At 45.8% G+C, this 70,863-nt stretch overlaps 1 protein-coding gene and 1 long non-coding RNA gene across 5 annotated transcripts; one reads left to right on the forward strand and one right to left on the reverse strand.

Moving 5' to 3' along the window:
* The first annotated feature begins 14,597 nt into the window (after nt 1-14,597).
* On the forward strand, nt 14,598-38,572 carry Tfap2a (transcription factor AP-2 alpha). 4 transcript variants are annotated; one of them, XM_070024596.1, is made up of 7 exons: nt 14,598-14,771; nt 24,204-24,638; nt 27,664-27,715; nt 29,660-29,891; nt 32,146-32,264; nt 34,173-34,314; nt 36,470-38,572. In XM_070024596.1, exons 1-7 carry the CDS (start codon nt 14,739-14,741, stop codon nt 36,756-36,758), a joined length of 1,302 nt encoding a protein of 433 aa, XP_069880697.1. In that variant the 5' UTR covers nt 14,598-14,738; the 3' UTR covers nt 36,759-38,572. The 4 variants fall into 4 exon arrangements, with proteins under 4 accessions (XP_069880697.1, XP_069880695.1, XP_069880694.1 ...); XM_070024594.1 differs by lacking the exon at nt 14,598-14,771 and adding an exon at nt 19,253-19,336; XM_070024593.1 differs by lacking the exon at nt 14,598-14,771 and adding an exon at nt 21,334-21,725.
* Nucleotides 18,148-20,364, reverse strand: LOC138828451 (uncharacterized). Its single transcript, XR_011372248.1, has 3 exons — nt 19,977-20,364; nt 19,226-19,638; nt 18,148-18,987 (listed from the first exon to the last, which is right to left on the reverse strand). It is a non-coding gene; the product is annotated as an uncharacterized lncRNA (long non-coding RNA).
* Nucleotides 38,573-70,863: the final 32,291 nt, after the last annotated feature.

Raw genomic sequence — 70,863 nt, forward strand, 5'->3', positions numbered from 1 at the left:
CTAGACATCAACAGAATTGGTTAATTAAGCAACTTGACAAGATCACAAAAGGCCCCAACTTACTTTCTTTCTTTCTTTCTTTCTTTCTTTCTTTCTTTCTTTCTTTCTTTCTTTCTTTCTTTCTTTCTTTCTTTCTTTCTCTTTCTTCTTTCTCTCCTTCCTTCCTTCCTTCTTCTTCTTTCTTTCTTTCTTTCTTTCTTTCTTTCTTTCTTTCTTTCTTTCTTTCTTTCTTTCTTTCTCTTTCTTCTTTCTCTCCTTCCTTCCTTCTTCTTCTTTCTTTCTTTCTTTCTTCCTTCCTTTCTTTCTTCCTTCCTTCCTTCCTTCCTTCCTTCCTTTCTTTCTTTCTTCCTTTCTTTCTTTCTTTCTTTCTTTCTTTCTTTCTTTCTTTCTTTCTTTCTTTCTTTCTTTCTTTCTTTTTTTCTTGTAGCTGCCTTCATGTGGGAACTTTCTAAATGCCACAAGGTAGCTGCAGCAGCTCCAGATATCACATCTTTTATACCCTTCTATGGTAACAACTCAAACTTGAAGGAGAAATATAAGGAAGCAATCTTATCTTGTATTTTTTAACACTGAAAAAAATCTTGTCTTAATGTATAAAAATTGGCTAAAAATTGTGTCCTGTGTTCCTTCCTAAACCAATCAGAAAAAAAAGAATGAATAGGATGATTACAATTGTCTTTGAGGAATGATTTACCATCCAGGTCACACACTAACTTTACCTGGAGATGTCCTGAGTTTTCTTCTGTTGACCATGGAGCTTGAACTCAGGGCCTGGACACTGTCCCTGAGGAATTTTACTCAAAGCCAGCACTCTACCACTTTGAACCACAGTGTCACTTCCAGTTTTCTGGTAGTTAATTGGAGATAAGAGTCTCACAGACGTTCCTACTCAGGCTGGCTTTGAACCATGATCCCCAGATCTCAGCCTCCTGAGTATCTCGGATTATAGGCATGAGCCACCAGCACTCAGCACTCAGCAGTATAACTATTAAGACAATTCAAGATTCATCCCTTCAGGCAGAGAAAGGACCCAGTTTCTCTCTAGACACGTGGTTGCCTGAGACCTGAACAAAAGCAGGGCTCTGTAGTCCTGGGAGTGGTCAAAGAAGGTTCCTTACCTACCCACAGGGTAACCAACCATGGCAGGTGATTCCCACGCCGAAATCACAGCGGTATACAGAATCATCTTTGGACATTTAAAAAAGAAAAAAAAAAAGCACACAAATTCCTTCTTGTCTTCTCTATCCCAGAGCTATTCCAAAGCCAGTTTGCCAAGATGACAGAGAACTGAAATCATGAATTCCAGTGACGAAACAGGAAATGAATGCATGAGGTTCTGACACGCCCACGTCCATCCACAATGAAGCCTTCGCCAGAAAAGAGATGGCTGGAATTGTCTACATTGCCCTGATTACCATCCAGACCTTAGGACGAACCTTTGGGGAGCTTGGATTTCTCTCCACGTCCATCAGCCTGCTACCACTTTCATGTCTGTGGAGCTCAGGACAGAGGTAGTAGTTTTGCTGGATTACTCCAGAAGTCTGTGGCAAAAGTCAGTCCTTCCCTGCTTTCCCACACCCCCACGGGTGGTCTTTCTTCCATCCTTAGTGTGTTTCTCTGATAGCATGTACCTATATCTGAACGGTGGATAGCCTGGACACATTGGACAGTTTAGCTTCAACGCTCAGTTTTTTAAAGGAACACACGAGGGCAGCAAACATTTAGGAAAATGACCCTAGCTGAAACTTGTACATCTATGTACGCATTTGCAAATTGGGAAAGGGATGTGGTGGGTTTGATTTGCTTGGCTTTGGTTTGTTTACTGGTGGGCATTGACATTGTTTAGGATTCATACAGCCTGACCCTAGGATTGGGTTTTTTATTGAAAGAGTTAGTGGCTGAGCTTCACTATGCCTCCGTGAAGAGGCTGTGCAAAGAAATCCTCCTTTAAAATTTGCTTAAAATTACCTTTCAGTGGTTGTACAAAGGAATTGCCATTTACCGAAGCAGTTTATGAATACAATGCATTTGATCAATGTTACAAATTATTATTATATAAAATTGTACAAAGGGGTTACAGTTACAGCAAAGAAATCCTTTTCAATAGGAGACATGTGTCCTTTTGAATGTTTATTTTTAGTTATAGCTTTATAGAAATTAATATGATTTAGTGCCTCACGGTTGGGGATAAGTGTAGTCAAACTAATTTCCTTTTATTGTCTATTATTCTAACTTTTTTTCTGGGCTTGGGCCTGGAACTCAGGGCCTGGGCACTGTCCCTAAACTTCTTTTGCTCAAGGCTAGTGTTCTAATGCTTGAGCTACAGCCTCATTTCTGGCTTTTTCTTTTTCTTTTTCTTTTTTTTTGCTGGACGTGGGACCTGAACTCTTGACCAAGGCGATGTCCCTCAGCTCTTCAGCTCAAGGCTAGCACTCTACCACTTGAGCCACAGTGCCACTTCCAGCTTTTTCTGCTTATGTGGTGCTGAGGAATCGAACCCAGGACCTCATGCATGCAAAGGCAAGCACTCTGCCACTGAACCACCTTCCCAGCCCACTTCTGGCTTTTTCTGTGATTAATTGGAGATAAGAGTCTCACAGACTTTCCCCCCTGGGCTGGTTTTGAACTTTGATCCTCAGATTTTACCTTCCTGAGTAGCTAGGATTGCAGGTGTGAGCCACCAGTGCCCAACTTCTAACCCATTTTTTTTTATTGTGAAAATACTGTACAGAGGGGTTACAATTACATGGGCAAGATAATGAGTACATTTCTTATCAAGCATTATCTCCTCCTCCTTTGTTTCCCCTTCCCATCCCTTCCCATCCTCCCCCCGCCCCCCCCTACCCAATCCTTCCCGCTATCCCCCCACCCCCGCACCTAACCATTTTTTTTATTGTGGAAGATTATCGATGAATAAAACATTTCCCTTTTGGTAGACACATTTAATTTTTTTCTTTATTTATCCAATGTTTATTCTCTTCTCAAATTTCTTATCACTCCTTGATCATTCCTAAGCAAACTGATTTTTGAGCTATTGTTGCTGATTTCCTTCTACTGTCTGCTGATTTGAAAAGACAGAGCAATTTACAATAAAAAAACAATATACAAAAAGAAAAGAGAGCGAAGCCATCTATAGAGTGTCCCAGCCACTCACAAGGTTGAAGCAGGAGGATTGATTAAGCCCAGGAATCTGAAGCCAGTCTGGCAATGTAGTAAGAATGAGGGACATGGGGAAGGGAAGGGGAAAAACAGGGGGGGATGTGGTGGTATATACCTATAATTCCCAGCTACTTGGGAGATTAAGATAGGATAGTGGTAATCATTGGAGGCAGAGAGATTGGAGGAGGCTGGTCAGAGGCCAGCTCAGGCAAACATTGGAAACTCTTTCTGAGACACAAACAAGGGAAAAGATAGAGAGTATGGTTCCAGTGATAGAGCACTCGCTGAACACGTGGGAAGCCTTAAATTCAAATACTGAAAATGGAGTCCTTACATGAAACTTTATTGTCACACAATATGAATCCTACCTCCAAACACTTGAAGGTCCATTCGAGGTACAGGCAAAGGGGGAAAGTTTACATTTTCTGTGGTTTTTCTGGTGGTTTTCAGAGGAGGCTGAGCTCATTGATGGAAAAGAGTCACCAGGGAGTCATCACCCCTGAAGAGCCATTTCTCAGTTCTATCCAGAACTAAAGCTTTGGAGGTAGTTGAAATCTCAACAGCGCACATTTCCTGTCTGTAATTAGTGGTGAATACGTAATATCTTCCTCCCTCCCTCCCTTCTCTTTACCCCTCTGTCTTACATCTTTTTTTTTTTTTTTTTTTGTACTGGTCCTGGAGCTTGAACTGGGCCTATGCACTGTCCTTGAATTTTTGTGCTCAAGGCTAGTGCTTTGCCACTTGAGCCACAGCTCCATTTCCAGCTGTTTTCATGTTTCATTGGAAATAAGAGTTTCATAGACTTTCCTGTCCAGGTTGACTTTGAACTGTGATCCTCAGAGCTCAGCTTCCAGAGTAGCCAGGGTTACAGGTGTGAGCCTATAGCATTGTATTTTATTTCTACCCCTTTTATTTTTATTTAGTTTTATTTTTGGGTCTGGTCGTGGGGTCTGAACTCTGGGCCTGGGCACTGTCCCTCAGCTCTTCAGCTTAAGGTGAGTGCTCTACCACTTGAGCCACCTTCCCAGCCCTCTACCCCCTTTTAAACACACTGGATGTAGCCAGATGCCGGTGGCTCATGCCTGTAATCCTAGCCCAGGAGGCTGAGATCTGAGGATCATGGTTCAAAGCTAGCCTGGGCAGGAAAAGTCTATGAGACTCTGATCTCCAGTTAACTACCAGAAAACTGGAAGTGGCACTGTGGCTCAAGTGGTAGAGCTCTTGCCTTAAACTGAAGAGCTCAGGGACAGTGCCCAGGCCCAGAGTTCAAGTCCCACTACCAACAAAAAACAAATAAAAATAACACACACACACACACACACACACACACACACACACACACACACACACACTGGATGCTTAGGTTTATAAATATTTGTAAGTGGGGGGCGGGGGAAAGGCTGGGAAGGGATATGAAGGGTAAACAAAGGAGGAGGCTACAATGCTTGATAGGAAGTGTACTCATTATCTTGCCCATGTAATTGTAACCCCTCTGTACAGTATGTTCACAATAAAAAAAAAACAAAAAAACAAATATTTATAAGTTTAAAACATTATTTTAATCAGGTCTTTAATTCAAGATATAGCACCATGAAAGTTGTTTGGGGTTCAGTATATACACATATAATGGGTTCAGTATACATACACCTATATTGTGTTTTTTGTTTTGTTTTATTTTATTAGTCATGGAGTATGAACTCAGGACCTGGGTGCTGTCCCAGAGCTCTTTTTGCTCAAGGCTAGTACTCTTCTATTTTGAGCCATAGCACCATTTTTGATTTTCTGTTAGTTAATTGGAGATAAGAGTCTCACAGACTTTTCTGCCGGGGCTGGCTTTGAACTGAGATTCTCAGCTCTCAGCCTCTTCAGTAACTAGGATTACAAATATGAGCTACCAGTGCCTGGCCTAATATGTTGTTTTGTGAGAGGGTTTTTTGTTGTTGTTGTTGATTTGTGATTATTTTTTTAATGGTCATGGGCTTGAACACAGGGCCTGGAACTACTCTTGAGCTTTTTTGCTCAAAGCTAATTCTCTACCATTTTGAGCCGCAGCTCTACATCTGGTATTTAGGTGGTTAGTTGAAAATAAAAGTCTCATGGAGTTTCCTGGCTTCAAACTGTGGTCTTAAGGTCCCAGCCTCCTGAGTAGCTAGGATGAGTAGCTAGGCATGAGTACCAGCACCACCAGGATGTGATGAGAGTTCTTAGGTTTTGAAATTCTGTAACTCTAGAAGTTTCTACATCTGCATAAAGCTGTCAAAAAGTATGCTATCTCCTTGGGAGGATAGCCAAGTCACTGTTTAATTTCAAATTATCACCGGATAGATTTTTTATCCAGTATTAATATTAGAATACAGAACTTGCCAACTTGGAGCAAATCCCACTGTTTGCAGAGATTTTGTTCTGTTAGTACAAGTATGGGGGGGGGGGAGATAGAGACAGACAGAGGCAGAGAGAGTATGTAAAAGCCAGGTCTAGGTGACTCATGCCTAAAATCCTAACTACTCAGGTAGCTGGGATCTGAAGATCACAGTTCTAAAGCAAGGCTAAGCAGGAAAGTCTATGAGACTCTTATCTCCAATTAAACACCAAAATAGCTGGAAGTGGAGCTGTGGTTCAAGTAGTAAAGCACTATAGCCTTGAGAAAAAAGAGCAAGGATAGGGTCAAGGCCCTGAATTCAAGCTGCAGGCCTGGTGTACACACACATACACACACACACACACACACACACACACACACACACACGCCAGTGATTTTTATGGTTTTTATATAAACATATAAATGAAAGAGGATATTTAAGGATATATAAGGATATATAAATTGTACAATATTGCATATTGTGCTTCCTTTCATCTAATGGTTGTAGGTTCTGTAGTAGTAACAGAGAATATATGTATTTAAATTATTTTAAAGCATGCTTTCTTTATTCAACCTGTAGAGAGTTTTATTCAACAAGTAGTTCTATTTTTTTAACATTCAAGCGTTCACAAGTAAAAGAAGTCAAATGCTATTGTTAGAGTCTTTGTTGAACTAAGTATCTCAGACAGTTTTGCTTTAAAAATTTCCTGATGAAATGAAAACCAGTTTTCCACAATCAGAAATGAAATGTTTAGGCTGCAGCCCACAGTTAACTCAGTATCCTGTAATGCTGGCATTTTAAATTGTAATTCTCAGAGGGATCAGTTAAATCAAAAAGGAAACTGTGTATAAATTGTCAGGTCTGGGTGTTTGTTTTCAATGAGTTCCAGAGAGAAAACTTCCTTCTCATTGGTATGAATACCACACTTCAAAGGAAAATTGTAGAATTCTTCTATTCACAACCTCATGGCTGACATTATCTAATTAGAAAGGTTATACAGTTTACATGATAGGCTGCAGAAAGAGGACATTTTAAGTTTGGAAATAAAAATTGATGTGTACTGTCAATTAAAAAATAACCAGCCTGGTGTATTTGATCTGACTTTGTTAAATTGTCAGCTTAAATTGTGAATGCAACTGGTATGTCAAAATAAGGAGAGAAAAACTCAAAGCTATTTGAACACAATATCTCCCTAGGGTTCTAGAGCCTGTTAAAAATTGCTTTCCTTGGGGCCTGGGGGTGGGGTGGTAGAGTATCTTAAAAAGAAAAAAAAGAACTCTGAAGACTCAGAAAGCAAAATGACACACTTCTTCTCAGTTTTGAAGTTTGAGCCTGAAATCCAGAGGTCGTTCCATAAAGTAAACTATACAGTCTCAAAATAGGCAGCGACGCCATATCTTTTAACTATCGAACTGACTTTTCAGCGACGCAAGCAAATAGTCCGCCTTCACCATGAAGAAGTTCCCAGAGATTAAAATGTGGCAATCGGACAGGTTTTATTGGCCATCGAGGCTCGCTCGTTTTCCTTCTTCTTTTTGAATTATTTAAAGTTTGTAGTCTCTTGGTGCAGCTGTGGACTCTACATCTGGCTGAGAGCGCATCACCTGCACGTGCTTTCTTGGGGCAAGGCAAAACAAGCTAGGCTATTTCGCTCCCCGCATCACCCCCCACCCCCCAAGAAGGCCTCATCTCCCATGTTTAGAATCAAGAAACACGCTCCGGAGACAAATCTCAGATCAGCATTTCCGCCGCCGCCATTAGTCAACTAAGACAAACTGAAAGTAAACGCATCCTGACTTGGAGTCTTTTCTAAGACTCTGGTTCCCTCTGGGCAGCTAGGGCAAAGGGGGACGAACTATGCAAGTTTAGGGCTCCCAGTAAGAGAGCCAGGGCTGAATTTTTGCATGGCAAAAACTTTTGAGGCTTTCTCCCCAGACTTTCAGGAGACTTGCTTCCATTGAGGAGACTCTCTGTCTCCACCAGCCTCTAAATTCTAAAAGGGAAAAAGTCACATCGGCTCCCCGCCCCCTGTCCCGGCGGGATTTGGCGCCAGGGCGCGCAGCGGGGACCCTCCATCCAAGGGGGGCGCCCTAACTCGGTGTAGCAGCCCCCTACACCTGCCACAGCCTGGAAAGGGGGTGGGGGTGTGTGTGATCTTGAACCGTCTGCCCCCCAAGACACCTGGGAGCTGACGGTGGTGGTACCGATGGCGACAGGCGGGGCTGAGCTCCTGGGGTCTCCTCTGTACCGCCTGGAAACGAAGCCCACCTGTTGGCTCAGAGATCGCCATCTCCGGGCTCTGGTATCCCGAGTGACAGCCCGACCGGACCCGAGGCCTGACGCAGCCACCCAGGCACATATCCTGTTGTAGATTTTGTGACCTGAGGGGCAGCCGCCCGGTGACAAGTTGAGGAGCCCCGGGGAGTCGGTGCGCTTGCCTTGCGGGTTGGTGCGTAAAGTCGAGTCTGTCGCCGCGCCAAGTCTCCTGGCCAGGCAGAGGGAAAGGCTTGGGAGCAATTCTACTCGGCTCTGGCACCTTTCTGTACAAATATAGAAAAGTTGTCCCTGTAATGGGGAGGAGTTGGACAGGGAGCATTTCTGGCCAGTCCATTAACCAGAGTTTGGTGATAGGATGAGACATAGGTTTGACTGAAAGATCTGTTGCACTTTGGGGTTTCAGATTCAGTGAACGAGGGCTGAGCAATGGAGGCTAAGATTCCCAGAGGTGAGGGAAGAAAGCAGAAGAGGGTAGACTCTGGAAGTGAAAGGAGCCCCAGGGTAAAGTAAAAGTTACATCTAGTTCCAAAGAGACTTTATTATTACCCAGAGAGCGTCTCTATTTCGTAGATGTGGACACCCTGAGAGGAGGAGAGGTTTCTAAACCTTTATCCTGGGAAACACGCATGGGCTTCCTGGAGTTGCCAAGCCATATTGGGCATTGTGAGTTGTGCTTTAGTAGCAATGTTTAATGTGTTGTCAACTTGGTCGATTTGAATGCAGCAAGATCTGCTATTCCTGGGATTGAGAGAGAATATAAAGCTTGGGTGTTTGGAGTTTTTCACGAGGCCAAAGAGAAGGAGTCACTATTAGTAAAACAAAACAAAACAAAAATAACTCTGTGCCAGCCAGGAGCACACATTTCTCCCAAGGAGTGTGCACTAACCTTGAGTGTGCACCAATTTTGTTGAGAGGGCAGGTTAAAATGTTGATGGTTGGGCCCAAACCCAAGAATTTTCGGTAGTGCTAAGTCTTGGCTGCAACAGAATTTTCATATCTACCAAGTTTCCAAGTGATTCTGATATTGGTGTCCCTACCAGTCTTTCTGCTGCTCTTGGCTGCTGGGTATCAAATATGGCCATGCAATGGCATCAGTTATGGTTTTTGACCACCATGTGGGGGTGACATCCCTTGCCGAGTGATTGGAATCATACTCAGGTGCCCCCCCCATCTCCAGTAAGCACATAGATATATGTCCAGCTCCTGGAGTTCTTTACAATATTTATGCTTATGTCCTACTCCAGTGTGGGTATCAAGATATTTTTTTGAGCCAGTCCCAGGGCTTAACCTTAGGACCTGAGCTTTTATAGCTCAAGGCTAGCACTCTACCACTTGAGCCGCCACTCTACCTTTGACGTTTTGGTGGTTAAATGGAGATAAAAGTCTCACAGACTTTCTTGCCCAGGCTGTCTTTGAACTACGATGCTCAGCACCTTCCTGAGCAGCTAGGGTTATAGGTGTGTGCTAGTATCAAGATTTTTAAAAGTCTCCAGGTGATTTTCATGTATGACAAAATTTGAAAGACATTGCTTTAAGTCATCCCCCCAACCTAAGCAAACAAACAAATAAACAAACATTATAGCTGGAGATCTTGCCCGGTTCCAATGTAACTACCAAGTCTTTGGGACACACAACCATCTCCCATTTCTGACATTTTGTTCAGTGACAAGATCATAATTTGCCCATCTGCTTTCAGGAGTTATAGAGAATTATAAAAGTGTAAATGGTCATTTAACATTGAGAACTTTGCCTGCTCTGTTGAGACAAATTTGGTAACCCTTTCTTTCCCTCATTCTGGGCTCAAGATGTCCAATTAAGAGACACAGTGATCTCTCAAATAGCACATTTCTAAGAAACTAGGGGTCCCAAATCTCGTCTGGATTGCACAAATCTCAAATCCAGGCTGCATCGCAAGCATCCAAGATCGCCAAGCACTAACCTGCTACATGAACTCTGGCCAAGAGTGAAATTCAATGGTTGTCTTGAATGGCGGGAAATGTGGGTGGGGAGCTGGTGGGCAGTACTGAGCATCTAAGAACAGAACACTCAGGCACAAACTCAAACTCTGGTTCTAATAAGTTGTGTATTACTGATACCGAGACCAGCAAAGAAACTGCTTTACCACAGACATCTGAAGGGAAAGGCCCCTTATCTTAACTTTGGAAAAGTGACTCCAGAGGCCCAGCAGAGGCACCTGGATGGAACTTCCCAGCCTTCCCCCTCCCACGAATGGGTTTCTCTACCTAAAGTGTTTCTCACTCTAAAGCCGGCAGCCAGGATGAAGGAGACAGCTCCAGGCTACTGGATCCGACCCGGATTGCTTATCATTTCCTAAGACTGCTGCCTTTCCCCCATTTCCGCACAGTTTCCTTGCCACTTTGTGGGTGCCTCCTGATTCTACCTTAACTCTCACCAGTGCCAAGAGAGGTGAAGAGGAGGAGGGATTGCAGAGAGTCAAGCCCCTCACCGCTCCTCAGGAGTTGGCAGAGTTTTTCTGGTGCTAAAGACAAGAAAAAGGGACCCTAGAGTCTCCAGGATCTCAGTCCCAGGAACTATTTCGAAGCACCTAGGAAAGTCTGAAAATGATGGGGGAGGGGAAAAAGCATTCCAAAGGGTCTAAAGAGGTTTTCTGCCTGAGCCAGGATGAGAGGTTTACTCCCTTGTTCACACACACACACACACACACACACACACACACACACACACACACACACACACACACACACACACACACACACATCTAGAAGACTGGGCACCCTTCGCCTTCCCGTGGCCTGTCAGGACACGAAGGGGCGATGCAATTTATGCTGCAGGAGGGTCAGGAGAGAGCCTTCCCCCCTCTTTCCCCGATCTCCACTTCCCTCCTCCCCCACACTGCGCGATTCTCCGCTAGGGTTTCCCTTCGGGGCAGATTACTTTATGACAGGGTGTGATAAGTGGTGATTTTGTTCCTCTTTTGATGGCACGATTGCTTTGTAAACAGAAGCGCAAACTCGTTCCGATAGTGGTTCCGCGCCAGTGCGCGGCGGCCGCCCTGGCACAGCGGGGCGGCAGAGACAGCCGGTGCACCTGTCGCCTGGGGGGGGGGGGCCCAAGGGCCCGGAGGCCGCGTGTGGAAGGGGCGCGCCGGGGAGGCCATGCGCTCCTCTGCCTTCGGGACCTTGTCGTGTACCTGGGGCCTTCCGTAGGCACTGGGTCTCAGTTAAAAACGCACACCCGAGGGTGTCACTATCCAACTGGCCAGCAGCTAGAGTTTCTGGTCTTTCCTTTCCTTTGGCTAAGAAGTTTGGCTTCTTTCTCATGTGGTTACCAAGCAATCCTGTCTTTGCCTTCATCCTACTGGAGAGTCCAGAGGGGGTTTGGGGCCTGGAGGAATCCCTCACAGAAAAGGCCTCAGGTCCCTAGTGGCCAGATGCTCTTGGACTCCTCTCCCTTCCTGGCGCCAATCCTGAGGGTCACTTTACTCCTCAGAGGGGCCTAAGAAAGAACCTCAGTTGAGTGGAGGTCACTCTAGCCCTAGGACAGAGATAAAAGGACCAACAGGAAAGATGCACCTGAGACCATTATAGGGAGTGACATTTTGAGGTAAGCCATTGCTCTGACTTGGGTCTTGATTTTCAAGATTTTTGTTTTTGCTTCTGTTTTGTTTTTGGGAGCCTGGGGTGGGGGTGGGGGTGCAGCCCCTGAAGGTGAGTGAGAGGTGAGAAAGGGTGGTAGGCCCCAGGGAGGGATGAAAATGATTGGCAACAGTGATCAAGGAAGAACTTATTTCTTGTGCTTAAGTTTTGGGGGCTGATGGCACTGGAAGCAGGGTTAGGGTGGAAAAATGGATTCCACTCACACATCTGATACTCCAGGCCTCAGGGAGCCATAGTTCAGCATTACAAGAGTTCCATGTGTCACTAGATTGCCCCACACGTTGCTGCAGCCTGGACCTCAGGCACTGACAGGTACACAGAAAAAAAAAGTGCAATATGATGGAGAATACAGCCGGGGCTGCAGCGGGAGTTCAGGAGAACTTTCTCACTCCCCCATTCTAGAAAAGAAGAAATAAATAAAAGCCACTGGCCTTGCATTCCAAGGAGACTGGAGGCCAGAGACAGGTCCAGAGATAGCCCGCGTGTTGAGAAGGGTTAATGAACTCTGGTCTGTCCAGATACTGGGCAATGCTGGCTCTCTAGAAGATGGCTGATGCCTATAGGTGGAATGCAGCTGGAGAGTCTCACCTCTCACCTCTCTGCACGTCATGGTTCTCTTCTTCCTTCCCACAGCTGGCTGAGTTCTCTGGGTTCCAGGGTGGGGGGGAGGGAGGGAGGTGGGAAAAGGCTGTGAGGAGCTTAGCAGGTGTCTAGAAAATGAGGGCAGGGCCAAACACTGGCTGGACTAGAGTTTGAGGAAAGGCCCAGGAAGGTGCAATTCACCCGAGCCCAGGTTGTGAGTATCTCTCTGAGGAACAGGCAGTGTAGTTAATGTCCTCTTGCATTGAAACCATCTTGGATGCTATGAATTTAAAGTGTGTGTATGAGTGCGGGAAGTGTAGACTGTCCATTCCCTGGGGCTCAGCAACCTCTAGACTTTACATTGGTGATCAGGTGGCCTGGTGCTAAGTGATTTGCTCACATTCTCCTACCAGATTATCACCAACTAGCCATGTTCCAAGTGTAGAAACTGAGGTTCAGACAAGGTCAGTAACTTGCCTGACACCACAAGTGGTTAGTATAAGTGATGGACCTGAATATGAAGGTTGTGCTCCAAAGCTCAGCTCCTGTTCTGGGCTGTCCATTTTCTCCTCTTTCCATCTCTCTCTGCCCCCAGCCTTTGAGCACAGTCCTCTCTTCCTAGGCTATGTCATTTCCAGTCTCTCTGCCTTGGATCACTCAACCCTGTAAGGCGACTCAACTTACCACATCCCGGGCAGCTTTGCTTCCCGCTGGACCCTCGTGTTTACCAGCCCTCCAAAAAAAAGTTCATAGGTAGAGCTAGCAGGTGGGTCGCACCCAATTGCCAGGTGACAGTCCGGGTCTGGCCCACTCTGTAAGATCCCAAAGTTGTCCCCTTTGCACTGAAGAGGGGCCCGGCTGCTTGGACCTTCCACTGCGCTTTTAAGAGAGCACAGCGCCTCCCGTGGGAATCCTGGAGAACTGCAGGCCCGCCTTCCTTCGGGCCTCTTGGACTGATAATTGGGTTTCAACACTCTGATTTCTACAGTCTAGAAGAAGTCGGGGAAAGTGCAGTGTGGATGTTTGTGAGCGAAAAACGCCATTTCTTTGTTAATTATCTCCAAAAAAAAGCAAAACTAAGGGAAAAGCACCTCCCTCCACCACCGACAACCCCCAAACTTCTGAAATCCAAGAAAGTTTACAATCAAGTAGAGAAACACTCCAGCAGACCAAACGCTGAAGCGACATGGGGGGTTCCAACCAGAGAGGTGGCACCACCCAGGCTAGGGAGTGCAGGCAAAGGTGTACAGCCACCTGGGCAGCCCCCACCCCCCACCTCTGTGGAAAGCTCCAGGCGCAGGGTTGGAAAGGCGTTTGGTGTCAGAGACTTCTTTCTCCACTCTGCAGTGGTGAGCTAACCTTTTACACATATTTGTCTGACATGTCAGAGAAGACGATTTGAAACCGGTTCTTTGTTTCTTCTTGAAGTCCCTGCCACGGAAGCCCAGGCAGAGTTAACTGAGCCTGTCTCAGGCTCCCCAGGCCCAAGAATTGTACAACCCCGACCTTGGAGCTTTGAGGAAAGGGACTAGCTAGGCACGATCTGTGATCTGTAGGGGGGTAACCCAGCCAGGGGTGACGGTATCTTCTCACCCAGGCCTCCCTCCCAGCCAGGTGTGGCTCTGGACGCAGGTGAGCTTCCTGGGAGCCCCGAATCCTGTGACTGCTGTTTTAAAGCTTCCCCTCTAATTAGAAGCAGCGGTGAAATCACTTGAGTGATTTTTATCTGTCATGGGAAAGTAAACCCCAATCCCAAACCTCAGTTGCCCATCCCAGAGCCACCAACGCCCCACTTTCCTTTTAAAGAGTTTTAAGTAGAAAAGATAAAGCGCTCAGACGCCTAGGGGGCGTGGGGGAGGGGCGGGGAGAGTGGGCAAGAGGTGGGCCTTAAGTTCCAGCATCATTGTGTGTGTGTGGGGGGAAGAACACGTTTGTAGGATCCTTTTCTGCCCTCTGCGATGGGTGGAGACTAAATGTAGAAGACAGAAATGAAACAAAACTCACGAACTTTATATATATACCAATTGAGTCACACACGATGGAGGATCCAAGGCAGAAAAAGCCCTGGGGGTGTCAGACTCAAATCCGTTAACGCGGGTGCCCTGAACCTCGTGGGGCGGGCGAGGAGGCGGGGTGGGGGTGGTGGGGAGGTTGGTGGCACCACGTGCGTCCAGGCGCACCCAGCCTGGCGGGTCTGGCTTCTTCTCCTGGCCTTGCCCATCCCCCACCTCTCACCCAGAGTAGACACCCCTCTAACCTAAAAGTGGTGGTGGTATGTGGGAGGGTCACGGAGTGAGAGGTACAGATGCCCCCTGTTCACCAGTGCGAAAGCCCACGCTCACACTCGCGTGGCGCTCAGTAGAACCCCAATCCTCAGTCCACTTGGGTTCCCCAGTCAGGTAGCACTGACCAGGGAAGCGGGTTAGGGCTGTTGGGAGAAGCTGAAGCTGAGGGCGAGATTGCCGTGGCTATAAATCCATCACTTCCCAGGTCAACTCAGCGAGGTGCTGGGACTGTGGGGCTGGCGGAGTGAATTCCTGGGCCAGCGCGCATGCGTCGGCAGGTAGCAACCCAGCTCTTTATGACCAGGTGAGATGTTGGTGAGCAGGTAAAAAAAAAAAAATTAAATAAATAAATAAAGGAGGATTTCCAGGGAGCGGGCCCAGCCGCGTCCTCCAGCCCATGCCCGGCGGGGACCCGTCCGCAGGAGCGCCGAGCCGCGATGTCCTTACTTGCCAAAATGGGGGACTGGCAGGTACGGGGGTTTGCCTTGGCTGGGGCTGTGGTGGGCGGGGGTGGAGCGGGGGAGGGGGCCAGGAGGGAGGGGGGGTGAAAGGCGGAGAGGAAGCGCCGTGGCCCAGGGCAGGGGAGTCGGAGGTGAGGCACGCCCGGCAGCACCCCAGAGTACTCCCAGGAGAGAAGACAGGAAAAACGAGCACACGCGGCCCGCCGGTGCTGGGGACAGACGCGCGCCTCCCTCCCCGGTGCTGGGCTCCGGGAAAAGTCCGGTGCACGCTCCACAGGTGGCCCCCCGGGGTCACTTGCAGTCTAGGCTGGATCCGTTTTCCCCTCCACCCCCACCCCAACTAGAAACTCGGGTGGATGACTAATTCCGGAGGGGGAGTGGACGCAGGGCTGGAGTGGAAGGCAGCGGAGTCTTCCTGGCTTGTTGTGCTTTTCAGTCTCACCCTCGTCCCAGGGATTTGCGCTGGCGTGGGGTGCTGGTGCACCTGTCTCTCCGGGTGCCCTCGTCTCTCTTGGTGCCCTCTTCACAAGGCTTTAGGGACACCTAGGATGTGGACAGAAATGGAAAGGGGGTGCCTATGAGTAGGAGCGTGTTGTGTTGAGGGATCCTTAAAAAGAGTTTGCCCCAACTTTAGCTAGTCACGCGGTGGATTTCCTAAAGTCCCGAGTTTTCGCTGCTTGGGCTACGGATTGTGGGAGTGGAGGGTAGGAAGACGAGGGATCAAGAATTTGGGTAACCAGAGGCTGCCAAAACTTGACCTCCTAGGCCGCCGGCACCCTAGGGCTAGTAAGCTCCACGTCCTCCCCTTCCCCCGACCCTGGGCACAGGGGTATTCGTCCAGGGCTTCTCTCTCTCTCTCTCTCTCTCTCTCTCTCTCTCTCTCTCTCTCTCTCTCTCTCTCTCTCTCTCTCTCTCTCTTTCTCTCTCTCCCTCCCTCTCTCTCCCTCCTTCTCCCTTTCCCTCTCCCTCTCTTTGTCTCTCTCTCTCTCTCTCTCTGACTTTTCTCTTTGGGAAAACAAGAACGACTTTAGCCAGGTGACTTTAGCTGCCTTTCCTCAGCCTTCGATTTCATAATCAGAACCTCAGGGGCCCTGTTTTCAACCCAGCCAGGAGAGGCCTAGTTAGTGAGAGATTCAGAGTGCCACAGGTCTGCTGAGATCATTCAAATCAAATGCCTTGACCTTCCCGAACCAAAGAAGAAAAAGAAAAAAATTGAGGTCCTGCTTCTTCTGGGAAAGAAAGTTAGTTTTGTTTTGGTTTGTCTTTCTTCTTGTTTCAGTCATGCCAGTAAAGTTCACAAAGTCTTATCTTCACTACATTCCCAGGAACTGGAGAAAGGAAGACATTTCATATTTGTTTTTTCCCCTTGTATTTATTACTTTTAATTGTACAGTAGATATTCAGTTACTAAATGCGATTTCACCCCCTGCCCCCCCCCAAGTTAGACCAAATTGTGATCTAAGGATGCAAATCACACAACAAACACACGCAGGAATTCTTTCTCCCAACCCCTGTAGGCCCAAGGATCTTCCTAGTTCTCCTCTCTGGGGGTCTCTAGATTAGAAGGGGGGAGGGGAGTGATTGGAGGGAAGAGGGTTCTTTATCAATAAACATTGGAGATTTCTCAGATTCTCTCAAATTTTGCTGCAGAGCTCTAAGGTAGTGAGAACATGCCCACTGTCTAAGTTCTGCGTGGAGCTAGGCCTCTGGCAAAGCCAACTAAATTTGGAATTGGGAAGATTGCTACTGAAAGCTGGGAGCCCAGGGTCTGCTTCAGAAAGGTCAAAATTTGGCAAGTGGATGGAGGTTTGAATCTTTTGTGGAAGAAGCACTTTTGGGGCCCAAAGGGCCAGATTCACCAGGCTCGTCCAGTTGGGCACCTGGCTTTATTGGGCAGTGACAACCACAAGTTATAGGTCCATCTGGCGCTTATGTCTTCCCTCCGAGTTTCTGTCTGTCACGGATGCTAGAGATATTCTCCATATCCCCAGGTCAGGCCTGAGTCCTCAGCCCTAACCGCAGGTCTGAAGCTACAGTTCAGGGAACCGGGGACCCAGCGGGGTTTCAGCTTTGACAAGTGACTTGAGGTAATGAAGCTCGCTCAGCCGGTGCTGGGCTGGCTCCCTCTTTAGCCTTTCATCGGTGCGCACACTGCAGGCAGCCGCTGAGAGCTCCCAGGCCGCAATCTACACCTCAATGGCGCCCTTGGCAGGAATACACAACAATTTAGCAATCCCTGCGGGTGCGGAGCCAGAGATCAGCGGGGCTCGGGACTGGCGTGGAGGGGTGGAGAGGTGCGATTGAGAGTCCGAAAGGCCTTCTTCAGCCCTTGGGCAGAAGGAGAAGAAAACGAAACTTAAGAGTTCCCTGAAGCACTACCGCGAGCCTGCTGGGTGTAAAACATTGTGCTCTCAGGCCTAGAATTTGGCCTACAGGTCACAGACCAGGGGTATGTATGGGTGCCGCAGGGAGGATGGCGGAGTAAGCGGTACTCGGCTCCCGGTGGCCCAGTTTCTGACATCAAGTCATTGTGCGGGGCGGCAGGCCCTTGGGCAGACCCACAGGGTCCATCCCTGGAAGTAGGCAATTTCCTAGGCAGAGTGGGGTGCCCGTTCAGCCAAAGAACTGTTCAGGCAAGGAAAGCCGGTTGCAAGGGAGTGCCCAGGGCTCCGAAGCTCATCCCTCTGGCACTGGATTCCCTTGCCAGCTCTAGCCTTATCTCCAGCCTTTGGGACTCATCGGGCCTCCCAGAAGAAAAGTCCTCTGGAGGGAGAATTGGCCCACTTCAGGGTTGCATGGGGTTGGGGTGAGTTTCTTCCATTCTCTGGCCTTTAATCCCACCTGTTAGGAAGCACTGGGATTTGCAAACAGCTTCTGCCTCCATACAGGATATATTTTAGAAATCTGGGAGATTTTTTTTGAGAAACAGACCCAGATGAACCAGAGGTAAGAGGAGACTTACTGTTTAGGGGTTTGTGGCATTCCACAGGAAGAAAGACAAATGGAAACGTGTGTGTGTGGACAAGAGGAAAGGTCAGCCAAAGAAGTTACTCTGTATTTCTAAAATATCAAATTAGGTCTCCTCTACTTTTTTTTCTTATTTAAAAAAATTCCCTAAAACAAGGGGGAGAAGAAGCGGAAGAAAAAAAATCCCAATGGAGCAAACAGACTCTGTTGTGGAGCCTGAGAACCCGAAGTAGCCTATTTGGACAAGGGGGTGGCTTCCCGGCCTCTCGGTTTCTGGTTCGACGGGCACTGCGCCGCTTGTGCACCCGCGTAGTGACATCAAATCAGAAAGGAACTCTCCCTTCTTTAATTAAAAGGGGGAATCTTGGGAAAACCAGAGCAGATTAGTAGAGAGAAGTGTTGGTTCCCGATGATTTATTTTGATGCATGTATGACTGGGTATGGATCTGCAGGCGCACGCGGCTCTGCATTTTGGCTCACTGCGGAAGCGACTGGAGTCTCCATAGGAGTTCTGTAGTCTTTTCTAAGTCGCACCTGGGAAGCCTCTGCCCGAACATCATGTTGAATTGTCAGTTGGCCCCAGCTTCATACAAACCGAGGAAAATCATTTAACCCCTGGAGCTGTCGAGTAACCTCTTCAGGGTACAACTTTTATTATACACACAGCAATTAAGAGATTGCAAACCCCAGCCGAGCAAACCCGGAGCCCTTTGACAAAATCTCCATCCTGGGGGAATGCGCAAAAGCCAATAAAACTCCCAAGACGCTGCGGCCCCGAGGGGTTAGCTGTCATGAGTGGAGGAGATCTCTTGTTGGGCAAAAATCCTGGAGTGGCTTCTCTGGTCTTAGTTTGGTGGTTATATTTAATTGCGAAAGGGGTAATGATTTCTAATAAAATTGGACGGGGCCGAAAGGGCAGCCTGAATGGTGGCGGCGGTCCCTAGACGCAGCCACTCGGACTCTTCGTATAATCCAGCGTTAGTGGGGGCATCTCTAGCCTGTGGGAAGCCGAGAGAGAGCGAGAGAAAGCCGAATGGGATGAAATTGGGCTGGAGTGAGGGCCACTGGGACCAGGGAGCGAGTGGAGTTCTGGGAGAATTTTGTCGCCTAACAAGCAGGCGTGCGCTCTGGAAGCCAGGTCCAGGCTTGGAGAGGCCTTTATACCTGGGTCCGAGCAGCCGGCGGCAGAATGTGGTTCTGGCGAGCAATTGGACTATTGTTGATATGCTAATGAGGCGATTAGGCTGTTGGTGCCGAGCTGGAAAAGGGAAAAGTTTCTACCATTAGAGGGAGACCTCCGAGCGCACACGGGAGCTCTTACACTTCTCCTCCTCCAAGCCCTTCTCCTCCTGGCCCTCCTCCTCCTCCTGACCCTCCTCCTCCTCCTCCACCTCCTCCTCTTCGCCCTCCTCCTCTTTCCCTCCTCCTCCTCGCCCTCCTCCTCCTCCTCCTCCTCCTCCCGAGCTTACCGCCGGCAGCCTGCACTTTGCGCTTACCCCGAGAGTAGCTCCACTTGGGTGCGAGGCGGAGAGGGACAAATCCGTTCACGCCGACCCATGAAAATGCTTTGGAAACTGACGGATAATATCAAGTACGAAGACTGCGAGGTAAGCGTGGCGCCGGCTCAGTCTTCTTTGCGGCCACAGGCTCCGGAGATCGACCCTCCCTCTCCACCTCCTCTCCCAACAAGCCATCTGCGAATCGCGGGTGGAACAAACTTTCACCAGCTCAGCACCCGCCCCTCGGATTCGCGCGGAGTACTCCGGGGAGAAACTGGAGCGGGAGGACGCGGACGCTCCTTTTTTTTTTTTTTTTCCTTCTTTTTTCTTTTCCATTTCCTCACTTGGAAGATCGTGTCCTACTTTTCCTCCCCCCACTTTTTTTTTCTTCTGACCACTTTTGGCTATGCCTAAGAGGGAAACGAAGAATTGAGAATGGGTTTTGGAAACAACTGCTGGCACTTAGGCACGCGCCTATGCACTCCGCCTGTGTCTTAAACGAGAATCTGGGGGCCCAACTTACAAAGAAGAGAAAGGAAAAGAAAGCCCTTTCTCCCTGTGACTGCCTCTCTTCTATTTTATTTCATCTTCCTCTCCTCCTCCTCCTTTCCTTTCTTCCTTCCATTCTTTCTAAGGAGGGGGGGGTCTCCTCTTGGATCTGGAGACCGGACTCCCCCTCCCCCGCACACTTTGCTCGGACCCGGCTTGCACCTTTCTGTAAAAGGATTCGGCTTAGTAGAGCACTCACCCTGGCTGCGGTGCTCACGCCTGAGTCTCTGCGTTTCAAGAAGTTCTAAGGGGCTTCTCGAGCCGAGCTACACCCCTACGGAGGTGGCAGTGGCGGTGGCGAGGACGCGCGGTGTGGAGCCTCCTGGCCGGTCCGGGTCCCGGCGCACCCGCCCCTGCACTCGCTCAGCTGCGCGACCGTGGGAATCCTGGCAGTGACTGGCTGCCTTTGGTGCCGCCAGTTCGCCGGGCCCACAGAGCGCGTCCCTTTGGAACCTATTTTAAAACTCAATTGGTTCCCAAGAGCTGGACTTCTTGAGGGCTGCAGGCGAGGCCAGAGAACGAAATCATCCGCTCGCTGGAGGCACTGAGAACCGGCCTCAACTTCCCTTTTGAAACCCCATTGAAAGGAACTGATGCGTCCCGGGGAGAGGAGAGGGGTGGGCGAGACCAGAATACCTGAATGCGTTAGCGACCCTGACTTTTGTCATCGCCCCCTCCATTTTCTTTCTTTTTGGCATTTGGAACTGGGAATTCCGGCCCTCGACGTCTGCGCCAGGGCGCAGCGACAGGAGTCTTGTCTTTACTTGAAATCAGAAACTGGGTTTATGTGAACGATGTGTCACCCGCTCCCTCCTCCCTTCTCTCTCTCTGAATACTATTTTACTTCGTGCTCCTTCCAGGCGCTCCTTCCTGCCTCCCCACCCCCACCCTTCCCGGTGGAGGGGGCATCGGGTGACATCCCACCGGCACTGGCGTTTCTCGGGGGGCTCCTGTCGCGCCCAGGGAGGGGCGCCGGGACCCCACGTCAGGCCAGCCGCTTTGTTTGCCTGGCTGGCGCGGAGGTGGGGTGTGTGTGGGGGCTGCTAGCAGGTTTGCAAGACACCGAGCCCCCGGGGGGGTCTCCTTCTGGGACCAGGCGTTCTGTACCGGTTCTGAGCTCTGGTCCCCAGGCTAGGGCATTTCACTCTTCCGCGGAGGCCAAAACCCACTTATAGGCGCGGGCGGGTTCCGAACCTCTTCCGAAAGGCTCCGGAGGGGAAGGGCAGGGATGAACTTGCACCCCCAGAGGGGCTGGGGGGGGGGCTGCGCGTGAATGTGTGTGTTAGAGAGGGGGGAAGAAGAGGGTAAAGTCAGAACTTTGGTGACGGCAGCTCGCGCTGGAGCGGGGATTTCGGGTTTCCCGAGCCGGCTCGGGGCTGTTTGATTTTTGCCGGGGTTCTGCAGGGACACGCCGGGGGCGAGGTGCCGCTTGTTCTGACAACCCAGCGGGCGGACTGGCAGCGGCGGGCGCGGAGAGAGCTAGCCGTGTCATCTGGGGGGGCGTCGGGCGGGAGTGGCCCAGCCAGTCGGACGGGTTTGAGCCGGGAGCCCTTGCCAGCGGCGCCCTAGCTGGGCCGCTTCGCGTCTGTGCGCGCCCGGGGCCGCGTCTTGGCCCGGGCTTTCGGAACCCGGACTGCCAAAGAGCCCAGGGCGCAGAACAGCAGCAGCCACGGAGAGAGCACAGCCCCGGGCTCGGAGAGGAGATCGAGGAGGGGAGAAGGGCCCGTGAAGTGGGCGGGCTTGGTCCCCAGGCAGGCACCGGGTTATGGAGGAGCAGAGGCACGGCCGCGGGCAGCTGAGTCCCGACTCCCAGGCCCGGCTGAGGAGCCGGGAAGCCCGGGGTCGGAGAGGACCGGGGAGCATCTCCGGATCGGAGAGCCCGATGAACGCCCGGACGCGGTCTCCGGCAGCTCCCGCCCGCTACCCGCGACCCCCGCCGCATCCCGAGGTCTGCCCCAGCCTTTTAGGTCTGATTGTCCTCTCTTCGCTTCCTTTCCCCTCCCCCTCCCCGCGGCTTCCCACCTCCCCCCCCCTTCGTGAGCTCCGACTCAGCCCCCTCCCCCTCCTCCCTCCCTCCCTCCCTCCCTCTTTCCCTCCCTTCCTCCTCTCCGGGCTCTCCCTCCTTCCCTCCCTCCCCTCTCCCCACTCCGAGCTCCTCTCCCTCGCCCACACTTTCTTTCTCACACACGCTCGCAGACGCATTCTCCCTCTCCGCGCCCTCTGCCTCGGTCTCCCCGTCCCCCTCTTTCTCTTTCAGTTTTGCATGCCCCGCAACCTTTTAAAATGTTGCCCCTTCCCTGTGATTCGCCAGGCGCCGCGCCGCGGCCCCCCGCGCGCTCGCCCGCTCCCTCTCTCGCCCGCTTTTTGTCTCTCGCGCTCCCTCTCCCCACCTCCGATTTGCCACACTGAGACTCCCGTCAATGGACTGCATTGAGAGCCGGCTCCGGCGCGAGTTGCCTCTCCGCTTCACGCTCGATTTCCAGGCATTCTTCCCTTATTAAGTATTCGTGTAATATTAATAGTCATGAATATCTGCTATTAGGAGGCTCCAGGAACGCTGGCCAGCGCGGTTATTAGAAGCTCAAGTGAAGCCGCCGCTAAGAAAGAGGGGGAGACACGGATTACTAAGGAACACGCACGCACGCGCGCACACGCACACACACTTTTTTGGGGGCCTTTTTTTGGGGAGGGGGGTTCTTTTTTTTCTTTTTCTTCTTTTTGAAAAAGAACTTTTTGACTTAGAATCGATCACGGCAGGATAGAGCCCGTGAGTTGGAGCAGCGGAAGGCGCCGAGCGAATCGGTGGTTCAAGTTCGGATGGAGCCGAGCGGGTCCCCCGCGCTCGCCGGAGCGTCTGCGCGGTGACTGGAGCCCGAGGTGGCGCGGGGGCTCTCGGTGCCTTTTGTGTCGGGGCGCGCTCGGGCCGCGGGGCAGCCCCGTACTCCACCCAGGCTTGCTTGGTTGTTGTTGGTTTTTTATTTTTCCATCCTGACTGGTTACCCCAGACTCTTCGCAGATGTTAGTTCACAGTTTTTCAGCTATGGTGAGTCCCGTCCGCCCCCCCTCTCCCCAAGCCCCGCTCCCCAGCCCCCCTCCCCCGCCTCCACCTCTCCATCCCTCATTCCCTGATTCCTTAAGAACTGAAGGCTTGGAAACCTGGTACGGCGAAGCAGCCTGAAAGACTCGAGCTTCCCGGACTCCGTTTCCTTCAAGACATTCCCCCCTGTCCATTGCATTTCGCCCCCTCCCCCCTTTCCTCCCGTCTCTCGCTCTTCTTTTCCATTCCTCATTCGAATGCCATACCACCCCCCCCACCGCCCGCCTCTTGCTCTACCTCTTTGCAGACTTACCCCGCAGCTGCTCCCCCAAGGCGCTTCTTGCCACGTTCTTTATTTTCCTTGCGCCCTTCCTGGTTCCCGAAATCGTCTCCACATTTGATGCTTAATCTTGTCTACGTGTAGGAAAAACGCAGCTCGGTTTGCCCTTACCCTCGGGGGCCTGCCTCTGAGCCTCCGAGGGTTCGAATTCCCTGGAATCAACTCTTTGCTTGAATTGCAATAGAGAAATATAAAGTCAGGCGTTTCTTCTGCCCTTTGGGGCTGGGGTGGAAGGGGCGGGGAGGGGGTCGCCCCCCGCTCTGGGGTGCACCTCTCTTTTCCAAACCCAGTAAAGGCTGAATCTGTTTTAAACCTTGACTGAATGCCTCCCTTCTCCCCCATTCATATCATAAATCGCCCCTGTGGTGGAAAAGGCTCCTAAGCGAGGAAGCGGAAAACACAGACCCCCTGATCCTGCAGTTAAAACCTTCTTTAAGCTGGTAATTTAAACGTGTGCTTTCGTTACAGCCCCCCATGCGCAGAAATATGTTTCTATTTAAATAGTCATGAAACGGTAATAGTCTTTGAAGGTTTATGATTTTTTTCCCCCTCCAAAGAAATGGAAGAGAGTCAACAATAACGCGGTAGCAGACCGATTTCAAATCTGGGGAGAAAGGAAAAGGCCGCTTCTGCTCTTTAATATTTAGTAGGAGTTTTAATTTTGCTTCAGGGAGGTTTTTATGCTGCAATTTAACAGGTTCTATTGCAGGAGACCCTTTTGGATCTTTCCCCCCCTCCTTTGAATGAAACGCCTAAGGAGTGTCGCTCGTGTCCCTGTTATTTACACAATCTAATTCCTTCGCGTTGTTGGAAGGGCCTGTTTTACTTTGGGGCTATTTTCCTAAATGAATAGAGTTGATTCCCACCCCCACCCCCCCAACACACACACACACACACACACACACACGCACACCCGGTGGCCTACGGGGTGGGGCGGGGAACGGGCCATTTCCCACCCAGGCTGGCCGCGTGTATTGAGTGGGAACAGCTGAACTCCACGCCTGATTTCTCGTTGTTGTTCCCCCCCCCTTTCTCTCGCCCCCTTCCAGGACCGTCACGACGGCACCAGCAACGGGACGGCACGGTTGCCCCAGCTGGGCACTGTAGGTCAATCTCCCTACACCAGCGCCCCGCCGCTGTCCCACACCCCTAATGCCGACTTCCAGCCCCCCTACTTTCCCCCGCCCTACCAGCCTATCTACCCCCAGTCGCAAGATCCTTACTCCCACGTCAACGACCCCTACAGCCTGAACCCCCTGCACGCCCAGCCACAGCCGCAGCACCCGGGCTGGCCCGGCCAGAGGCAGAGCCAGGAGTCTGGGCTCCTGCACCCGCACCGGGGGCTGCCCCATCAGCTGTCGGGCCTGGATCCTCGAAGGGACTACCGGCGGCACGAGGACCTCCTGCACGGCCCCCACGGGCTCGGCTCGGGACTCGGAGACCTCCCTATCCACGCATTACCTCATGCCATCGAGGATGTCCCGGTAAGAGGCCGCTCGGAAGGGGGGCGCAACGCCCTGCGCGCACCTAGTTTTAAAGAAGATACTGGCAACAAGCATCCCGGGAGCCTTGGGTTTGCCTAAATGAGAGATATATATTTCTATATGCATCTATGATATATTTATTATATATTTTCCTTTATAAAACGTTTGTGGAGGGAGGGGAGGGAAATACTTGAAGGACCCAATAAACAACTGAATTTAAAAAAAGAATTAAAAAGTAATTGAGAGTTCTGCTCGCAGAACAATGGTTTCCCGGAGCTGCCTGAAACAATGCCTCCATGGCCACTACCACCGACACAGAAATAAATCAGACGAATGTCATCATTAACCATCCGTTCCCCTCTCCGACAGTAAACTGATTGCGAGAGGATCTAGTTCCATCGCTGAGTCTGGCGTGGGGATGTTTCTCTGTCCTGCGAAAGATGTTAAGATTTCACCGAGAGCCTCAACTAGCCACACAATGTAAAAGAAGCGAGAGAGACCTACTGAGATCCTTTAAGCTGGATCTTATAAGCATTAGGCAAACCTAAAAGTTACTTATATCCTATCCCGATTGAAGAAAAGTAAGTTGCAGACCTAAGCAGAGGGATATTAAAATTCAACTCTGTTCTCTTCCTAGGGGTGCTAAGTGCTGACCTCATAAATCATTAGCCAGATTCCCAAATGCCTATCAGAACTGGCTACACTCTCTATTAAGTTAAATGTTCAGAGACTATTGAGTAATATGTTATTTGAGTTCTAATTCAGTTATCAATAAATGCAGTTTGAGATGGTTTCTAAATAAGCATGGCATTAGCACATTTACTGTTTACAATGCAAACCAGGGGATTGATAATTTGAAAATTCTCTCTAAAATTATGTTTAAACCAGCATCTCTGTTTCAATTCTATATATTTATAGTTTCCTCACAACCTTCTTGAAATGGAATTAGAGCAAGCCAATAATTTTATTAAAGCTGTAAAGGCTTCTGTAAAAGCTGCTTTTTCTTTGGAAAGGGAATGTATCTGGATGTGATTTTTGCTAAAATGCTATTTCAAATTACTGCATCAAATATAGCAGCAGTATGTCCGTTGACAGTTTAATGATTACTGTATTAGACTGTAGAGGAAATGGTCACATGAACCTACCTGCTCACTTAGTGGATTTTAAACATTATTTCAGTTCCATAGGAAAAATAGAAAATTTATTGCGCCTCTCATTTAGCCCAGTTAATCACTACAATTTGTTGGTTTTGTTTAGCAGCCTTGCCTGGAGAACAGGAAGGCAGGTACTTGAACTAGTAGAGGGCCAGCCAGCAGTGTGTGCTCATGTTTACATGTCTTTAAAAACTGCTACTTAACAGTGCATATTTGGGGAAGTAAAATGAGCATGGTAGTAATTTATAAAGAAAGCATTTTTAAAAAATCATTAGAAGTGATTTTTTTTAAATAGTTTCATTTCCCAAAGTGTCTCTGAATCCTTTACCTTGTTTGGAATATTTGAATTGCAATATTGTAACTTTTTGCTCTACTTTGCAAAAATTTCAGGTAGTGGCTGGTGGGAATTCTTAGTACCTGTGTGGTGATTCTTTGTGGTAAAATTAGCCAGTAGGAGAAATTAGCAGGAAGAGCAAATCAAAGCCAAGGAAAGCCAGTTGCTGCTCTTCCTTCTCCCTCCCCCACCTTTTAAGGGAAAAAAAAATTCTTTCAAAGGAATTTGGGTCAGGAAAGGGGTTGTTTTCAATTTTCCCAAGCTGCAACAGTTAACCTTTAATAAGAAAGTCTGCTAAATATTTAAGAAAATCAAATCGATGGTGAAAATTATTTAATCATTAGTATCTCAGTGGGGTTTTAAATTTAGCAGTCTTCCCTATATGGACAAGGTCTAGAAATAACACAAATAAAAGTATTATGCCACACTACATTTACTTTATGGGTTTAGGGTGCATGCATAGAGGGATCATATTTCCCATATAGTTAAAACATAAGAACTGTAGCACTAGTCATTTCTGAACATTTCTCAATTTAATTATACTTAAATCCAGAAGCACTTTAGGCAAGTTACAAATGAGAGCATTGAGTATAATAAAACCTGTAATAAAGCAACTTAGTACCATCCACCCGGAATCATTGCGATCAGGCACAATTAACAGGAGCATAAATCCAAGACAGAATGGAAAATGTTCGAATCAGTATTATTGTTGGACAAAGACTAGAGAAGGAAGTAATAGTTTTTTAAATGGTAATGCCTGTGTTTGGTAACGATTGTGAAATCTTCTATCTCAGCAGCCCTGGTGCTAATTTGTAAACACAGCCAGACATTATATTGCCTGTCAGTTTCTGCATTAGAAAACATGATTTCATTTTACTTTCTAATCACGTTTTGACTCTAGCACACACATATATCCATCCATCTTAAAAAAAAAAAAAAACACCTCACCAATGGCAAATGTGTTACTGGACAACAGGAAAGCAACCGCCAAAGGTTTTTGTTTTGAACCATTTTCACAGTCCTGTCATATCTAGTTTAGGCAGTGGTCTTTAAATATTATTTTTTTAAAATATAAGTGAAGGCATGTGCTTGCTCTTTATTACACTACCCAAAGGGTTTCCAGCACACTCCTGTTACCTCCGCCCCTGTCATTTCTATTGTGTTTCTCTGGCTTTGGCTGCAGAAGCTGCCGAGATACCAGACTAAAGCTAGGTGTACTTCTACTGCCTGTGAGAATGATTAGTTACTCCCCTAAACTTGATTTAATTTCCAAAGAAAGTTTTATCCTCCACCCACCCGCTTCAAATGTGGATTATTTGCTGGGGGAGGAGATACTGGCTTTGGGTGTGCAGTGAAACCTCTTGAATTGCAAAGCTCCAAATTCCAATAAGCCAAGATAAGATGTTTGTATATAAATGTCATTATGAGGGAGGGAGAATTTTGATTCTCTGCCTCCCTCTCCCCCACCTCACAGGGAATATTCATTTCCTTTTGTTTTGATTACACACTTACATCCATGTGTATCCTTTTGTTGCAGCATGTAGAAGACCCGGGTATTAACATCCCAGATCAAACTGTAATTAAGAAAGGTAAGCCATTTCCTTCTGCATTCCAAGCATGTCCTTACAAGCAGAGTACTATTTAAAAGAACTTGCAGAGCTGTATTTATTTTTTTCAAATAGGATTTCCTAAAGGCTCAGAATTAGCAAACAGATAGGCATAGAGGAGCTTTGCTTAAATAATCAGCTTTCAGTATCTGGGTAGTGGCAACAGGCTAGCTTTGTTCTGATTCATGATTTGACCATTTAATTTAGTTTAATGATATTTGGACAGACACATGAGTTGTGCTAGAGTTGACTGAGCTGATTTGGAAGTGGCATTTTTAACTCTGAAAATGGTTTAATAGTTTAATTCGTTGTTGTGTGGAGTTAAGAACATTAGGGTTAAGAAGTGGACCATACTAAAGTAGTACACATGATTTTATATTACTGTAAAAACCAATGATGAAAAACACTCCTTGTCAAAGAACATAAAGTGTCATGTCCTTCAATTTAGTTTCTGGTTAGCTGTCTAAAGATTAAAAAAAAAACTTTGTGAATTAGGTTAACAAAATTTAGCTTTGGTTAAAATTAGCATCTTGAACATGTCAAGATTATTAGCATATTTGTTTAGAGCAGAAATTGTTAGAGAAGTGTTCAGTGTTTGAATGGATTTGTAACTTATACTGGATTTTATAGTGAGTAGAAATAAACTTTCTTGGATGAAATGCTATTCACTCTTGGTAGCAGCTTTTTTTTTCCTTTGGCTATGGTGGTAATGTTATATCTCAGGATTTTAGGCATTACCAGAGATGATGCTATATAAAACTGTTCTCATTTCTAACCTGAAATCAGTATATTTTTCGTTAGTTTAAAATTTAGTTTTTTGCATCTGTGAAGTCTTTGTCACGTCAAATTAGATGTGCAAGGGATAAATCTTAAGAGATGCTCTTTCCAAGTCGACATGATAATTGGCTCTTTTATTAGTAATCTCTCAAGAGTTCGTTTAACTCCTATTGTCTCTATTAGCCTCCCCAGAGCTATTAATGTCACAAGTGATCTATCCAAAACCTAGAGCCCCCCACCTCCCCATACGGCTAGCATACCCCATTAAAGAACGCATGAAGAGCACTGTGATGAAAATGTGGGCACATTATTAGGTCTCCATGTGGAATTAACACACACACACATACAAATGTACACTCTACTTAAATGGCTGAGATTGCAAGTGGATTGCATCGGTGTTAAGAAAAGCAACCTACGAAGTACACTTCCTTGCTCAAGGTCTTAAAATCTTATTTTTTTTTTCTAACGATGGTAGGAGCAACAATGAAAAGCTTGTTGTGTTAACTCGGAAGAATACTCTGTCTCCTAACCCTGTGCGGGGGGGCACTTAAGCAGGAAAGGGGAGAGAGACTGTCAAGTATTTGCCCAACAAAAGAACAGAATGCGAAATGTTCTTCAGGCTTGTTCTTGACTGGCCTTGGACGGGATCTCCAACATCTTGGGTCTTTTTTTTTTTTTTTTTTAGTCTTTTTCAACATGGAAAACAAGACAGGATCTACTGGACGGGGGGTGGGGTGGGGGTAGGCATGCGCGGCTGGGTGCCTTGATTGAAACGCTCCTGTGGTCATCTACACGGTCAGCTGCTTTTCATAATAGGGATATGAAGCCATTTCTCCGCAAAAAATCAGGAATCACCTAACGTGTGCTCACGGTGCAAATGAAGGCGGGTCCAGGGCCTTCCACACCCACGGGGGGCCCGCGGGGCCGGGGTGTCCGGGGGTGGCCCCCGGGGGTGGCGATGCCGCCGTGCGGCCCCGCGGCCGGTCGGGCCCGGGGCAGCGCGGGAGGCCGGCGCCCCGCGGGCGGGCGCGCGCGGAGAGCCGCGGGACCCCGTGCGGCGTGGGCAGGCAGGCTCGGCCCGGGGTGTGGGGTTGAGGCGGGAAGGGGGCTCTCGGCGCCCACACGCGGCCTCCGCCTCTGTCTCCGCAGGCCCCGTGTCCCTGTCCAAGTCCAACAGCAACGCCGTCTCCGCCATCCCCATTAACAAGGACAACCTCTTCGGCGGTGTGGTAAACCCCAACGAAGTCTTCTGTTCAGTTCCGGGTCGCCTCTCGCTCCTCAGCTCCACCTCGAAGTACAAGGTCACGGTGGCGGAAGTGCAACGGCGCCTCTCGCCGCCCGAGTGTCTCAACGCGTCGCTGCTGGGCGGAGTACTGCGGAGGTGAGGCCAGGCGAGGCCCAGGCCAGGCCCGGCCCCACCCGCCCCGCCCCGCGGCCGGGGACACACTGCGCCTGCGCTTGGGTGTTGGCGGCCAGGCAAACGGGCTTCGCGCCACAGCCCTCCCTTCGCGGGAAATGAAAGGGGGCGGGAAGAAGAGTGCGGAGCCCAATGGGTGAGATGTGGAGGCGGCGCCAGCCAGCGCGCGCCTGCGCCGTCCGCCGCTTCAGCCGCGCGCAGGAGCTCGTGCTAGTGTGTGCGAGGGGTCGGGCGCGCGCCTGGTTTGGCCGCGGCGCGCTTTTTGGACACTTGGCACTCCGCTCTCCCCCCCCCCCAACGCTCTGCGCGCATGCGTAGCTCACTCCAGCCGTGGGCTCAGTCCCGGCTACTGCAGCGGCGGGGCGCCGCGCAGCCGCCTTTTCTCTTTGAGTGCACACCTTGCAAGCCCAGGAAAACTCCGGCTCCTTGCTTTTCCTGACCGTCTGTCGGGACTCCAACAGCCACCGGCCATTCCTTGAATGGGATTGTTTTTTTTTGGGGGGGGGGAGAGGAAAAGGCTTTGGCTAAAGGAGAGGAATCCGGTTTACTGAGCTGTGCCAGCGTGCACAGCACGTGTTCGTGCATTCAGTGCATTCGGGTTGGCATGATTTGCAGCGTCAATAAGACCTTGCTGGGCTAGCTAGGTAAACAGATATCCCTGGAGCGAGGGGCTCTCCCCCCACGGTGTGGGTTGTGAGTTTACCTTTCCCCTAAATAAGGGCAAGGACTTCGGGGTTTGGCTTTATTCATATATGTATTTATGGACCCACAGTTCCACCCCAATGAGCATAAGGCCATGAGCGTGTTTGGGAGGTTTTTAACGTCCATGATCATCTCATCTCCTCTTCCTCCTTCCCAGTCACCTTGCCTTCCCTTCCTGATCTTTACTGACACAGATCTTTGCTCTGCCCCCTGCTTTCCCTTCCCCTTCCCCCATCCCCAATATTGGAGGCTGTTTACCTAGGGGAGTATAATCTAATCCACACAATTAAAGAGCCCTTGAGTAGGGAATAAAATGTGAAATTAATTAATTTGCTGTTTTATTTAAACAATTTATCTTAACCACTTTCTGATTACGGGAGTCTATTTAGACATCTATTTAGAACGGCCTCCGTTGTCTCTGAAACCAGCGAAAAATTTAAAGGCTGATATCAGCCCTTGACATTTCCAGTTATGCTGGTGACATGGCATGTAAACACTTGGTGAAATGAATTTCCCTTTGGGGCCAAAGCCAGCACATGAAATGTGAGAGTGATGATAACTTTGGTTACTCTGAACAACCTAACAGCAGATCTTGAAAAGACAATTTAAAGACTCCATTGGGAATTTGTGTGATTGTAACAACAGGGAAAATATACAGCAATCATCTAAACTCAAGAATACCTCAAACTCTAGAGATCAGAGCTGTGTATGTTTGTTTGTGGCTCTTTTTTAGAGAGTTGGGAAATGAGATACCTTCCATCCAGCCACAATAGTGGCAGTGACAATGGAGGGATGGAAGGAGGGTTGTGCTTTATGGTTTAACAAGTATTTATCTCCATGATCTTTCTTTGGAGGTCTTGGGCCACAGTTTTCCCTCCTTCCCTCCCTCCCTCCCTCCCTCCCTCCCTCCTTCCTTCCTTCCTTCCTTCCTTCCTTCCTTCCCTCCTTCCTCCCTTCCTTACCTCCTTCCTTCCTTCCTTCCCTCCTTCCTCCCTTACCTCCTTCTTTCCTTCCTTCCTTCCTTTCTTCCTTCCTTTTTTTTCTTTGCCAGTCCTGGGGCTTGAACTCAGGGCCTTGGCTCTGTCCTTGAGTCTCTTTTCAAGACTAGCATTCTACCACTTGAGCCACAGCTCCACTACTGGCTTTTTCCCCCCGGGTAGTTCATTGGAGATAGGAGTCTCACAGCCTTCCGCCTGGCCTGGTTATCTTCAGATCTCAGCGTCCTGAGTAGCTGGGATTGAAGATGTGAGCCACTGGCTAGTTTTCAAATTTTATTTTATTTTATTTTATTGTCAAGGTGATGTACAGAGGTTACAGTTATATACATAAGGTGATGAGTACATTTCTTGTCGAACATTGTTACCCCCCCTTGTTTTTTTCCCTCTTTCCCTCTCCCCCCCCCCCCGCCCCAGTTTTCAATTTTTAAAAGCACAATTTAGGAAGTTTTCAGAATGACTTTAACACATAATGACCCAGTGTTTTCTAAATCCTTATCTTGCTTGTATTTATGAAACAGGGCGAAGTCCAAAAATGGAGGAAGATCTTTAAGAGAAAAACTGGACAAAATAGGATTAAATCTGCCAGCAGGAAGACGTAAAGCTGCCAATGTTACCCTGCTCACTTCACTAGTGGAGGGTAAGTAAATCCCCTTGCTAACTAGAAGGGGACTTCTAACTATAGTGTACAGATGTCTGGGTATATTTTGTATCAATTGGGCAGTTTCGTCTTTCCACAGACCATAACCGGAAGTGAACAGAATTCTTGTCAGCCAAAAAAAAAATCCAACAACCCTATTTGCATATATGCCTATCATTCTTCCTCACTCCCACAAAATTACACCTCCTAAGCCTAGTCCTGACCTGAACAATGCACAAATTGAAGAACTGCACATTCTCTAAGTTCCTGTCTCCTTTAAAGAACTCAGCAGTAAATCACTTAAGTTATTCTGACATCTGCATTTGAGAAATGCGTGACCATTACTTCCTGAATTAATTTGGGAATCTTTGACCTGCATCCTGATTTAAGAGGGTCCTGAAAGCTCAGGGTGAGGTGCCCTTGTAGTTTTTTTTCTCTCTTGTTTAATTGTGCTTTCTCTCCAGGGGAGGGGGGTGGTGGTTGAGCAGTTTTAAAAGATTTATCTTGTTTGGATATAGAAAGAAAAAAAAAGAAATGTATGAACTACAAAAAGTTTCTTGTGAAACTTTTAAACTAACACACACACACACACACACACACACACACACACAGACACACACACATCCATACCCCTAAACCAAAAGGCCTACCTTGTCCTCTCTTCCTGCTCAAGATAAAATGGTTACCAGAATCTACTATTGCTTCTGCTTCCTCTAGACTCCCAAGTTTTCTGATACTAAATAAGCTGAAGTGAAGTTTGATTTGCGGAAAACACATAGTTCCCTCATATATTTTTTTCTTTGTGTTTTCTGTCTCATTTTGATAGAACAAATTATTGCTAGTAATTTATATCCAGGCAGCCTTCACACTAATGCTTACACTTAAAGAAGGTATTTGATCTTATTTCTATCTTGGATTTTATCAGAGTGGACTTCAAGTCCTCACTTTGTACATCACCCCCACCACCACCATACACACACACACACACATGCACACATGGTGTAAGAACCCTCTGATTACCATTTATTAATGGTGTCAAATATAATACTGTAATGGGTTGAAAACCCAGCACTTGGTTGGTGCCAGAATTTCAACTCCAGTAGCATTATATTTAAAATAATGACAGTATGTAGGCGACTCACTCTTCATAACCCCCAAAAGAATTACATGCCCTGCAAATGGTGGTGGTGGCTGAGGGTATAGCCTCAGAGTTGGACTGGGCCTGGGGCTTGAGTGCTGTAGCAGGGAGGCAGTTTGGAGAACTGTTATTGTTTGTGATCCGCTCCATTTTATGGAAACAAGCTCTGCGGAAAGAGCTTTGATGCCCTAATTGGCGCATGCGTTCTTCCGGAGCTGGAGCTAATGGCAGGAAGCCCTGCAGTAAAAACCAACTGGTTCAGGAAATTAAAACCAAAGATTCGAAAATCAACAACACAGACAGACTCAGTGGAATGACCCTCAAATCCTCTCGGTTAATCGGTTTGGATGAACAGATAATTATATGTGATCAAGTTAAAATGTAAACCCTCCGTTGTCCCTTACACCCGAGCTCAAGGAGTAATTATGAATATCATTTATGAATGTGTTGATAGGTGTGAGGTTGGGAGACAAGAATCATTTTAAAAGAGAAAGTTGGGGAAAGGTTAGTCAGGGGATGTAGGGGTGGGATAGGAGGCACATTTCCAAATCATCTCAGCCTTACTGTAGGACAAGCTGTCATTTATACTGATGAGTGCACCCACTGGGTCTTTCAGAGAAGGAAATAAAAATACTTATAGTGACACAGCAGTGAGTTTGTGGATTAAGTCAACTTCTGAGTTGAGAAAATAAGGGAGTTGAGAGCAGAGAGGAAGCTTTGATCCCAGTTTTCTTCATTCTCTTGCTCTCCCCCCTCTTCCCTCTTGCCAGGAGAAGCCGTCCACCTAGCCAGAGATTTTGGGTATGTGTGCGAAACTGAATTTCCTGCCAAAGCAGTAGCTGAATTTCTCAACCGACAGCATTCCGATCCCAATGAGCAAGTGACAAGAAAAAACATGCTCCTGGCTACAAAGTAAGGCATTCACCTCTGTGGGGTCTCTTTGCTTCATTGTCAAAAGAAACAAAAATGGTGTTTTGGTTTTTTTCTCTTCTTCTCTTTTTTGTTCTTGTGTTCTAATCAGTTTTGTTGTAAATGCTGAAGTTACAAATGTATAAACCATCGTCTATGTGAAAGGGGAAATACAGGACAGGTGAGATTGTCAGTATGGTTTCATATTTTCCCTCTTTCCTACCCCATCTTCTCATTTGTGAAAGTTTAAGTTAACTGGTATGGAATGAAGTGTGTGTAAGGGGGGGGGGGGGAGGCGGCGGGGTTTGATAGAAGATGAATGTGGATTGCTGTGGTTCAGGAAGAAGACCAGAATCAAATTTTCTAAGGGGCCAGGCTTGCCTATGACCATTTCTATCAACATGTTCCCCAAGGGCAAAGGTCAAGCAAAGGCCTGCAAAATCTAGGAGCCAGAAGGTGTCCTAGTTCCAATTCTAAGCTCTTGTTCCATTTCTTCTCTTTCCTCCTCAAAACTGCCCCCCCTCCCCAACACACAAGTTTTAGCCTACAGGCAAGATGTCAAATAGGTTTCAAAATGGTCTAAGTTACATTCTTATTGGTAGCTGGATGAAACCGTCTTCTCCAGGTGGTACGTGAAAAGAAAATGAATGTTTTGATATGTTTTGTGGAAATGAGAAGGCTTGTTTAGAAACCCTTAATTATCAAAAGTCAGTGTCACAGGAGGGCGTGATACCAGAGGGGAGAAGCTGAGGCCTTGGGTCTGTTTCTGAGGATATCAGCTGGCTTCCGTGAAGGGAGCCTGTCAGTGCTTCTCCTCTAATCCCCCCACCCCTTCCCAGCTGACCAATAGCTGTTTGGGGAAGCGTCTGTTAGACTTGGGGGCAGAAGTTCCTAGGTATTGGCCTTATCTGCCTGTTTTTCTGACTTTTAAAGTTGAAATTTCAGCTTTTCTTTATCCCCTGGCTTCTTAAGTGTATGCCCAATTTTCTCTGGAGAATTTTTATTTGGGGTTGGGATGGAAAACTGTCTTTTCTTCCAAAAAACCATCTTAAAATTATTTTCAAGGAACAGATTTTGGGCACCTATTTTTTTTTTTTTTACAGAGCAAAAACATTACATCTATTTTTATTAGGTCTATATTTGTTTGATTGTTTTTGTGCAGGCACTGGGGCTTGAACCCTGGACTTTGTACTCTTGGTTGGCTTTTATGTTCAAGGTTTATTTTTAAAATAATTATTACTTTTTATTATTTTTTTTCCAGTCCTGGGACTTGAACTCAGGGCCTAGGCGCTGTCCCTGAGCATCATTTGCTGAAGGCTAGCACTCTGCCATTTAAGCCACAGTGCCACTTCCAGCTTTTTCTTTGTATATGGTACTGAGGAATTGAACCCAGGGCCTCATGTGTGCTAGGCAAGCACTCTAGCAGTAAGCCACATTCTCAGCCCCTAATTCTTACTTTTTAAGACAAAACCCATCCTAAACCAAGTTTTAGCTTTCTGTCCAAATTCTACCTGGTTTGATTTGGAGGTGAATGAGGGTGAATAGTTTTGTTTCTTCCTTGGAGGGCTCTCCAAGGAAGTAGGGAAGAATGCGGGATGATGTTTTGGAAAGAAAGTTGTATCAATATGGTGACAAACTTCTGTTCCAACTTTTCTTTTTCCTTCCTTCCTTCCTTCCTTCCTTCCTTCCTTCCTTTCTTTTTTCTTTCCTTCCTTCCTTCCTTCCTTCCTTCCTTCCTTCCTTCCTTCCTTCCTTCTTTACTTCTTTCTTTCATTCTTTCCTTCTTTCTTTCTCTTTCTTCTCCCTTCTTTCTTTCATTCTTTCTCTTTCCCTCCTTCCCTTCCTCCTCTCCTTCCTTTTCTTCTCTCCCTTATCCAATGTCTGGAATGTTGTCTTGTGTCTGTGGGGAGCCATGGAAGCTGGGTGTGTGGGAGGCGTTTGCAAGGTAGGAAGGCATGCAGCTAAGGAAGGTGGGGCGTTGGTTTTGTGGAAGCTGAAAGGTCACAGGACCTCACTGGATCTGTGTCTGTGGCCTTGGTCCTGTCAGGCGCAGGGACCCTACCTTGAATCATGTCTTCCTGGGGTCACCTTGATTGCCTGCTAAAGGGAGTCTCACTTCCCTGTCTCCCACTCTGCTTTGCCTTCTCGTGCGCTGCAGACAGATATGCAAAGAGTTCACAGACCTGCTGGCTCAGGACCGATCTCCCCTGGGGAACTCACGGCCCAACCCCATCCTGGAGCCTGGGATCCAGAGCTGCTTGACTCATTTCAACCTCATCTCCCACGGCTTCGGCAGCCCGGCAGTGTGCGCAGCCGTCACGGCCCTGCAGAACTATCTCACCGAGGCACTCAAGGCCATGGACAAAATGTACCTCAGCAACAACCCCAACAGCCACACGGACAACAGCGCCAAAAGCAGTGACAAAGAAGAGAAGCACAGAAAGTGAGGCTCTGCTCCCGCCCTGCCCCCCCTCCCGCCTCACCAGCCCTCTGGCGACCTCCCCTCTTCCCCCCCTGCACCTGGCAGGTGACAGCCCCTGGATCAGTCACCCCCAACTTCTGCTGCTACCGCTGCTGCGCTGCGCGCTGCTGCTGCTGCCGCCCTGCGAAACCCCGAACCCTCGGGACAGCTCTCCACTGCCAGTGGGGCAGCCGCTGCCCACGCAGCTCCCCCCCCACCCCTGCCTCGACTTCCCCATCAGCACCAACGCCCCCTTGCCCTCCTGTGGAGCCTAAGAGAACAGAACAGGCCGTGAAGCCAGCAAAGAAAAGTTCTGTCCAGTGTGTCAACCTTTTTCCCCCCCCTCTCCTTTTTTTGTTCTTTTTAAAGAAAACCCACCAGATCATCAACAACAGACGTTTAAAACTTTTTTTTCTAAAAAAAAAAAACAAAACAAAAAGACATAGTAACTTAAAAAAATTATATGAGCTTCATGGGACTGAATCACCAACTTCCCTTATATACTTCAGTTCAGATTTGTAGCCATACTTTAACACACACACACACATACACACACACACACACAAGGCAAAGAGCATAATGACATTTTTATCAGTATTGTGAATAAACTTGAACACAAACACACCAAGTTCTATGTCCTGTTTTCAGTTGTAGAAGTTTTCCCTCTGCAAGGTAAAGCGACCAACTTGAACTCTCTTTCTGGCAACGCGATTCACAGCTCTAGGGGATCAGTGTTCACGTCTCTGTATATATTTATTTATGTGTAATTTAATGGGATTTGTAAATATGGTGAGTCTGTTTTAAGCCTTTTTTTATTTATCTGGTGATCTTGTTTACCTCTTGTTTAGTGGGTTTTGAATCTTATTAGTTCTTCATGTGGCTCATGGTACTTAGAAATCCAAGGTTGAGGGGGATATTTTCCTCCCTCTGGGATTCATTTAGCTTTCTTGTAGCATGTTAAAGAGACAATGAAACAACTGAACAGATTTTAAAAAGGTAAAATAAAATTTTATATATAATTAGTATTATACATTTAGCTTTCCATTAAACTGAAAGACAAAATGTGATATTGGAATCTGGAAAGATTTTTAAACTTAAGTGGTTTGCTAACCCTTCTATGTATTGTGGGGAGAAAAAAAAAGTTTATTTTATTCCACTATCCTCCCTTAAAAGCATCATTTGAGCAATAAATGAATATTGTCTTTAAACCAAGGGTTAGGGATTTTTTTCCCTCTCTCCCTCTCCCTCTCTTTCCTCTCTCTCTCTCTCTCTCTCTCTCTCTCTCTCTCTCTCTCTCTCTCTCTCTCTCTCTCTCTTTTTGTTCCAAGAACTTCAAACATTTGGGACCACCTGGTATTCTGTATTTTTCACTGGCCATATTGGAAGCAGTTCTAGTTGTATTGTATTGAGTTGTGCTGGCAGTAGTTTTCATGCCTGTCAATGTATCATAGTTCTTTGTTGCCCAGATAAATAAATATTTGATACGCTTTATGTCGATTTTTTTTATTCAGTGGCTGTCTTTACCCAAGCGTATTTTTGTTCTTGGCAGTATTTTTTATTCAGTATGGTTACAGTAATTGAGTTTAACTCTCCCTTGGCAATTGCTCCTTGCAATAAGCAGCTGAACCCATTGTTTCCCTCAAGTATAATAAAAACTTACTTTCAACTTGGAGTTCAGAGCAGGGTATCATTTAGATATTCCACTGAGTCTGTATTCAGACAAACGACACAATAAAACCCAATGTATTCTTTTGGATAAAAGATTGTTTGTACTGCTAAAGGAATGACATACTATCTTTCCCTTACTAGAAACATTAATTTTATTATTAAAAATAAAGTTTTATTTTATTTATGTTGATCCTTTAGGTTTTTTATTTGCCTTTTTTGGAAACGCAAATATAAAACTTTCAGAACCAAAGAATGGATGAAGACCTCCTTTCCCATGGTCCTTTCCTCCCCTCCAAAACCCTCCTCCCCCCATTGATTTGGAATCTATCTCTAAAGTTAACTGAAATTCAAATCCTTAATTCATTAGCACAAAAGAAATGTGCACATCAACCTTTACTTGTCTTACCCAGGCTTTTCTGTGGCTAAGTCATGCCAAGCACTCAAACTAGCTCTACTTTTTTTTTTTTTTTTTTTTTTTTGGTGGTGGTGGTGGGAAGAAAAGGGAACAGTGCCAGAAATATACATGGAACAGAAGAAAGAAGGGCAATTTGCCTCCGATTTACTTTAGTATCTTATCTAGACATGAATTTACTCCTGTGCTATTCTAAGTAGCTCTGGAATTAGCACAGGGGAGTGGAACCTTCTGTTGATCCTGGGAATCTTCTCTGCCTGCCCCTACATGCCTATCTACCTTCTGGGATCTTTTTAAAAATACAAAATGGTCTCTGAAGTAGGGTTGGGGGAGGGCTGTGATGTTTGGCCATGCAGACCTCGCTGATCTATCTGTCTTCCACAATAACAGGGTGGTGTCCTGCCTCTGAGACAAGGGAGGACTTCCTGTACAGAAAGATGATGCATTTTGAGCTTTTGTAAACTGATGTAGAAATTCTTTGCAAGTGAGGAGGGGATTTTTAACCAAGAAAATGGGGGTTGTGTTAACTGGAAGGTTTATAAGGAAGGATCTAGGTAGACACACCAGAGGGATTTAATGTTTGTTCTTGTGGTTCTGAAGCCCTGGGGGAGCCGACCCTCACAGTCCATTCTGCATCCTTCTGCTTTCTAATCTCCTTATGGAAAGCAGTGTAAAATCAATCTCGATGAATGAGAGTTGGTGGAGTCTAAATTCTGTTTTCCAGAGCCAGAGAAATCATAACAATAGTGGTGTTTTTTTTTCTTTCAAATTCATATGGAAACTGTACTCTAGGAACGCAAGGCAGCAATTGTTTTTTAAAGTGGTTATTTATTATTTCCTAGAGAGACTGGTTAACTGTAACGTAGATGTAACAAAATAATGAGGCGAATGAACCCTAACTGTACATACTCTTGACAGAAATGAAATGCACACAGGATCGTAGCAGGTGAAGTGAAGCATTGTCTATCAGGGCTGTTTTTCTTGGCTTCATCTCAGATTGTGTGGGGGAGAGCCTAACCTCAGGCACAATAGCATTCGTAAACAGCCATACATTGCTGCTCTTTCTCCAATGACACATAAATACTCATTCTAAAACGAAAACAATCTTATTAAATACCATTCATTCATATCTGGATTTACAGATGCTGTTATGTTGGAAAACCTGAACCCAATATAATCCTTGCATCCTGAGAAGGATAGAAAGGAAATAGTGGTTTAGAACATGACAAGGTCATAATAAACAATGGTTGCCAAATTCAGGGAATTAGTAGTTTTTATTCTTGTAGCTGGACATTTTTTTTTGAGGATCCTCACACTGCCATGCTCTTTTTCTTAAAAAAAAAAAATTCAAAGGACTGATGTATCTTTAAGGGATGAGGGATTAGGGAGGCTATAATCAAAAACACATATATATGTTTTTTTCTGGACCAAGCAAAGGCTCTGTGGGTTTTGGCTTTCTCTCTTGTGATTATTGTATACTTCCTAAAGCACGTGGTGATTACTTGACAGGTCAGGTGTTTATACACTAACAACAGTGCTTCTCTTTGGGTTAAACTAAATTAGGATACATAGTTCAGTTATAAAGATGCTGGCTGCTAGGCTATGCTAATTACCACTCCCAAGTTTTATGGAACCACAGTGCCTTCTCGGTTGGTAGTCATCATTAACCCTCTCTTTTCTCCAACACCCTTTAAAAATCACAATCCAACTCATTCCTGCCCCAAATCGAATATTAATATAATTTGCGTTCTTGATGGAACTACCATCAAGACTGCAATGCCCCGCAGCTGAAATAATATTTAAAATAGAAGGGATTTGACATTTGAGAAGTCAGTGGCTTGAAATACCCAGTTGTACTTAGCTAATTCAGTCCTTAACCTCTGGTTTCAAATAAATCAATTACAGTCGATTCCACTTCAGTTCAGAAGTGCACAGGGTTTTAGTTAATTGAATACATTTTATTCACTTGCTAGGAATATTCATTTATCAAAATTCCAAATTTAATGTACATTTCTTTACAACTCAGGTTATGGTAGCCTATATAATCAGATCCAATTTGCCCTGGTTTCCCCTAAATTGTGCTTAAAGTCCAAATTTTACCGTGGATCAAAACAATGTCTCCTCGTTCCTTTTTCAGGCCAAAGTAAATTCACAATAATTCTATGTTAGGAGAGATGAGTTTTCCCAGAAAGAACAAATCCTATGTGCTCATCAGCCTTGTGTTAAGTTTAAATAGGTTAAGAGCAAAGCTGGATTAATTAAGTTTCTAAAAAGTATAGACCTGAAATTAAAAAAAAAAAAAAACCCTGCATGGTTTCCATTAAAGCTTAACTTTGCTGTAACTGACAGGTATGACAACATTTTGTGATCTTAAAGCCATGAGCCTTTTTCTTAACTCTCTCTGTTCCTCAGCTCCCTACCCTCCTTCCCTCTGGCTTTTTGGAGAAGTGCTTGAATAAATACTGAATTGTTCAGTGAATGCAGGACAGTTTGATGTACCCAAATGAAGTTGTGCTTTAAACAGATATTGATGTATGCAGTGCTTTATATTTATTGTTTGCAGCATCCTGCTGGCAGTCGTTTACTGTTTGGAAAGGAAAGGGGTTAATTAGCGTCATTATCAATCACTAATGCTTGCCTAACGTGTCCAAAGAATAATCAAGTTAGAAGAGGGCATGAAGCCAACAGCTGCTTCAGCCCAGTTACAGATCTCCTAAGCCACTCAGTTATGGAGTGGAGGAGAGGCAGAGGGGAAAGAATCTCCCTTCCTTGGGTTAAAGGGCTATAAAATCAGGTCAACTCACCAGAGATCTCAGAGTCAGAAAGCACAACATTACCACGAGCATTGCTTTCATTTTCTGAGGTGCAGATACTGAATAAGAGGGATTTGAAATGGGCTCTTTTGATTTACTTGTTTATCCAAAGTGGAGAATGAAAGAAACACATCCATGTTTCCCTGTTGTTTATTGTTATGTGGAAAACTAAAACAGAGGTGGGGGAGGGAGCCGGAGGGGAGGGAAGGGGGGGGGAGAGAAACACATACATACACAAATACAAACCCAAGTCAACTTCTAACATCACATAAACTCTCATCTGAGAATTGAATCACAAAATACAACAGGTAATATCAGTTCTCGTACCTCTGTATCTGTCTTAAGATGCTTTGGGCTGGGAACCAGTGGCTCACACCTGTAATCCTAGCTGCTCAGGAGGCTGAGATCTGAGGATATATGATTCAAAGCCAGACTGGGCAGGAAAGTCCGTGAGACTCTTATCTCTAATAAACCACCAGAAAACTGGAAGTGGTACTGTGGCTCAAGTGGTAGAGTGCTTGCCTTGAGCTAAAGAGCTGAGGAATAGTCCCCAGGCCCAGAGTTCAAGCCCCGTGACAGAAAAAAAAAAAAAAAGATGCTTTGGGATAATGAACAATTCTTTGCTATATTGAAATTGATTTAATGCCTGACACACACAGGTATTCCAACCTAGTTTTTCTTGTTCTTAATGATACCGTTAAGTGACCCATGTCAGGTGAGAAAGTAAAAAAGTGTGGATCTCTTATGGGTTCCCTCACAAGGTAGCCATGAGTCCCTACCAAAGACCTAGTAATGATCAGTTAGTCAACTATTTCTTCCCAAGATATAGAGACACATTGGTCTGAAGTGGATGATTTATAAACAGTGATCATCCATAGGAGTGAATGCTACAGTGATTTCTTTCTTATGCCACAATAGCCCAAAATGTGTCTTTGTTTGCAAGGGCCTAGATTAGATATAGTCTTAATCAAATCATGTGCTCAGGTCTCACCTCCAAAGAAGTAACTGGCATTTCCCTTGACAAACAGCAGGATTGCCATCAGAGTTGGGAGAGAGGAAGAACATTGGGATGGAAAACTATAGAATTATTGTGTATGGAAAGTTCCCACGTTTAAGACATGCTAATTGATCTGTTCTGTGTGGTTATGATAGAGAAGAAAAAAGAATAGAGGAAGGCTGGACTTGGTGGTCCTAAAACTAAAAAGTGATGTTCCTGTATAAGACTATATTTTTATTTTGATGACTGAAAATGAGCAAAACCAACTGAACTTCCATAGAGGTTTATGTCCAAACAAAACTAGTAATGTTTAGTATATGGTTGGAGAATTCTAGAAGGAGGTTCAGGGCATTGAGATGGCTTGCATGTAGGAAAGGTTCTCTCTCTCTCTCTCTCTCTCTCTCTCTCTCTCTCTCTCTCTCTCTCTCTCTCTCTCTCTCTCTCTCTCTCTCTCTCTCTCTTTCTCTCCCCTTCTCTTCCTCTTCCTCCTTCCCTTCCCCTTCTCTCCCCACTTCCTCTCCCTCTCAAATTAAAAGTGACTTTCACTTTCTTGGGGAAATCTTTGTTGGTTGTATTTGACTTTACATGCTGACATGTCCTTAGAGGTGGGAGTATTTTCTGCTGCATAGTAGGATATATTTTAAGTGGCCCAACCCACGCTATGCTTTGGCTGTGCTTGATCATTTTTCTACAGAAAAAGCCAATGCCCTGGAGCTGTAGCTGAGGGTGTAGCTCAGTGGTAGATCCCTGCCTAGCACGTGGAGCCACAGCTTTCCATTCCTTGCATTTCAAAAAGAAGAAACAAACAAACAAACAAAAAGGAGACTTTGGAATTTCAGTTACAATCCTCAGTACGAACCCTCTAAATGGAAGTGGTTCAACCTCTTTGCCATCCATCTAGATTTGAAGTTGAGTTCATCATGACTCCCAGATTTTTACAAGAGAGATCCATAGGCCCTGCTTGCTTTTGTCTGGGAACAAATATCTGAGATATCTGAGCACCTCACGAATCACCCTTCAGAAAATCTAACTTATCATGGACATATGTGTGTTCGTGTATGTGTGTCCTCTAGATACATAATATCATATATATATATTCAAACTAACCAATATCATATATATTTAAACTAAATTTAACTAATATAACATATATGTGTATATATGTGTGTATATATGTATATATATATATATATATATATATATATATATATATATATATATATATATATATATATATATATATATCCCCAGGCACTGAGTTAATGCTAGGATCAAATTTCCCTTTGCTTTGTCAGCTACCAAATCCTATTTCGGGATGCCCCCTGTCTTTTTTTGGAGCCCCCAAGTCTGGGCTGAGCTTTTGTCCACAGCATGGAATCGGTCCCCAACGACCTGGTTCAGCTCGGGGCTCCAGGACCCCTGCCTGAGAGGAGGCGGTGTCCTCTGCGCCCCTGACAGCGTCCTACCCAGCTCATCCCCGGGCCGGCCGCCTGCCAGTCACAGTGCTGCCCGGGCTAAATTCCCCTGAAAATAACCCTGCCGTGAGCCCCTTTGTATTAGGCGCAGATCACCCCTTGATTTCGATGGTCTGGGGGTGGTGGTAAGGGGGGTGAGGTGAAGGGCTGTGGGGGTGAAATAGAGTTTGAACTCTGCCTGGGGTTGAGCAGAGCGGAGGCCGGCGTGCACGGGGCCTGTAAGGGAGGTATGGTGGCCCTGTGTGGCGGCCACCAGCTCTTGTGCCCAAGTTAGACCCAATTAAAGTGCAGTAAAACCCTGAGAAAGAGGTTGGGGATTTGCCTGCGCCTCCCACCTCGCTGGCATGCTTGGGGGTGCAGTGAGAGAGAGCCTGGAGGTTTCAGGTCAGGGTTTTAAGGGCCCCTTTTTTCTTTTTTTCTTCTTTTTTTCTACGGGAATGCGCTTTAATTAATGACTAGAGGCAGATCTGGGAAACTTTCTGGCTCCTTGACTCCCTGGAAGGCGTGAAGTTTCAGATCCCCAGCCCGGGGTGGGGGTGGGGGGCGCAAAGCAGACAGAGCTGCTTGGGGAGTCGGGGTCCTGGCCTTGAGCATCTTTCTCTCCCACTTCGCCTCCCCGGGCTTTGCATCCTCATCCCAAGTCACCAAATATCCATGTGACACATCTCCTTAGGCCCAAGGGGAGCCGGTCACCTGCCAACGCTTTCCAGTCCAACGAAGTGACCATTGGCCACTTGATTTGGGGGGGGGGTGAGATACAAAGTCATTAAGATCTCACTGTATTGCAACCATTTGCTTGGCCTTCCAATATTGGTGAGAGCCATTGTCCCAGGACAAGCAACTTCTGCAAGAGGGGCATTCTACAGGGGGAGAATTGATCTGACCCCTGCTGGGTCTCCACAGTCAAGCCTGGAAACCTATGCATCCCAGGACCCAAGGAGGAATTGGGTGGTATTTTAAGACCACCCCAGGCCCAGTATAACCTTGGGGTTGCTCGTCTCTGCGCTGTCTCTCTCTCTCTCTCTCTCTCTCTCTCTCTCTCTCTCTCTCTCCCACTCATCTATAGCCCTCTGCTCCCCCACCCTTTGTATAAAATGCACACCGAATTTTTGGGGCGGGGGGGGGGCGGGGAGACTGGCTGGGCCGGGCTGGGGAGGGGGGCTTGGTAGATAGTTGATATTCCGTGTCCAGCCGCTCTCTGCGCTCCCATTCTCTAAGCTCAGCCGGGGGGAAGTGTCGCCCCGGGCCAAACATATGCTTCTTTCCAGCGCGCTAATCCACCTTCAGCGTGGAGACATAATTGCTCGAGTGTCCATGGATTCTCTGCGCTTTGTCCCTCGCTGGCTCCCATCAGCCCTGGCACACGCCATTTCAATCAAATCTTTTCAGAAAACTGTCTCCTTTTATCAAGTCCCAGCCCCTGCGAACCACGGGGGCATTTAACAAAACACCCCACGTCTTCCGCCCGCATCCCTCAGCCCTGAGCTGAGAAAGCTGTGATTATTACAACAACTTTTCATAGAGTTCCGTCTCTGAGAAGGAGAGGGGGAGGGAGAATGGGGAGAGAGAGAGAGAGAGAGAGAGAGAGAGAGAGAGAGAGAGAGAGAGAGAGAGAGAGAGAGATGTGGAACCTCAGCGCTGTAGCTGTAAAGCCAAAAGTCTTTTCTAAGCCCCTTAGTGTCAGGTGTATTGGCAGGAAAGGTCAAAGGTCATCCTCAAAGCGCAAACACGATTCATCTCAGTTATTATTATTTTTTTTCCGTTGAAACCTCAGAAATGGACTGCTTCTGCGGAGAGTTAGAGCCGCCCAATGGGATAAAAAGACAGGCAGAAATCAGCTCTGCAAAATGGGCAGAGCCAGGGCTTGTATTGATAGGCTCTGACTCCGAAAGCCGAGGCTAAACAGAAATCCCTTGCGCACATTGAATCTCTTTTGTTGCCTATCAGGCAACAATAAAAGTTTAATATGGAGATCTCTGACTTATGACGATACTCTGGTAAATATGGATCTCTCTCTCTCTCTCTCTCTCTCTCTCTCTCTCTCTCTCTCTCTCTCTCTCTCTCTCTCTCTCTCTCTCTCTCTCTCTTCCTTACTCCTGATTTAATATTTTGAATTCTTAGCTTCAGGAGAGAAAATCCTGGAGAAAAGAAGAAGGATAAAAGAGTGAAAAGAACTCTAGAAATACCTGAGTAGCAGACATAAAAATATTTTTGATGTTGAGGAAAAGAAAATAATGAAGGCAAATGCAAAGGAGGTGGTTTGATTTTGTGCAGCAATTTTGATGCAAATATACCCAAACAGAAAAGACTGTAGTTCTATTATAGGGAACACAGTTTTGCTGCTTGTTTATAAAATGAGGATATCAGGGTAATGAACACTTTTCTTCAAGTCCCAAATCAGCCTGTATTTAGACTGATTTCAATGTTCTAGGTAGTTTTTCTCTCTGAAACAATTTGTTTCATTATGGCAAGGAAAGGGAGTCAGGGTTAATGGACCTGTCTCCTCATCTTGCAGTTCTAAAAGGTCTTTGTGGCCTGAAACTGCATGTAGCTTTTTGATTCTTGCTTATAAGGCCTAGCAAAGAAATGGAAGCATTTACAAGTGACAAGGTCTTCCCTTTGGCATAAGCCTTCAGTGCCAACCACATTGGCACTTCTGGAATCAAAGGAAATCACTGGGGTGTCTTGGATGGACTAAATTGATGAGTCAAAATTTTATTCTTGTCAGATGCCCATGGCTCACATCTTTAATCCTAGATACTCAGGAGGCTGAGATCTGAGGATCATGGTTTTACTACCAACCAACCAAATAACCAAACAACAATCCCCCCCCCCCCAAGTGGAGCTGTGGCTCCAGTGCTAGAGTGTTAGTCTTAAGAGAGTTAAAAAAAAAAAAAATAGCTCAGGGACAACAGGCCCCAAATTCAAGCCCTCTAGGACCGGCACAGATTTTTTTTTTTATTCACTTGCTTAAATTATGATCATTTTAAACTAAAAAGAAGACTGGGTATCAGTAAGACCTCTATCATTCTTTTCCTGTCTCTGCAGTTTAGGGAGGGGATGGATTCAAAAAAAGCAATACTATTGGGAAGAGAGAGAGAAGTTCTGTACTAACTACTTAAGAGCTATTATGGCAAGGGCTATGGGAATTCCCCATTGAGGAGACCATGCTCAATAAATACAGTTCTTGTTTATTCTCTCCATTCCCTACCACTATCTTTCAGGGCCAGTTGGATCTAAAATGATAGCTCCAAAAGAAGGAGAGTGATTTCTTGAAATATCAGGGAGCCTGGGAGTGATGGGTCTTAAAGATAAGTGTTTCTTCCAAGCTAAAAATGGTCTTGAAGATTCCTGTGAAGTCAGAGGCTGAAAAACTTCAGTGAGTTTTTCATTTGGTGCAAAATGAGACATAATCAGATAGTTCCAGCTTATTGGATCCACTAGAACAAGGTGGGCTTAGGGGAGACCCGTTATTAGGAAATGATGACCCAAAGGGGATTTTTGAGCCAGCCCTGTGACTACATCTTGTGAGAGCTATCGAAACAAAAGCATAGAACATGTACACAGGGCTGGGAAGGTGGCTCAGTGGTAGAACGCTTGCCTTGCATGCCTGAGGCCCTGGGTTGGATTCCTCAGCACCACATAAGCAAAAAGAAAAAAGCTGAAAGTGGTGCTGTGGCTCAAGTGGTAGAGCTCCCACGGCCGGACACACACACACACACACACACACACACACACACACACACACGAACATGTACACAATACCAAAGTAAAGAAATGCATGAAAGCAGTAGTATATAGCAGCCACTGGATCTGTTGGAGAGGAGCAAAGTTGCCAGAGCCTCAGCCACAGATGGAGATGATGGGCAAGGTGGAGGACCTAGAAAGAGCTCATTTCTCTGTATTTTGACTATTAGACCTGTGTGTGTGTGTGTGTGTGTGTGTGTGTGTGTGTGTGTGTGTGTGTGTGTAAAAAGTGATCACTCTTTGTATATAAATATTAAAAAAAAGATTCAACAAAAAGAATAGAGAAAAGTTCTGATTAGGAAGGCTCTAAAATGAAGAGCTCAAATCAAGACCTGACCAGACCCTACCTGGATGGTTGCTTTCCAGCTCTTTCTTCTGGGTTGCCACTGGAAAACCAGGAGAGGACTAACAGGGATATGATCAAGCCAGAAATCTCAGTGTTCTTCAGAGACATAGTTTACAAGAAGGAAAAGCACCTGCTTGTGTCCCAGGGGACTTTTTGCTACTGACCAAGAGGATGTTAGGACCAGACTGAGCAGGGTGGTTTCTCAGAGAATTCCAAGTTTGGCAAAGTTCCTCTGTATTCCCAGACCTTAGAAATTTATACATCTTCTAGAGAATTGATGAGTAACTGAGATGTTAGAGTTCCTTGGGTTGGGGGGCAGGGAGGAACAAACCAAAACATGTCAATAGATGTTAGCAAGTTTGAGAAAACTCTCCTAAGGAGACAACCCCATCATCTTCCTTTCTTTGTGCACTGAGCATTTTGGCGGAACTTAGTGTTTCTTTGTATTTCCCTCCTCTGTTGAGAAAAACCTTAAAGACCTTCTACTAGACTTAGATTTAACCACAACCTTTACTGAATCTGGTTTATGAAAACCAGACTTCTCTAAGAGACGGGTCTTCTGGCAGCAATTAGTCTGACTTTTCTTTAACAAAATTCTTTGTAATGCCATTCAGAAAACCAGTCAGTAGGGAGTTTGTGGCAGGGTGTGTGTGTGTGTGGGTGGGTGGGGATGGGAGGAGGTGGTTGGGATGTGTGTGGGGGTGGTGTTACAGAAAGCCAATTTGTATGATTTGGTGGAAAAAATTCTTAATGTTAGCACATTAACTCAGGGGGAGCTGTGAAATATTTAATTAGTGCTCTGGGTGGGATCCTATTAAAACTGGCTCTATTTTTTGAAAATTTTGCTTGTACTTTTCCTAGATGCATTGCTCTCTTGCCCTGCCATTAAATGATTTTGAGTGGTTCACCGAGGTAGTTTATCTTTAAGAGCAGAGTTTCCAAGAATGAATGAAAGAAAGAGCCTATTAGTGAATATTGGAATGTAGATCATAGGAAGAGAGAGTACCTGGAGAGGGAACCATAGTTTATCTTCATTCCATAATGGGTTCTCTGAACCAGTGGGGCAGCAATATACCCTTCCCTCCCTCCACAACACACACACACAGACACAGACACACGTACACACAACAAACAAGAGACCTATTCATTCAGTCTGCAAAGCCACCTTCTTTTCGTGGTTATGCAAATACTAAATTGAATCAACGGGCTAGAACGTTCAGCCCATTGCTGAAATATGATAGAAAAAAAAAGTTGAGTATTGCAAGGAAATTGATTCCAACAGTTCGTTTTCAGACGGTGGTGGAGGTCTGGCTATCTGAAGGTGGAGACATAAATACACGCTGTTAAAGTGGAGGCTGCCATTCTGAAAAGCCGCCTCCCTCTGGGAGATAAGAATTTGAGCCATTTCACATGCAAGCCCGAGAACTCTGAGCAGCCCACCCCTCGGGCAGAGAGGACTCTTCTCTGAACTCGCTCTGCGCTAGCCTTCGCTGTTGACAGGAGGCGAGGTCCGAAGGGCCAATTTAATTGAGAGTCTACCCGGGGCGGGAAGGCAGCCAGCTCCGGCGTGCGATCCTGCCGAGAGGAAAGAAGGATTCAGACGGGCCCGCGAGCCCGCTGGGAGCAAACACACACTCTCTTCTCTCCTTCCCCTTCAGACCTGGGCACAAGGACTTTCTTTAGGACCTTGAAAGAGTTGAGACTTGTTTTCCCCCAAGCCAGGGCGTTCTTTCTCCTTCTAGGCCTCTGGGGTTTCTGATTTCTCGAACTTCTGGATGGATGGACGAGTATGCAGAACCTCAGTTTCCCTGATTCGGAGACCAAAGTGGAAAGTTTCTCAGGGGGTCTGGGACATGCTGGTTTCTCAGGAAATCAAAATGCGGGCCTGGGGGCGGGGGTAGGGGTGGAGGTGAGGGTGGGGAAGGGAGAACCGAATCCACCTCTCCTTTCTAATCCACGGCGGTGTTCCTATGCGCGGGACCTAGAACCACCAACACCAGACCCAGCACCTCCCGCGGCCCCTCGCCCTCCCCCCAGCCACCAACTCCGTTTTAGGCCTAATCAAAAAAAAATCTAATCTTTCAGCAACTCAATACATCATTTCAATAAGAATGACTTCACTTTAATAAAGATTTAATACATTAAATCTGTCTTTGTCGCTGATGGATGCTCCTTTGTCTAGCCAACGATTTGGGTTTTCGGGATCCAGAATTCCCGGGGAAATGCTGTAATTCCGAGTCGGGGATTGCTACGATCGTTTGAGAACACTTTCTGGGAGAAACAGTCCTGCGTGCGTCCCGACACGCACCCCGGGCTCCCACGCCCCACCAGAGGCCTTCCTGGGCCCGCTGTCGGGGCTCTGAGATCTGCCTGGGATGTGGAGTTGGGGGTGGGGGTGGGGGGTGCGCCAGGAAGGGAGGGGCGCGCCCGCGGAGAGGAGGGGGGAGCGGGCCAGGGAGGGAGGGGGTGAGGTGCCGAGCGCAGCGTCTGCTGGAGCATCATTTGCCCTGAATCACAAATTTTCACGGCTTAGAAAGAAAAGGTAAAAGCTAATGTCTGGCTCAATTAATAAACATGGTAATTTCACACCCGGAGAAGGACATAATTTCATCCGAGCGCTATCGGCGCCATCACAAAGGGTCAGGGCGCAGCTGCGGAGATCCCGGGTCATTACGGAGTCGCCGAGCGGCTCCCCGCGCCCCGGCCCAGCGCGCGCCTCCAGGCGAGGGATGGCTGCGGGCGAGGCCGCGGCTTTCCCCGATAAAGGACTTACCCACCGTGCGGGAAATAGAGCAGCTTTCTGAGGACCAGTAATCAGCACGCAGACGTAGCGCCCTCCACGGCCCCCCCTCCTTCCCCCGTCTCCATTTACTTAAAAAAAAAATCAAAGATAAAACATGCAAACACCCTCTCCCCCATCGCCCTGTCCCTCTCAAGTCCTTTATGACCATACCAGGACCAACACAATGTACATACACATTCTTTTCTTTCATTTTGTATTTTTTTTTTTTTAAAGAAGCTGCCTTTTTGGATCGCTGTCCATAGACAGCTATTGTATCTGTGAATTTCAGGACAGTTGCAGTTGATAAATTTCTGATGTCAAGATTTGGGGCCAGGAGCTGGGAGACAAGATATTAGCTTCAATCTCATAATCTCTTAATCACATTACACTTTAAGTGAGCATGTGTAATTTCACCCATCAATGATTTATTTAAGCATTTGGAGCACAATTACTTGTCTCCTACACAGATACTGACTGCAGCATTGTTCGCTAGAAAAGAAACCTGGAGCTTTAGGAAACACAACCTATCTTTTCCTGCTCCATGACTTGCTCTACCTCAGAATCAAAATTCATCTGTAATCGAGACCCTCAGGGTCCGTCTTCTCAAAGCCCTCAAAGGGGCGCCCCAAAGGCAAATCCAGCCGAACCAAAAGGCGGGGCGGTGTGTGTGTGTGTGTGTGTGTGTGTGTGTGTGTGTGTGTGTGTGTGTGTGTGTGTGTGTGTGTGTGTGTACCTCTCTTTCCTTCTCTGGATTTAGATTTTCAGACCCTCAAAGCTAAAATAAATGTCTATTAAATAGCCGCATGCAAATAGGAAGACGCCAGGGCAGCTAAACACACAATGCCCATCTCATATAAAACAAAAGCATGATTGATGGCAACTCGGATGCTTGTGTGTTTGGAATATATATATATACATATATATATATATATATATATGTATATATATATATATATATTTGTCCAGTCTCCCAGGTGTCCAGATTATTGAAGAGCGAAATGCATATTTTAACGAGAGAAGCTGGCCAAGGTTTGGGACTGGCGGTCCACCCTCGGACGCCCCGGCGTGGTATAATTGAGGCGAGGGAGGCTCCCGAGGGCGAAGAATTTTAACACATTCTCCTCCTGGGCGTCGGAGGAGGCGATGCTAACTTGACAGCTCTGGGGCAAATGGTTAGAGAAAATGGATCGTTTTCCCCCGGCTCGGGGCCTCTCTTTCCTGACTAAGGGGCGGGGGACCGCGTGCCCAACAGCCGGGAAGACGGCGGGATCCCAGGTTCCGCCCTGATGGGGCTGGGCTGGGGCGGCGCAGTAGCCGGGCGGGGTCTGCGTGGCCCTTGGTGCCAAGCCGTCTTTGATCCCAAAGGGTCTAAGGCCTTTGGGTAACGAGCAGGCTGCGCTTAAATCTCAGAGACATCAGTCTATCACAGGGGCCTGAGGTGCTGGGTTCCCTCGAGAAGCATTCATTGTTCAGGCATTTTCAGGGCCTCAGAATGGGGGAGAGGGGTAAGCTGTGGGAAGACGGGAGGGGTCGTCCCCACCATTGGGGAGGAGAGCCCACGCAGGTGGGACTCTGAGCCTGATGTATGGTTTTGGAGATCAGTGCCTGGAGCGTTACTGTCCTGACGGACTACTACAGCAGAAAGTTGGGGTACCAGCAAGTGGAAATAGATGGAACCTTCCGGTATCTAAGAATTTGTTTCTTCTAGTCAATTCTCCAGTCCTCTCTCTAGTCAATTCTTCAGTCTCCTCTCCTCTCCTCTCCTCTACTCCCCTCTCCTATCCCCTCCCCTCCCCTCCTCTTCCCTCTCCTCTCCTCTTCCCTCCCCTCTCTTCCCCTCCCTCCCTTCCCCTCTCCCCTTCTCTCTTCTCTCTTTCTCTTCTCTCCATTTCTCCCTCTTCTTCCTCCCCTTCCCTTGCCTCCTCTTCTATTAACCTAAATATGCCAGAATCAGGCAGAAACAGAAGAAAAACCACAGAGGAATCGAACCACAGCGATTTCTCCCCATAGTCAAGTGGATCTGAGATATTGAGGAACAGGCTTGACAGATGGCCTTTTGCCACAGAGGGGACCCCCCCAGATCCCCCATTTTGTTTGCTGGGGGTGTCTGTGGGCCCTGCATTGTCCTTGCCTTGAGGAGGAGAAGCCCGCGTTTTCCGGGCATCGAATCCCACCCCCCCAACTTGAATCCATCTTGCTGCTCCAGTCAAGCTCGGTGGATTCATAATAGCGACAAGGAGTAATTACATATTAGAAAACAAAACAATAATTACACCACCAAGTCGACACACTAGACAGCGAAGCGCAGTCGCCTGGGCTGGAAGCGGCAAAGCCCCTCGGCGCCCGCGGCGTCTCAGCAAATCGTGAACGCCTCCCCCCAACCCCGCCCCCCAAGCCTGGGTCTACACTGACCCAAGCCCAGGACTTCTCCAGAAGCTGCATCGCAGTTGCGCTCCTGCCCTTGCTTGGGCCACTCGCTAACAGGCCGTAGTCCTCCTTATTCATAATTTTGGGGTTGTGACTGACATGCCTGTGCTAAGTATCAAAAGCCAGAAGTACTGATTTCGTGTGCATGCGTGCGTGCGTGCGTGCTGACAATGGATGGAGCTTGGAATCAGGGCCTTGATTGTTTTTGTTTTTCTTCACTCAGACTGTCGCTTGACCACTTGAGCCACAGCTCCACTTCCTGGCTCTCTCTCTCTGTGTGTGTGTGTGTGTGTGTGTGTGTGTGTGTGTGTGTGTGTGTGTGTGTGTGTGATTAATTAGAGGTAAGAATCTTAGGCTTTTCTGTCCTGCCCTGGCTGGCTTAGAACCTCAAATCTCAGCTTCCTGCTTGGTTAGGACTCACCTACTACCGACTTGAACCAATTTCTTAGAGAGCCGGGCTTCCCTGTCTCCTTTTCCCTTTTCTTTTTTCTCAAGGCTATCTCTCTATCACCTGAGCCACAGCTCCACTTCCAGCTTTTGGGTGATAAATTGATGATCAGTCTCACCGACTTTACTGCCTGTTCTGGCTTCGAACCTAGGTCCTTAGATCTCAAGCCTCCCGTGTAACTAGGATTGCAGGCGTGAGCCACCAGCTCCCGGCTTTGATTTTTCAATCGAGGTGGACTCACTGATTTGTGAGTTTGAACGTGGAATAGAGAACACCAGTCTTGTTCATTTCCCCCAGCACCTGTCCTCTGGTTACTTGGATACTTGACCTTAAGACCCTAAGGCTGTGACACCTTCCAGTTTCTGCTTTATTTCTCCAATTGTCCAGGCTGTTGAGGTGTTTAACTTCCCTCTGGGGAACCCTAAGGCCAGTGACTGTGTCCCGTACAGAGAGAAGCATGTCCATAACCAAGGCCCTCATCCCTATTTTCCTTGGAATAACTGCGGAAGAACTTTCTCTCTCAAGGGATCTGCTCTGCACATTCGCCCGGTTATTTAGGGACCCAGGTCTGGCAGCAAGGTGGTTTTTTGGGGGGGCTGGGTGGGGGGGAGGTGGGTTGGGGTGGAGGACAGCCTGGATCGGAAGCCGTATCTTCCCCCACTGCTTGGAGCCCGCCGCGGTGGGCAGCGTACTCCCTTGGCAGCGACTGTGAAAAGAAACGCCATAGGTTTGGACCTTGCAAATTGCGCCGCTGACACCCCCGACCTCGGTCTGGAAAAGATGCAAAGATCGAGCCAGGGGTCTCCACTTCAGGCTTCTCCTCCGGTGTCCCCAGCCAGTCTTCTCCTAGGCTGGACCCTGCCTGGAAGTCTAGGAGGCTCAGATGGGGCGCTCCAGTGCGCCCCGAGCCTGGAGGGTGTCAAAGAGTTGGAGCGTCGCTGGTGATGATCTTACACCCGGCCCCTATCAGGGTTGCGGAGCGGTGAGAAAGCCCGGGTAACCTTTAGGCCCTAGGTGGGAGCAGGAATGAAGCCTTGGACCGGTTTCAAGCTGGTTGTGCTTAGCCAGATGTTACCAAAAGGAATCAGATTTGACCAAGGCAAGAAAAGGCCAGAGAGGTGCAGGGCAAGGTGCGTACTCCGGGGTTGGGGAGCTGGAGGCAGGCAAAGCCCCGGGCCCTGGGTTTCACGCCCTCTGCAGGGCCTGGGCGTCCCAGCTGAACGTCAGTGGCTCCTTCCATCCCCCAGGACCCGGGGAAGGACAAAGGACCTATAAAAAAAAATCCAACAACAACAACAAAAAATATCAGCTTGACCCCCAAAAGAACACTGTTTAATGAGGTGGAAAATTCTTCCACACAAATTGCTTTTTCTACTACTTTATGAGAGTTCATAAATGTTAATGAAATCCAGTTACCAAAAAGTAACATACATCATTGCCGCTGAAGGGAAGCAGAGGAAGAAAGGTGGTTGGTTAACGTACAATCATAATTAAAATAACAGCAGCGCGGCAACAATGCTGCCCCTTGGCTAAGGTGGTTGGAGGCCCAGCCGGTCGGACCATTCATTCTGTTGGATCTGGGCTGACCATGCGCATTTTCACTGGACAGGACAATTGCAGTTTAACGAATAGTGGAAGCAACATCACCACCAAAACAAAAACAAAAAACAAAGAACCCAATCAAAAATATAAAACGAACAAATAAACTGGAGCAGTGCAGAAGCAGTGGATTAGAGTGGAAATAAAACCACGAAATGCTCTTCTCCTTTCTCTTGCAACAGAAAGCTCGTTGTAGACTCAAGCTTTCTCAAAATGTATGTAGAAAAAAATAGAGACCAGGTAAGGAAGACAGTGCATTATTCTCCCTACTTCAATACAAGTATGCTTGCTGGTGTGTGTGTGTGTGTGTGTGTGTGTGTGTGTGTGTGTGTGTGTGTGTGTGTGTGTGTGTGTGTGTGTGTTGGTATTGGGTCTTGAACTCAGGGCTTTGTTCTTGGCATTTTCATTCAAGGATGGTGCTCTGCCACTTGAGCCATAGTTCTACTTCCAGTTTTTTACTGGTTAGCTGGAGAGAAGAGTCTTAGATTTATCTGCCTGGGGTTGGCTTTGAATCCTCAGATCTCAGCCTTACTGAGTAGCTAGGATTACAGGTGAGCCACCAGCACTTGATAATATGTTTGCCCTTTTCCCTCTCTCTGTGCATATCACTGTCAGCTCCTAAGCAAGCCATCCTATTCTGGCTTTTCTTTTCTTTTCTTTTCCCTTCCTTCCTTCCTTCCTTCCTTCCTTCCTTCCTTCCTTCCTTCCTTCCTTCCTTCCTTCCTTCCTTCCTTCCTTCCTTTCCTTCTTTCTTTTTTTTTTATCAGTCTTGGGTCTTGAACTCTGGGCTTGGGCGCTGTCCCCCAGCTCTTCAGCTCAAGGCTAGCACTCTACCACTTGAGCCACAGCACCACTTGTGGTTTTCTGAGTGGTTTATTGGAGATAGAGTCTCATGGACTTTCCTGCCTGGGCTGGCTTTGAACCTTGACCCTTAGATCTCAGCCTCCTGAGTAACTAGGGTTACAGGCCTGAGCCACTTGCGTCCGGCTCTGGTTTTTCTCTTCATCTCTCTCTTTTTTTATTCCTTTCCTCCTCCCTCCCACCTTACCTGTCTCTTCTTCCCTCTCTCTTTTCTCCTTTCTTCTCTTTCTTTCATCCCTTCTTTCTTTCTTTCTTTTTTTCCTTCTTTCTTTCTCTTCTTTTTTCCTTTCATGGAAACCAGGGTCTGCAGCCTGCTCAGTACCTGTTCTATCAATGAGCTACATCCCCCTTTTATCCTGGCATTTCTGTGTCCAGCACCCAGCTGGGTGTATAGATAGCACATAGTGGGTCAGAAAGGTATGTGTTGAGTAAGTGAATGATGGAAGGGACCAATGACAAAATGTGAAATAACTTGAGGGATGATCTATTCGATAGCACTCAAAGATGAGACTTCAATATTCATTCAAGCACTTCATATTTTCAATCATTAAAAATATTTTTGATCATGAAAATACACTAAGTAAACAAAACAAAACCCCTTCCCTTATGAAACTTACACTTGATTTGGCATATTATGGTAGATTTATTATCATTTTATGCAGCTGATCAAATGTCTTCTTGTCTAATTTTTTAGAAAATGTTTACCTTTTCCTCTTGTTCATTAAATGAAATTGCAAAGAAGAGATGGAAGTCTTCTGGTGAAAGTCATTATAGCAAGAAGGTATTTAATATATATTTTATATTTTTAATGGAACAATTTTGTTTTATGACCTTATTGCTAAAGGAGGAAAAATGATTTTTAAAATTTTTGTTAGTGTCAAGGACAGCTGGATATTTTCCTGTTCCCTTTGAGAGTTTTGAAATCAAGTCATTTAGAATTTACACGTAGTGCTTAATATTTTGTGCAATATAAATACAAGTATTAATGCTTTAAACTGTAGCTCCTATCTTTTGTCAGCTACTGTAATCATTGTCTCATAACCAGCTTTTAACATAGGTACTATTACTGGGTCTGGTGGCTCACACCTGTAATCCTAGCTACTAGAGAAGTGGAAATCAGTAGGTTCCAAAAGGCTCAAGAAACCCCATCTCAACAGAAAAGCTGGACATGTTCCCGCCTATAATCCCAGATGCAAAGGAGATTAAATAAGAGGGAAAAATGCTTGAAAACTTACCCAAAAAGTAACTAAAGCAACAAAAGTTGCCCTGCGGCAGGGCTCCAGCGGAATACTCTGACTAGCCAGTATACAAGGCCTTGAGTTCAAGCCCCAGTACAGCAGGCAACTATTATTATTATTATTTTTAAGAGCAACAATTAAACTTTATTGTAAAAATGTTGTGCAGAGTGGTTACAGTTACATAAGTAGAGTAATGAGTACATTTCATAGCGAGCATTCTTACCACCTCCTTTATTTTCCCCCTACTATCACTTCCCGCACCACCTCCCCAACTCCTCCCCCCTCCCCCGACATTGTAAAGTTAGTTTTCAGTATAGTGTCTTGAAGATCTCGTCGTCACAATGGGTCAGCCTGCATCTTCATTTAAGCGTTCTGCAATATCCCTTCCCTTCCCCAAATTACAAAAATATATATACAAGGGGCAGAGCACCAGCATCAAATACAGTGAAAACAGGGGTTATACCATGAGGGAAGAACATACAACAGAGACAAAAGAATCACATAGTGATTGTAAGTACATTAAAAACACTAGCAAGCAAGAAAAAAAAAACAAACCTCATGTCCCTGTCTTGGGGTACATTTTGCTTAACATTATCTCATATGGTCGTATGTATATAGCTTTGACCTACTCTGCTTGTCCTGGACATGTACTAGTCCCTGTAAACAAGGGAAACCATGGGACCTATGTTTTTTTTTTTCCCCAAGACTTTCCATTTCCTAACAAAAGAGGCAATGTCATTCTTTCTGACAGAGGCATAGAATTCCATTATATATATATATATATATATATATATATATATATATATATATATATATACCACATTTTCTTTCTTTCTTTCTTTCTTTCTTTCTTTCTTTCTTTCTTTCTTTCTTTCTTTCTTTCTTTCTTTCTTTCTTTCTTTCTTTCTTTCTTTCTTTCTTTCTTTCTTTCTTTCTTTCTTTCTTTCTTCTTTTGTCTGAGTTAATTCTTTTTTTGGGTCCAGTAGTGGGGCCTGAACTCTGGGCCTGGGCGCTGTCCCTCAGCTCTTCAGCTCAAGGCTAGTGCTCTACCACTTGAGCCACAGCTCCACTTCCGGCTTTTTTCTTTTTGCTTATGTGGTGCCGAGGAATCAAACCCAGGACCTCATGCATGCAAGGCAAGCACTCTACCACTGAGCCACCTTCCCAGCCCTATACCACATTTTCTTGATCCATTCATCTACTGAGGGGCATCTGGGTTGGTTTCATATCTTAGCTATGGTAAATAATGCTGCGATAAACATGGTTCTGCTGGTAGCTTTGGTATGACCTTGTTTGTGATCCTTTGCATAAATGCCCAAAAGTGGGATTGCTGGGTCATAAGGGAGCTATATGTGGAGTCTTTTGAGAAACCTCCATACTGCTTTCCAGAGTGATTGAACAAGTTTACACTCCCACCAACAATGCAGTAGGATTCTCTTTTGGCTACATCCCCTCCAGCATCTGTTGTTATTAGATTTCTTGATTATAGCCATTCTAGCTGGGGTGAGGTGGAATCTCAGCATTATCTTGATTTGCATTTCTTTTATGGCTAGAGAGGTTGAGCATTTCTTTATGTGTCTATTGGCCATTCTTATTTCCTCTTCAGAGAAGGCTCTCTTTAAGTCTTTAGCCCATTTGTTAGTAGGGCAGTTGTTTCTTTGAGGATTTGTTGTTGGGGGATTTAGTGTTTTTGAATTCTAAGTGTATTTTAGATAATAGACCCTTGTCTGTTGTATGGCCAGTGAAGATCTTCTCCAAGTCCATGGGCTTTCTGTACAACAGGCAATTTTTTTTTAAATTTAATTTAATTTTTTAGTAGTACTGGTCCTAGGGCTTGAACTCAGGGTCTGAGTACTGTGCCTGAGCTTTTTTGTTCAAGGCTGGTGTTCTACCACTTGAACTATAGCTGTACTTCGAGCATTTTGGTTGTTCATTAGAGAGAAGAGGCTCACAAACTTTCCTGCCTGGGCTGGCTTTGAGTTGTGATCTGAGGATCTCAGCCTCCTGAGTAGCTAGGATTACAGGCCTGAGCCACCTGTATCCAGTGAGTTTCAGCTTTAGTTTTGTTTTTTGTTTTTGTTTTTTGTTTTTTTTTGCTTAAGGCTGACACTTAACTACTTGAGCCATAGTTCCACTTCTGACATTTTGGTGGTTAACTGGAAGTAAGAGAATTCCACATTTGAGCCATTGGTACTTGGTTATGTTGTTTTGTATCAGTAACTGTTAGCAAGTACTAACCATAACTTACTTTTTTTTTTTTTTGGGTCCGGTTGTGGGGCCTGAACTCTGGCCTGGGCGCTGTCCCTCAGCTCTTCAGCTCAAGGCTAGCACTCTACCACTTGAGCCACAGTGCCACTTCTGGCTTTTTTATTTTTGCTTATGTGGTGCTGAGGAATCGAACCCAGGGCCTCATGCATGCAAGACAAGCACTCTACCAATGAACCACCTTCCCAATCCCCCATAACCTACTTTAACTGAAGCATTTGCTGACTTAATTTTGGCTGAGTGTTGTTTGTGGATGCTGGGGATAATGGGTCTGGTGAGAAGGGAGACTGTGCTGGTTAGATGGAGAAAATATCATTGTTGGAGAAGTTGGCAAGAAGAGTCTTCCTGCATCTTGGGGGGTCTCAGCATCTGGCAGGACCTCCTCCACACGGTCTTCGTTGTGTATATCCTCCCTTCTAATTGCAGAGTCCTCTGATCTGCCTTGCCCAGGCCATTAGCCCAACCCATGACTACACTCTTAGCAACCCAGTCCAGGCCCAACAGTGAGAAAGGTTAAGTGTTCTTCTTCTACTTTTTTTTTGTGGGTAAATTTCCAATGTTGATTTGAGACAACATAATTGCTACTTTCCACACCTTATTGTGTCTAGTAGAGGAAGGGTCACAAAGACATCAAACAGACAGGGTCTCTGTTATTGCCTCTTGCACCTGTCATCCTTCAAAAAGTGGGCAAGACCTGGTGGATTTTGAGAACGTTTAATGCCTGCGCATACTAGTCACTTGTCTGGGGCAACACCTGGAGATGCCTTTCATGTTTGGAACTCCCGTCAACCAGTCCAGGAATAAAGAGGCAGAACTCTTGAGGACACACTGGCTTCTTAATTGTTACAGTAATCAGTCTTTGTATTTCATCTTTTTACCTGGTCATGCACTTATTCAATGCTGTGGCATCGTATTTCTTAGACATCCCATTGAGAAGTTTCCAGGCTGCTGGCAAATGGGGAAGAAATGAGAGAGAGCTAAGAGAAAAAAGGTAGAATAGTGAGGTAAGAATCCGTGAAGATTTATCTAGAGAATAAGGCTAGGTCAGTTAGTCATTTTGATATATGGAATCAAGCCAAGGAATACATTTCCAGTTGAGGTAATATTGCCCTCACGGGGGCAAAACTGTCTTTTGGGGGGGGAAAAAATAAAACCTTATCAGTTATTACAATGACTTCTGGTCTTTTCAAGTTGAACTCTATCTGCTCAAATTGTATTTTTGTGTAGTTAGTTTCTCTTGTTAGGGTTTAAATTAAATTTATTTATGTTTTTCCTCTCAGAGGAAGTGATGATGAAATAAAAGCTTGATAATCACTGGCCTAGATATAAAATGTGACTCTAACTCAGGCTGAGTCTGCTCAAGGGTACCTCTTTGGGCACCCTTAGTGATAGAACACTAGCCTAGCAAGTGCAAAACCCTGGTTTGCTGCCCACATTATAAATAAAAATGAAACAACAAAACAAGGCAAATAACAACAAACAGATGAATAGTTCAGCTGTTGTGGTTGACTTAGCTAGTTAGTTCAAAAGCAGCAATTGATTTAGCCGATTTGTATGAAAACATTTGCCTTTATTATTATTATTATTTTGGCTTAAAAATTTTTTTATTGTGAAAATACTGTACAGAGGGGTTACAATTACCTGGGCAAGATAATGAGTACATTTCTTATCAAGCATTGTAGCCTCTTCCTTTTTTTCCCCTTCCCTTCCCTTCCCTTCCCATCCTCCCCTTACCCCCTTGCCATTATTTACAGATAAAAATATTCCTGGCCAGAGGTTGGGTGCTGGTGGCTCATGCTTGTAGTCGTAGATACTGAGGAGACAGAGATTTTAGGATTACGGTTAGAAGTTACCCCACGCAGAAAAGTCTGAGACTCTTATCTTCAATTATTCAGCAAAAAGCTGGAAATGGAGCTGTGGCTAAAGTGGTAGAACGCCAGCCTTGAGAGAAAGCCAAGTGAGAGTGGAAGGCTTTGAGTTCTAGCCCCAGTGCTGGCATACTTACACACACATACACACACACACACACACACACACACTTGCTAGCTCCATATATGTATGTATGTTTATATACATATATGTGAGATACACATATATGTGCGTAAACATATTTATGTATCGTCCTGTCTAGGATGTAGCTCAGTAGTAGTGGGTGTACTTAACATAGATGAGGCTGTGGGTTCAGTCCTCAGTTCTAGCACACACACACACACACACACACACACACACACACACACACACACACACTTGCATACCTATGCACACACTTTCTCTGTGTGTATATATATATGCATACGCATATGCATATTCATATATGTGTATATATACACATATGTATCTCTCTGCTAGGGTGTAGCTTAGTGTTAGAGTGTATACTTAGCATGACTATACACTCTCCTTCTGTCATGCTTTATAAAATAAGTATATGAATCCTCAAATATTACTTCCTCAGAAGTAAGTTGATCCTGCAAACCCTGGAAAATCAACTTTTAGCTTTATTCTCCTTGTTTTGAAAAAGAAATGCTGCTTGAAGAACATCTAGGAGAAGGAGGTTATACATGGATGGATTTCCATGTTTTTGCTTACAAACAGATAGATGATTGTTGAATTGGAAAACGTGCCCTTTTACTCTTGGAGATCAACTTTTCTGGGGCAAGGGTTGGTTGTGTGGCTTGAACTCAGGGCCTGAGTGCTGTCGCTGAGCCTCTTTGTGTTCAAGGTTAGGCACAGTACCACTTCCAGTTTTTGAGTGGTTCAGTGGAGATAAGAGTCTCGTGGGGACTTTTCTGCTGGGCTGGCTTTGAATCACAATCCTTAGAAGGAGATCAACTTCTAATACACAGAAAAAACAATAAAATTCTTTCACAAGGTTACATGGGATTTATTCCTGTGGTTTGCAATTTATCCTTTGGGGCTAACTAAAATTGTTGCTCCATACCTTGATCAAAACTTAACCTAAAAATTGCCCAGTTTAGAGACAGTTTAGAGACAATTTGCAAGGAATTTTTTCTCTAATTAGAGATGTTTCAGAGTTGGGCACCAGTGGCTCATATCTTTAATCCTAGCTACTCAGGAGTCTGAGATCTGAGTCTGTGAGACTCTTCAATTAGTCCCCAGAAAGCTGGAAGTGGAGCTATAGCTCAAGAGGTATAGAATTAATCTTGAGCAAAAAAGCTCAGGGATAGAGCCTATGCCTTGAGTTCAAGTTCCAGGATCACCACACACACAAAACAATGTTTAAGAAATAAAAAGTGAGGTGAATTTGAAAAAAAAGTATGAATAACAATAAACAGATATAATGATAATTACCACATAATAGGACTGAAAGGTTACTAGAGATGGGTAAAAATGGTCTCAGAAATTACTTCTTCTGATATGGCCCCATTTCCAAACAATAATAGGAACTCCTGTTTACTTTTTCACCAAAATTTAAAAGAATAAAAGACCTACCACTCACAAAGACATCCTATGTAATTAAAGAACCATTCCAAGAAGTCCATGAACACAGTTTGTGAGGGTGAGCAAAAGACAAAAACAAAACAAAACAAGTCAGCAGAAGACAAAATAAGGTAGCTGGACTGGTGAGTTCCCAAGGGATGGTGTGTGTGTGTGTGTGTGTGTGTGTGTGTGTGTGTGTGTGTGTGTGTGTGTGTGTGTGTGTGTGTGTGTGTGTGTGTGTATGGAGGGAATGAATACTCAACCCACAGCCCTTCTCAAGGGCATTTCAATCCACATAGGTCAGAAGGCCCCTAGCCCCAGCTATGAGTATATAAACCTTTCTATAGAAACCCTTCTTGTGTTGAAGCAGTTGCTTGTCTAGTTACATACCATAGTCACATAGATAGGGACACAAAAGCCATTTGTTACTGCTGCAGACAAGGCTGTAGGGGAGGCATGAGAAGGTTGAACCACGTTCCTTAGCCAACGGAATAAACAATTCCTCTCATTCACACTAGATTAGTATTGACTGTTTTATTGTAGTCTTGTTATTGTGGCTGTTATTCCTTTAATGGCACTATTTCCAAAGTTTCAAAGTTGACTGCTAACATTGCTTCACTCTAAATCTTAGTGTTAATGCTCTTTTGGAGGGAGATAAGTGTGTAAGAGGCAGTTTTGTTGAAAGGAAACTTCTCAACAGTTCAGACTTTTTAGAAACATTCACAACATGAGATATCCTTTTCCCCAGTAGGAAATAAGATAAACTTAGTTGGAGTTGGCTGAAGTTTGATGGAAAGAATGGATTTGAAGGTTGAAGAATTGGAGAGTTTTGTTTTGTGCATGCTCATTCTGGGGCTTGAACTCAGCACCTGAGCTTTAGCGTTCAAGGCTAGTGGAGCCACAGTTTCACCTCTGGCTTTTGGTGGTTAATTGGAGGTAAGAGTCTCATCATGGCCTTTCCTGCCCAGGTTGGCTTTGAACCATGATGATCAGATCTCAGCCTTCTGAGTAGCTGGGATTACAGGTGTGAGCCATCAGTGCCTGGCTAAAATTTTCAGTTTTTAGTAGTGGTCAACTTGGTTACTAAGGATGCACTTCTATTTTCTTATCTGGAAAGTAGGCACAATAAAAACAAAGAAGATAAATAACATTATGTATGTTGCATGAGATGTTGAGTGAACAAGATGGACTAAAGGCTACTGTAAAACTATAGAGTATCTTGACAATGTGAGAAAGTTATATAATTAGTTGAAGAATAAGTAAGACTTCCCCTCCAACATCTTCGTATCTAGATTCTCTTTGATCCTGTCCACACTTGAGCTCCAGTATACTATTTTATTGTAGCCTAAAGTCAGATTCCTGAACATGGGTCCAATTATATCATTTGCTGTTCTACTAAACTTCAACACTTCCCTTTCCTTCCAAACCTCAGCCTGGCAGGTAAGGTTGTCTCTGATTCTACCTTAAACTGCTCTTCTAGGCTGTCCTATGAATTATATCCATATACCCAATGATGTGGCTGACCTATCTGCCTTAGCTTTGAATGCATTTGGTCTCTCCTGGCTGGTCCTAGGCTTAGAAAGCCTTTCCTCCCATCGAAGACAATAAAACAAATTTTTATCCTTTAAGTCTCCGCTCCAAGATGATCTCTAAAAGTATTGTGTTAAATGCTAAGAAAGGGGTGACATTGTCCAAAAAAGTAAATATACTCATTACCTGACTTAGGAAATGATAACCCATCTTTATAACACTTTAATAATAACAATAAAATAATATTTAAAAAAGCATTGTTAGGCCGGGTGCCGGTGGCTCACACCTGTAATCCTAGCTACTCAGGAAGCTGAGATCTGAGAATTGTGGTTCAAAGCCAGCCCAACCAGGAAAGTCCGTGAAACTCTTATCTCCAATAAGCCACCAGAAAACCGGAAGTGGCGTTGTAGCTCAAGTGGTAGAGCACTAGCCTTGAGCTGAAGAGCTGAGGGACAGCACTAAGGCCAGAGTTCAAACCCCATAACCAACAAAAAAGAAAAAAGAAAAAAAGCATTGTTTTATTTTACAATGCTAGTGATGGGACCTGAACCTTTGTGCGTTCCCCATTAGAAGCAATTGTCTTTTTCTCACTTTGTTTGGTGCAATGTTTCCAGCTTGCCCAATTTGCTTGCTCATAGCTGGTGTTCTTCCACTTGAGCCACACTTCCAACACTGCTTTTTGCTGGTTATTTTAGAGATGGAGTCTAGTGGACTTTTCTTCTCAGGCTGGTTTTGAAGTTCCATCTTCCCAATTTTAGCCTCCAGGGTAGCTAGGTTACAGCCATAAGTCCCCAGTGGCTGGCTTCATTTCCTGACTTTTAATGGCACATTTCTTGTAATTTTATTTAATCCTGATTGAATTCTGTTTAAAAACAGAATTCCATGAACCTGGAATCATATTGTTGTTAATTGAATATCTTTATCTTTATCATAACTTAATAAATGTCATAGAGCTCTAAGTAGAATAGAGCATGAGGAATAGGGTCATTCTGGTTTGGGTTTGGTCAGCTGTTTTTATCGGTTTCCTTCATTGGATCACATGTTTACTGAGGGCAGAACTATACTATGTTCTCCAGAGTGACCTGCATAGGGCCTTATGTATAATAGTAACAACAGCTGGGCATAGGTAGTTCACATCTGTAATCCTAACTACTCAGGAGGCTGGGATCTAAGGGTTGAAGTGCAAAGCCAGCCTAGGCAGGGAAGTCTATGAGACTCTTATCTCTAATTAACTACCAAAAAGCTGGAAATAGAGCTTTGGCTCAGAGTGGTAGAGCACTAGCCTTGAGCACAAAAGTTCAGGGATGGCACCTGCGGCCTGAGTTCAAACCCCAGGATCAGTGTGGGACTCACACACACACACACACACACACACACACACACACACACACACACACACACACACACACACACACACACACATATATATATCAGTCCTCAGGAAGCAAGGAAGCAATCTGATTTGGAAACAGGGTTGTTGTGATAATATGTTAGTTAATTTGGAAAATATGTAGCCTCTTAATACAACAGGCCTATGTCCTTACAGAAAGATAGACATTTATATCACCTGGGGAGAGAGGCAAAGACTGGCATGGCATTGCTTCAAGCCAAGGAGTACTGGGGATTACCTATCACCCCAGGACTGAGGAAGAGGCCAGAAGGCTCTAGCCAGAGTTTAAAGGAGGCAAGGCTTTGCTCATACCTTGATTTTGGACTTCTAGTCTTTTAGAACTGGAAGATAATAGATTTTGGTTCTCTTAAACTACCTCATTTGTGCCACTTGATGTTAGGAAGCCCTAGAAACAAAGATACCATTTTTCTGTCTTTTTTAAAAAAAATCTCTATTCAGAGGCCACCAATGCCAATACCTTCAGATAATATTGTGTGTGTGTGTGTGTGTGTGTGTGTGTGTGTGTGTGTGTGTGTGTGTGTGTGTGTGTGTGTGTGCCAGTCCTGGGGTTTGAACTCATATTCTGGGTGTTGTCCTTGAGCTTTTCTGCTTAAGGCTATAGGCTTAGTGTTTAGTTGTCTGAATATACAGGGTCATAAATTGTAGAAGAAATACATCATGCAAGTCTGGGAATACTAGAGTATTGCTTCTCACTTAGAAATAATAGATTCATGGAAGTTAGGGTAGCATGAAGTAGAAGCTTCAATCCCTGAGCATCCTCTTGAGACTGGTATGAGAAGGTTGGCCTTTTGTGTCTCTGCCATCACCTGGAAGTTCCATGGCCAGCTGGGATACTCAGAGGAGAAGGTATTCAGGTTTGGATAGTTGTCGTGCAGGTCTGGGAAGCTTTGGGCATTGTGATTCTTGGAAAAGCTTTCAATAGAGCATGGGGCTTATTGTAAGTGTTGGCTTTGGAGTCAGAGACTTGATTCCTCTTTCTAGCTGGGTGACTTGGCCAGGTTGCCACTCATCTTTTGCAAATTTAGAACTGCCACGAGGGGCAAAAGTAGTTATTCTTTTGTGTGTTAAATCTTTGCCTGCTATTTCAATGTCAAGAAGATTAGGAGACTGTTGAAGTGTAGCTCAGTGGTAGGTTGAGTGTTTGCTTAGCACATATGAGGCACTGAGTTCAAGGGTGTAGGAGAGAGAAGAGAAGAGGATAGCTAAGAAAATGAAGGTGAGATGAGATGTCCAATGAGACAGCAGTAGTATAAAGTGAAAATTTAGAAAGCCACTGGTTTAAGCTGGGCCAGGGCATAGCTCATTTTGTTTTGATTTTAGGGATTGAGCTCAAGGCCTCTTGAATGCTAAGCATATGCTCTACCACTAAACTATACCCCAGTCTCAATTTTCCTTTCTGCATGAGTCAGCCTGACCTCCAGAAGTACAAGCTGGAAGGAAACTGTAGACATGTAAGACCAAGGGGAATTTATATTCATTTTGACCTCAATTAACTTACAAAACATATAAGAAGTTCTATGCAAATAAGTACCAATTATTTTCTATCTGGATCTTTGATTGTTTCTGCCATCTTGACACCTACATTTTGCTGGGTCACTTGATCTTCAGTGTCCGGTGATGAACCTTCATTCTCAATGAATTTGGTGCCCACCAATTGTCAGGGACAGCAGTGCCAACTGCAGAGCAATTGTCTTCATATTTATTCTTTGTTCATCTCCTCACTGCCCTCATATAATTTTTCATTGCCTAGAATGGGTGATACAGCACTTCATCAATTAATAAACATACTTGCCTTTTAACACCACATCAGCAAAATGATGGGGTGGGAGGGTGGGCGTGGGGGTGGGTACTAAATTCCCAGTGTGTGCTCTTAGCAATTTTCAAAGCATCTTTTAGGGTTTTGATACAAAATCTCCATTAAAGCTGTATTAAATTGGGCTTCAGCTATTCAAAAATCGTTCTGTGGAAGCTCTCTTCTTTTGGTCTCTTTTAGGGAAAGAGGCCTTTGAAGGGAAAGAGGCCTTTGAATTTAGAAATCTGGAAAATTGATGTTGGCAAGGAACAATATAGTAACACAAGAAACATACCAGTTTGTCTGACCATTCAGTAATTTTTCCACTGGGTCTCTAACATGTGTCACGTTTCCCAAGGATGATAACAATGAGAGGGAGAAGGTACAGGGGTCTCTATTACTGAAATATCATAAGATATATTGTGAAAATGGGAACCCTCCTAGATTAATTAGCATTTCATATCATCCATTCATACACTTCTGCTTATGGTCCTAGTTACCAACATCTCCTCGGTCCTAATGCTCTTTAAAGGGTAATAGAGATTCTCCAATGTTGTTTATCTCATGCAGGGAGAACATCTGTGAATGAGGTAGCAGAAATGATAGGGACAAAAGGAGCCAAGAAGAAGCCTTTTCCTGAACATGAATGTTGAGCCTTCTCTGGGCCAATAATGCTAAGTTAAGAAGAAATTGAGGCATGTTATTAGTACACACACACACACACACACACACACACACACACACACACACACACACACACACACACACACACACACCTAGTCCAGACTGGGCAGCTTTTCCCAATCAGTGGGTTGGAACTGAGAAAGCCTTTGTGTAAGGACCATCTCTCTGTCCATAGAAATTAAGTATTCTTGGTTAAATTTTTATTTGAGGGTGGCTGGGGGTTTGAACTTAGAGCCTCATGCTTGTTAGGCAAGTGTTCTACCATTGGGAAAGTTGTTAGACTAAGCTTAATTATTTCAAAACTATCATATCACTGGCTTACATTTCTCCATCAGCATCACAAAAGTAAAATATATTTTATCAAAATCTTTTAAAAAGTAAAAAAAACCCCAACTATTGATATTGGAAGCATTCTGTGGATTGGTAATCTTGTATGTGAGAAAGAAACAAATTTAGGACTGGGAAGGTGGCTTCAGTGGTAGACTACTTGCCTTGCATGCATGAGGCCCTGGGTTCGATTCGTCAGTCCCACACAAGCAGAAAAAGCCAGAAGTGGTACTATGGCTCAAGTGGTAGAGCATTAGCCTTGAACTGAAGAGATGAGGGACAGTGTCCAGGGCCAGAGTTCAAGCCCCATGATTGACAAAAAAAAAAAAAGAAAGAAAGAAATTTAATCTTGTCTTGAATGCTCCCAGTGAATCCTTACTTATGTGTCTTATATTCTTTATCTTTCTTTCTCCTTTGTTCCTTCCTTCCCTCCCTCCTTCCCTCCCTCCTTCCCTCCCTCCTTCCCTCCCTCCCACCCTCCCTCCCTTTCTCCCTCCCTCCCTCCCTCCTTCCTTCCTTCCTTCCTTCCTTCCTTCCTTCCTTCCTTCCTTCCTTCCTTTCTTTCTTTCTTTCTTTCTTTCTTTCTTTCTTTCTTTCTTTCTTTCTTTCTTTCTTTCTTTCTTTCTTTCTTTCTCTCTCTCTCTTTCTTTCTTTCTTCATTTCCTCCTTCCTTCCTTCCTTCCTTCCTTCCTTCCTTCCTTCCTTCCTTCCTTCCTTCCTTCCTTCCTTCCTTCCTTCCTTTTCTTTCTTTCTTTTTGCCAGTCACAGGGCTTGAACTCAGGGCTTAGGCAATATTCATGAGATTTCAGGCTCAAGTCTAGAACTCTACCACTTTTGAGTCACATCTCTATTTCTGGTTTTTGGGTTATTAATTGGAGATACAAGTTTCATGGGCTGTCCTGCCTGGGCTGGCTTCAAACTGCAACCCTCAGATCTCAGCCTCCTGAGTAGCTAGAATTACAGAGGTGAGTTAGCAGCATTGGGCTTTCCTTTGTCTTGTGTCTAGTATCCTCATCCTACCTTCTTACTCTTCTAGAATGTTTTTTTTGGGGTGGTGGTTGTGGGGCTTTAACTCCACCTGGGCACAGTCCCAGAGCTCTTTTATTCAAGGCTAGTATTCTACTACTTTGAGCCACAGCTCTGCTTCTGGTTTTTGAGTGGTTAATTGGAGATAAGAGTCTCATGTCGACTTTTCTACCTGGACTGGCTTTGAGTGATCCTCAGATATCAGCCTCCTGAGTAGTTAGGATTGCAAGCGTGAGCCATCGGAGCCTGGCTCTTTTCCAGAATTTTCTCAGTAGACGATGTACAATTCACGATGTGCAGGAAATCAGTCTTTTCCCATTATTATAAAATTCTATAACAAATATTCAATATAAAGAGAAAAGGCTTGTTTGGGGTTACAGTTTTGGATATTTTACTGTGATTAGATGGTCTTGTTACATTGTACCTATGGTAGCACTGCATCTTGGGATTGTGCAGTGGAGCCAGGAAATCAACAGAAGAGGAAGAAGCTGGAGTCTCACCATCACCATCAAGAATGCTCTCCCAACAGAAATGGAGGGACAAAGGGTGAACAAATGTAGCAATGGTGCTCACTGGACACGATGCTGAAAATGAATTACACAACTTGTGGGTGGGATGGGAGGGAAACATGGGGAGAGAGCCGGGGGGGGGGTGACATTATCCAAAAAGAAATGTACTCTTTAGTTGCCTTATGTAACTGTAATCCTTCTGTATATCACCTTTATCATAACAATAAAAAATACAAAGAATGCAGTCTCAGTGACCTAAAGTTCTCTCCCAAGGCTCCACCTCTTAACGTTTCCAC

This window comes from Dipodomys merriami, unplaced genomic scaffold (genome assembly GCF_024711535.1).
Source record: "Dipodomys merriami isolate MVZ:Mamm:240054 unplaced genomic scaffold, mDipMer1.0.p SCAF_16, whole genome shotgun sequence".
Taxonomy (NCBI): Eukaryota; Metazoa; Chordata; class Mammalia; order Rodentia; family Heteromyidae; genus Dipodomys; species Dipodomys merriami.

Bases quoted from the DNA above. Each gene is read 5' to 3' on its own strand.
- Tfap2a (XM_070024593.1), top strand. From the start codon at position 21,543: ATGGAGGAGCAGAGGCACGGCCGCGGGCAGCTGAGTCCCGACTCCCAG. The intron at 27,716-29,659 runs GTAAGCCATTTC...CTGTCTCCGCAG, and splicing joins TCAAACTGTAATTAAGAAAG to GCCCCGTGTCCCTGTCCAAG. The intron at 32,265-34,172 runs GTAAGTAAATCC...CCCTCTTGCCAG, and splicing joins GCTCACTTCACTAGTGGAGG to GAGAAGCCGTCCACCTAGCC.